Below are 54,034 nucleotides of genomic sequence, written 5' to 3'. Positions count from 1 at the left end.
AAATGACCTCCCTATTTATAGTTGTAGATTTGGGGTCATTTTGTAGTTAGCCTAAAATGTAGGGACCAAACAATAAATAGTTTTGTTCAAACTTTGTAGGTGCCTAACATTCCTAACTCCATTTAAATATTGTAGCTTGCCAAACTTTGTGTGCTACCTAATGTGGCTGCTGCCTACATTCTCTGCCGACAAAATCAATATCACAAATTAAACAATCAATATTAATTTTTGACAATTTCAACACTAATTATTTAAACAAGCAAATGTACATCTTCAAAGTGTAAATAAATAATTAAAACACACAATAAATCATTAATTAATTAATCAACATAACTAATACTCCGTAAAACTAAATCATATATCTCAAATTTGGAGATTTTTTTAAAATAAAATGGATATTTGATGCTCTCCATTATTAAAATCTTGATAAAAGAAATAAGAAAAAAAGAAAATGGGTGACTTTAATTATTGGATTTATTTCTTTCTATTTAATGAATTTAAACTTTAATATATATTTTGAGTTCACTTAATATAAACATAATAGATTATTTTTAAAAAAATTATAGGAGGGCCAAAAGTGTATTTAATATACATACATATTTATTAAAATATTTTAAGGTGGGGTACGGGGTGGGATGGGGGTTGGGGGGGGGGGGCAGGACCTCCTACCCCATGAGGTGCCTCCGCCCCCACTACAAGAAATTTCACATTTAGTGACAATAGAAATTGTCACCAAAACTACCGATTTTGGTCACTATTGAAATTAGTGACCAAATTTTGAAGTCGTCACCTGTGGTCACTATTATCCTCCGTCACTATTGTAGTAGTGACAACTTTTGAAAAGTTGTCACAATTGCTCAAGACCTTTGTGACAATTTTTACTTACAATAAAAGTAGTATTTGAGTGTTAAAAATAGTTGTCACAATAAATGTACAATTCGTGACCAAATATGTTATGACAAAAAATTGATCTAGTGACAACTAAAATCGTTGCACTTAATTATTTTATTGTGACAACACTTTAGTCACAATAATTGTACTTATTTGTGAGAGTTGTTCTTGACGCAAAAACGATTATCAGTGACCTAAAAAGTAGTAACAATAATTACTTTGTTGTGACAACAATTATGGTAACAAATGATGTATTTATTTGTGACAAAAGAAATTAACTCTAAAACAACCATTAGTGTTAACTAAAGTTGTACAACAATTCAATTTATTGTAGTCATCATCTTCATCACTGATATCTTTAAAATAGTGGCAGTGTATTTTTCACTAAAATATTGAAAATTATTTGCAAAATTTGTGTCACTAAAATAATTTGAAATAGTGTCACAATTGTCAATCTTTATGTTTTTATAAGTGACCATTACTTGGTCACAATTTTTTTCAAATAATACTAGCCAAATGCACACAATATAAAATTATTTATTTCAAAATATTGTCATTATTAAATGTTTTAATTTAAATATTATCTAGAATAAAATAACTCATTCAACAAATGTTACTCGTCAAATAATATACATATAAAGACATCATTGTCTAACAAATATAAGTTGTAAGAAATAAAACAAAATTCAAATAAAATTTTGTAACTTCTTATTCTAAATTCTTTTCACGTACGCTTCTTTGAAACTTCTATTTCTCCTTGAAGAAGAATCTTCTCTTGGGCCTTTGAAATTATTGCCATAATACCTAAACCATGTGCATAGCTTGACTTTCTTTTTAATACCAAATCAAAATGCTCAACAAGCGGTAGAGGTGCAGCTGAAATCTTTTCTTTATTCTTCTCTCCCTCTTCTTGAAGTTTATTCTGCAATTAAGATAAATATTAATAATTGATTAAATTAATTTAAGCAAGGTCACAACATTTATATGACTATAATTTTCATACCATGATTTCATCTCCATTTGGAACGGACCAATTTCCATTAGATTTTTTTTTCTTAATGCCTTCCAAACTTCAACAACATTTGGTCATTCATTAGAATCTTTATTTTTCCGTAAAATAGAAAATAAAGATAACAAAAACAAATAATTAAATGCAAATTTTGTTGATAAAAAAACATGCCATGCCTTCAATTTTTATTCAAAAAAATTTACTTTACCATCTCATATGCAATTTGTACAATAGACTTTGTACCACTAACTGATTTGATCTCTTGATTTCCTCTATTATTTTTGTTTCTTTCGCTTTTGTCTTATATATAAAAATAATGATCGTGCCAAAGATTGGTCATTCTATAAATATACATAAATTAAAATTGAGGTATTAATACATCAAGGTTAATATGTATATAGATTAATAAATCAAAATTGACCTAAAAAGCACTCTTCCATATTAAAATAAAAATATTATAATGTTAAAACCACAACTACAACAAAAAATAAATAAAAAGTAAAAATAAAGGCACACAAACCAGCCTTGGCCTTCCATTTTTTTTTTTTTTTTGGCAATTCAAGCCCAATTTATTTTACTAGAACAAGTAATATAATTAAGAATGGATTAAGATCGCCAATGGCTTCTCGATCAACTCAAAAAAGTTGAATTTTAATTTATTTGTCCCACTAAGTGGTCAAGAAAGCCAGAGAGATTAGACGTACCAAATTCGATTTTAAATTGAGAAAAAATTTGTATTATATCGACTCCAAGAACAAAAACATGTATTATATCAAGAAATCACTTAGAATCACGTAGAATATAAAATCATAAATTTAAAAAAATAAAATCTAAGAACAAAAACATGTATTGCAAACCAAGAATCATGTAGAATATATAGACAAAAACAAAATCATGTAAATAATTTTTTAAAAATACCTTGGTAGTGATGTATGTAGGAGATGAAACTCTGCTAACAAATTTTTTGTTTCTGTGAGTGGTTTGTCCTAGGTTTGTATAATTCTAAATCTTTTATATATATAAAAAAAAGTCCTTATAAAAACACACGAAAAGAGGGGCCATTCTTCTCTGAAAACAAAAACAAAAAAACAAAAAAAAAAGTGGCGCCATTGCTTCTTTAACATTTAGTTTCCTAATTTACTAAAAAATTAGTAAATAAATAATATATAATAATAAGGAATATTTCATTATAGTTAATTTTAAGTTATTAATTTTTGGTAATGAACATAAATAACAAAAGACTACACTTAATAATAATAATAATAATAATAATAATAATAATAATAATAATAGAACTTTGGAATTTGGGTTTCAATTTGTGAAATCCCTAAGCTGATGAATATATCTTAAGTTGTTCGTGGCCCCTAAACTAATTAAATTTTTATTTTCAGAAATTGTTACTTCATCAACCAAACCAAATTATACTTTAATTAATTCGATTAATTGGTCTATAACTACGTTTTTATTATATATAATTTATTTTATATTATATATTTTATACAATCATATTGTAAAAATTATAATACATTGAATGACTATTAATGTACAAATAATAGGCTATTATCGTGGGCAAATTATACTGTGCACCACGTACCTAAACGACGTCGTTTTGAGCATTGTAAACTAATCGTCTGTTTTTTTTTTGAAAATCATGTTTCCCGTTTCGGCCGGTCTCTGTATTTATGTTAATATTCTATATATTCCAGGCAATCATTCTGTGTATTCTAGGCAACCGTTCTGTGTATTATAGGCAACCGTTATGTGTATTCATGTTAGTAACACATGTTGTGATGTGTTTGTGCATTCGAATGTTTAGGAGGATGAGTTCTGNAGATTTTTTTTTCTTAATGCCTTCCAAACTTCAACAACATTTGGTCATTCATTAGAATCTTTATTTTTCCGTAAAATAGAAAATAAAGATAACAAAAACAAATAATTAAATGCAAATTTTGTTGATAAAAAAACATGCCATGCCTTCAATTTTTATTCAAAAAAATTTACTTTACCATCTCATATGCAATTTGTACAATAGACTTTGTACCACTAACTGATTTGATCTCTTGATTTCCTCTATTATTTTTGTTTCTTTCGCTTTTGTCTTATATATAAAAATAATGATCGTGCCAAAGATTGGTCATTCTATAAATATACATAAATTAAAATTGAGGTATTAATACATCAAGGTTAATATGTATATAGATTAATAAATCAAAATTGACCTAAAAAGCACTCTTCCATATTAAAATAAAAATATTATAATGTTAAAACCACAACTACAACAAAAAATAAATAAAAAGTAAAAATAAAGGCACACAAACCAGCCTTGGCCTTCCATTTTTTTTTTTTTTTTGGCAATTCAAGCCCAATTTATTTTACTAGAACAAGTAATATAATTAAGAATGGATTAAGATCGCCAATGGCTTCTCGATCAACTCAAAAAAGTTGAATTTTAATTTATTTGTCCCACTAAGTGGTCAAGAAAGCCAGAGAGATTAGACGTACCAAATTCGATTTTAAATTGAGAAAAAATTTGTATTATATCGACTCCAAGAACAAAAACATGTATTATATCAAGAAATCACTTAGAATCACGTAGAATATAAAATCATAAATTTAAAAAAATAAAATCTAAGAACAAAAACATGTATTGCAAACCAAGAATCATGTAGAATATATAGACAAAAACAAAATCATGTAAATAATTTTTTAAAAATACCTTGGTAGTGATGTATGTAGGAGATGAAACTCTGCTAACAAATTTTTTGTTTCTGTGAGTGGTTTGTCCTAGGTTTGTATAATTCTAAATCTTTTATATATATAAAAAAAAGTCCTTATAAAAACACACGAAAAGAGGGGCCATTCTTCTCTGAAAACAAAAACAAAAAAACAAAAAAAAAAGTGGCGCCATTGCTTCTTTAACATTTAGTTTCCTAATTTACTAAAAAATTAGTAAATAAATAATATATAATAATAAGGAATATTTCATTATAGTTAATTTTAAGTTATTAATTTTTGGTAATGAACATAAATAACAAAAGACTACACTTAATAATAATAATAATAATAATAATAATAATAATAATAATAATAGAACTTTGGAATTTGGGTTTCAATTTGTGAAATCCCTAAGCTGATGAATATATCTTAAGTTGTTCGTGGCCCCTAAACTAATTAAATTTTTATTTTCAGAAATTGTTACTTCATCAACCAAACCAAATTATACTTTAATTAATTCGATTAATTGGTCTATAACTACGTTTTTATTATATATAATTTATTTTATATTATATATTTTATACAATCATATTGTAAAAATTATAATACATTGAATGACTATTAATGTACAAATAATAGGCTATTATCGTGGGCAAATTATACTGTGCACCACGTACCTAAACGACGTCGTTTTGAGCATTGTAAACTAATCGTCTGTTTTTTTTTTGAAAATCATGTTTCCCGTTTCGGCCGGTCTCTGTATTTATGTTAATATTCTATATATTCCAGGCAATCATTCTGTGTATTCTAGGCAACCGTTCTGTGTATTATAGGCAACCGTTATGTGTATTCATGTTAGTAACACATGTTGTGATGTGTTTGTGCATGCGAATGTTAGGAGGATAAGTTCTGTGTATTTTGCGTCAATATTCTGTGTATTATAGGCAACCGTTATTTGTATGCATGTTAGTAACACATGTTGCGATGTGTTTGTGCATGCGAATGTTAGGAGGATAAGTTCTGTGTATTTTGCGTCAATATTCTGTGTATTATAGGCAACCGTTATTTGTATGCATGTTAGTAACACATGTTGCGATGTGTTTGTGCATGCGAATGTTAGGAGGATAAGTTCTGTGTATTTTGCGTCAATATTCTGTGTATTATAGGCAACCGTTATTTGTATGCATGTTAGTAACACATGTTGCGATGTGTTTGTGCATGCGAATGTTAGGAGGATAAGTTCTGTGTATTTTGCGTCAATATTCTGTGTATTATAGATAATGAATTCCCTGGAGGCTAATTTTGTGTAAATATTATGTGTATTCCTGTTATTAACACAAGTTGTGATGTGTTTGTGCATTCGAATGTTAGGAGGATGAGTTCTGTGTATTTTGCGTCAATATTCTGTGTATTATAGGCAAACATTCTGTGTATTCTAGGCAAACGCTCTGTGTATTCTATATAATGATTATGTGTATTATAGATAATGAATTCCCTGGAGTCAAATTTTGTGTCAATATTATGTGTATTTTGGACAAACATTTTGTGTATTCTAGGCAAACGTTCTGTGTATTATAGATAATGATTATGTGTATTATAGATAATGAATTCTCTGAGTCATTCGCGTTCGCGTCTACTAACACCGAAACGACGTCGTTTTACGTACGTGGTGCACATTGCTATGTGCACCATGGTGCAGGGTATAACGATTGATTATCGTTAAGGTAGTCATCCAATTAATTTGATTAATTTTGAATCAAATTTAGGGATGATCAAGCAATCCCTAGGAATGACATTCTTAAGTCGGGGAGGCAGCAGCTTTGGGCCCTGCCTGCATTTACTTATATAAATATAACTTATTTGCTTATTAGGCTTAAATTTAGACATTATTCACATTATCAAAATTAGAATTTCAAATATACTCCAAATTTTAGATTCTGATTGAACTTAATAGATTATTAGTTTGAATATTTTTACTTTTATTATATACTAATACACTGACTACATATGATGTATCTTTAGTTCAGGGTCTATGGACATTAAGATTTAGGTTTATAGACATATATAACAAATATTATGAACATAGTTTGTACATGATGAATGTTATTAAACATGATGCGTTTATGTACATTAAGCATTGTTTTTATGAACATATGAAACGACATTATGAACCTATTATAAATTGAATGGAAATACATATGATATACATTTAGCTTAATGGTTATGAATATTAATGTTTAAGTTTATGGACATATAAAACAAATATTATGCACATATATAGTACAAAATTTATGAACATTTAATTATTTGAGTACTACTGACTTTGTTACAGTGTAGTATCTGTTCATAACTACTTTCTCAAACTACTGAAATATAAAGAGTCAATACCGCACCGCCCCAATTGAGGCTCGAATCAATGACCTCCCATGTAGGATAACCACTAGACCACAAGGTCATTAGCACATTTAGTTTAATATATGTTTATAGACATTAATATTTATGTTTATAAACATATAAAACAAATATTATGAATATAATACATAATGATATTATTAAATAAAATGCACTAATTGACACTTAAATGAAAAGACATTGTTTTAAATCAAAAGTCCATCATACAAAATATACCCTGGCTCATAATATAATTTATTGTTTATAAGGAGTCTAGTGGCACCCGGTTGCACTCCCATATAGAAAGGAGCGAGTTCGAACTTCAGTGAAAACGATACTGATTCTTTGTGCTTCATTAGATTGAGAAAATAGTTATGAACAGATACTACATTATAACAGAGTCAGGAGTACTAAAAAAAAAAAAAAAAAAAAGTAAATCGAATCAGCCTAATAATTTCGAGCCTCATACCACATTGTAATTTCATTTAAAGTTTCTGTCTCTAACTAATTAATTCTTCTAGCCTCATACCACATTGTAATTTCATTTAAAGTTTCTGTCTCTAACTAATTAATTCTTCTAACATGACTGTTTCGTGGCTAAATCTGCCAACATTCGAAGCATCTTCCATCACAACATTTAACGGAAAGTTTCCGAAAATGTGAAACCATTTCAATAGTTTCATGGAAAAATTCGCCAAGAAAAGATTTTTTCTGCCGCTTGTCGTTTTCTTCTTCTTCTCCTTCCTAGTTTGTTTGGTTCGTAAAAAATATTTTAAGGAAAATAGAATTGAAATTCTATGGAAAAGTAATTACTAGGAAGATGAATTTCATTGTTTAGTTAGTGGAAAAAAATTAATGAAAATATCAATTCAATTGTTTAGTTAGATTTGGAATTGTAAGGAATATTGAGTATAAAGATCTATATACTCTTATAGTAAGAATATATACCCTTATAATGAGTAAGAAAATATTTTTCATGGAAAAACTTTTCCATCCAACCAAAACATCCACTAATAAGTGTTACCCTTATAGTTTTTATTTTTCTTGATTTTATACACTTTTTCTTTGCGCGTTTAACAACACAATTATACTGTAATTTCGAGTGAAATTTAAGGGAAACTTTTACTTTGATATACATATAGTTATTTGTATTATTTAATAAAATTAGTAATTCATTCCTATAATACATGAAATATATGATATAGTCCATTGCTAGTTTTATGCTTTTTGAGCGATCAACGACTGGCCAATAAAACTGTTAAATTAACAAGTATATGAGAATATTAAGAATATAGAGAAAATATGAATATTGTATTACTGAATATTGTTTGTCTCTTTTGTATATGGGGCTATTTATACATATTTTAGGCTAAAAGTCGTACAAGGAATAGAAATTCTACACTGATTCATGTTGGGAATCCAAATTACATTGAAAGTAGTGTATTGTATACAAGATAAGCTCAATCCTAAATATGTTATTAATAGTAAGTCTAATCCTATTGTAATTCCCTCACTGTTTTCAATTGTTGTACGGTGGACCCTGGTCCTATACGACGTCGTTTTGAATTTTAATTTTGACATCGACCTTTTGTTGTTTAGTTCACGTTATAGACTTCTTCTTTTTTTTAATTGTAAAACATGTGTATGTGTTTTGTATTATGCGTTTTTGTATCTCATGTTATGCAATTCTGTACCTTAAGGGGGCGTTTGGTTAAGGTAATCTAAGTCTGGTATTCTGGTAATGTTATATTACCTTGTTTGGTTCAAGTTATGAGATTACCTGTTAATAAATAGATTTTTATCAAAAGAATACTTGAAAAGTTCAAACTCCCATGTTGTTAAGTATCCATGTCAAATATAGTTATTCTTCTTCTAGTTCAAAAGATAGTTCAGTAAGTTAGGTTATTAAGTCTCATTGTACTAGTTTTAGATCGAGTCTATACTAGATGACTAGCTATATAGTTCAGATCTTAGTTCAGAAGACTCGAAGACTTGAAGACATGAACCTGAACCAGGGATGGGAGTAGTTCAAAAGGAAGTTTAGAACAGTTATTCAGTTACAACTGAATATGTTCTTATCAGATATAATTAAAAAGAGCTTATCATTCTGCAAAAGGGTTCGGTTGGATTAACAGAGAATTATCACATGGCAAGTCTGATAGCGCTAAACAGAAAACTTGACAAAGAATCTCTTTGATTCAAGTTGAAATTCTCTTAAGGCAATTCGAGCAAGTATACACTATGATGAAAGACATGGTGTGCTGCTGTTGAGGGGGAGCCTCAATACGAGAGATCGGGAGATCAAAGCTTAACAACTCTTCAAGGAAGAACTCTATGGATCGATGACTGCAGGATATCCAAGAAGTTCTCCTTTTGTATTCTACTCAATTGTTGGTACAATCTTTAGTTTGAATTCAATGAAGAGTTGGGCTAATTAGAGTGATGCCCCTTAGATGTAGGAATGTTATTCTGAACTGGGTTAAAAAAAAACTACTGAGTACTTTTATTACTTTGAAGTCTTTACGTTTCTCAATCGTTTGAGTGTTGAACTACGAACTGAACTACTATAAGCATCGTTCACAGAGTATTGTACAGTTAGATTGACTAGTCTGTTTTTGTGGAACTTAGCCATTAAGTTCATCCCACAAGAACTCGACTAGGTGTGTTAATAGGTATAATCACACGCATTTTCATTACGTGATTATGTTATATTACCTCAAAGCTTATGTGGCGGTAATGTTTCAAGATCACCCCCATTTTCTTAGGTAATCTTATATTACCTTGAAATATTTCAACTTTGCCCTTGTTAATCAATCCTTATATAATAATAATATATATATTACCTATTAACACACCTAGTATGTATGTATGTGTGTGTGTGTGTGTGTGTGTGTGTGTATAATATTTATATAATCAAATATACATGTTTATATAACCTATGGTAAAATTGGTCTATATAACCTAAAATATAACCCTTAACCAAACAAGGTAATATTTTATTCCATAATTCAAACCAAACACATAAGGTAATCTTACATTCCAAAATCTTACACTACCTTCCTAGAAGTAATCCTATTACCTGGGGAAATCCAAAATTTCGTGAACCAAATGCCTCCTAAGTATATGGATTCTGTACCTGAAATAAAGTAAATTTAACATGCGTTTTTTGTGTCATGTGTTATGCGTCTGTCAGGGCCGATTTTTAGATTTTAGTGGTCCCATTCTTGTAAATAAATGAGACCGTACCAAAAGCACAATCTTTAAAATCAATACTGTAATTTTTCTAATAATAATAATAATAATAATAATAATAATAATAATAATAATAATAATAACAATAATAATAAGCTGTTGTGCGCAAAGAGAAATACAAAATGATTTAAAAGAATTAATCAAAAAAAAAGAAAAAAAGGTGTGCACAAACTTGCAAAGGGAGGATTTGAACCCTTGATCTCTAATATAAAATATAATAAACACACATTTTTACCATTTCTATATTTAAGTCTTTTAAGATTAATTGGAAACTTTTTGTTTTTTAATTTGTTAACTAGCTATGTAAAAATTAAATATTGGGCCCTCTAAAATTTGAGGCCGTATGCTGTTGGACAGTTTGCACAGCCCAAAATCCGGCCCTGGCGTCTGTGTATCTTGTGTTATGTGTTTTTGTGTCTTATGTTATGCAATTTTGTACCTTAAGAATATTGATTATGTACATGAACTAAAGTAAATATAAAATATGTGTGTGTTTTGTGTTATGCATTCTGTGTCTCATGTTATGCAATTTTGTACTTTAAGCGTGTGAATTCTGTACATGTAATAGATTAGTAGTTGTGTAACACACAACATATTATGTGTATTATTTTACAAATTTATTCTTGTATTATGAAATTATGTGCCTATAGGACAGAAATTATCTACATAAATCAGATTTGCGAATAAATAAATATATAACATGTGTATGTGTCTTGTGTTGTGAGTTTTGTATCTCGTGTTATGAAATTCTGTACCTTAAGAGTATTGATTATGTACCTAGAATAAATTAAATGTGTTGACACATGAGAATCGGGAAACAATCGTTATATCGTGGACCATGGTGCACATTGCCACGGTGCACATAGCAATGTGCGCCCTGGTCCAAAACGACGTTTCGATGTTAGTGGACGCGGACGCGAATGACTCCAGGGAATTCATTATCTATAATACACATAATCATTATCTAGAATATACAGAATGTTTGCCGAGAATACATAGAATATTGACACAAAATACACAGAACTCATCCTCCTAACATTCGAATGCACAAACACATCACAACCTGTGTTAATAACATGAATACACAAAATATTGACACAAAATACACAGAATTCATCCTCCTAAACATTCGAATGCACAAACACATCACAACATGTGTTACTAACATGAATACACAGACGGTTGCCTAGAATGCACAGAATATTAACATAAATACAGAGACTGGCCGAAACGGGAAACGTGATTTCCAAAAAAAGGGACGGTTAGTTTACAATGCTCAAAACAATGTCGTTTACGTACGTGGTGCACGGTATAATTTGCCACCGGGAAACTACAGTATCTATTAAAGCTTAACGACGTCGTCCACAATGCTATGTGGAACTTGGTCCAAGATATAAATTGCCCACTGTCTTGTACTGTACCTTCTTCTTGGCCTATTGGGCTTTCTTGATCCAATTATTTTCTTAGACTGTTCCATTTAGTCAGTCAGGTACACCATCTATCACCCATAATATATTAAAGTTTAAAATAATTGTAAGTAAATCAAAATTTGTATTTTTTTTTTATCTACAAATTTTAAAATCCTTAAAATTTGGATCTCTTGAAACAACAATATTCTACATGTCAATGGTAAAATAGGTTTCCTAAAAAATAAACCAATATGGGATGGTAATTGACCTTAGTTTTATTTATTTGTGATACTAATATAGTTATATTGTATCTAATAAATTTAGAAAGAAAAAAATTATGCATTTAACAAAATAAAACATATAATTAGATTGTAAGGGTAATTAATATGTTCGAAATTTTAGCTAAAATGACAAATTTGAGTTATTGTTTTGTGATACCTATATATGTGGGATCCACTCTCGATTGGGTCGAGTCAAAGTAAATTTGGATTCTTTGTAGTGAGACGAAGAAATTGAATATATATATTGTACGCTCAATAACCGCAGATATTATTTTAAAGAGTTAATTACCGAAATGGTCCTTTGCCTATAGCGAAATTACAAATTTGATCCTTGACTTTTTTTTGACCAATTAAATCCCTCAAATTTAAAAATCTTAATCAATTTGGTATTCCATTTGTTTTGCCGTTAGACATCCGTTAACTTGGGTGTAAATTGGTAATTTCGCTATAATCAATTGAACACTTCAGTAATTAATTTTTCAGAGAAAATGGTGCATGTGATGACCAAAATGGTCCCATGATTATAACAAAATTACCAATTTGGTTCCGAGTTAACAGATGTCTAACTGCAAAACAAACGAAAGACCAAATTGGTTAAGACTTTTAAAGTTGAGGGATTTAATTGGTCAAAAAATTAGTCAATGACAAAATCGATAATTTCGCTATAGTCAAGGGACCGTTTTGATAATTAGCTCTATTTTAGTATTAACTATAACTGTTTCAAACGTTATAATCCAATTATTAATTTGGATTTATGAGCCACTTTAATTCTAGGATTTATACATCCCCTATATAAACCTTGTGTTTGGGAAGATAAAATCGGCTTATTCACAAACATAATATTGCATTTGGCTTACCCAAATCTTGAGGCCCACCACCATCAAGAGCAATCATTATTGCGTGGACCGTGGTCTACAAAGTTGTATGAACTACGGTCCAAAAACACATAAAGTACATTATTCTAACTTATAAAATACATTACTCTAACTGTTAGGACCCCCTCGTATTGAGATTTTGATGATACCAATAGTAATAGTTTAGACCCCTAATTTTTACATTGTCGCATCATGTCTTAGTATAGAATGAGAACATGGTCGAATTGTTGTAATACTCTAGAACTCGTGTTCTTTAGTTCGTGTATAATAGTCATAGGCAATCAAGCATTCAAGGACGAGCCATGAAACACGAATCATATGAAGACCAAAGACCTGAAGGCCGAGGACATGAGATCTTGAGAACAAGACCAAGAGGTATGAAGAGGTCGAATAATGGAAATGTCTACCTCTTGATGAATATCAAGGCCGAATGATAAAGAAAGATCATTCGAAGAAGAGACTTGAAAGTTGAAATAATGATAAAGTCAATCATTCAATATTTAGCATCAAGGCACGAATCAGTTATGACTCATGGGGATAAGCTAGAGAACATTCTCTATGCGATAGACAGTCGAAAAACCTTTAAAATGTGGGTGATTAGTCTTGGACAAATAAAAGTCCTAGGAACTAATCCCAAGGTTCATTAAAAAGTTAAGACAAAAAGACAAATTGTCTGAACACTTTAAGGTTCAAACGGCCATAAAGTACTGACACCCACATGGGCTCAATACCCAGCAGACATTACACACTGGACAAAGGAAAGGGTTTTGAATTTTTGTCTTTCCTCCAACGAGACAAAAATTATCGCCTATAAATAACTCCATCTCATTCAGTTGAGATTGTTGGTCCATCTAAGAAATTACAAGCTTCAAAATTCATAAGCTTCAAGCGATCTAGTGTGTAAAAGAGAGAAAAAGCTTCAAAGTTTTATCTAGCTTTATAAAAGAAATATTGAGTTGCTTCATTGTTCATCCAAGATCATCCAAGCCAAAAGTTCAAGTTGGAGGAAAGAAGAAACAAATTTTCACCAACCAACTCTACTTGGAAAAAGTAGAAAAAGCCGGAGTAAACTTGCAAAGTTGAAAAACCTAGAGATAGTGCATTGTCCAGTTTTGTGATCAAGGGAGTTCACTAAGAAAATATATTGTACTAACAAAGAAAACATTAGTGCAATCCTTCACGACTTGTGAAGAAGAGTGGAGTAGGCTCGTTTATAGCCGAACCACTATTTTTTTTTATAGTAAATCCATCGGGTCTTTCTCTGTCCGTTTAACAGTCCGGGTCCACCCGCGTTCTCCCTAGGAGATAGTCGAACCACTATAAAACTATCTCTCTCTCTCTCTCTGTGTATGTGTATATATATTATTTTATTTACACAATTTACATACTGCATTGCATATCATACTCGAAGCGCTAAACTTTTATCAAATCACTTAAATACGTGCAAAGTCAAAACTAAAAGTTTTACTACATTTATTTCAGCTGCAAAACGCTTTGACCAAGTGCTAGGATAATCACTTGTGAAAAAATTTTTGAAAATCCCTAGTGAGTCTATTTACCTCCTCTCTAGACTCACTTAGCTACCCGTCGGGACCAACATTAACACATAAAGTACATTTTTCTAACTCATAGAATACATTATCTTATCCTAGAAATTTCATTATTCTAACACACAAAATAGAGTTAATTCCATTTTTGGTCCTAGATTTATAGTTGACAATCCAGTTTTAGTCTTTTTTTATAGAACATCTTCATTTGGTCCTAGTATTATTGCGGCATGACCTTTTTTAGTCATTCATCAACAAAATCTTCGAAATATCGTCAAATACAAAGACATTTTAATCTTTTTTATACAAAGTATGTTGAATCGCTGTATTTTTTATGTTTATTTTTTAGAAAACATCCATAATTGAAAAGCGAAATGCCATTGTATTTAACGATATTTTAACTGTTTTGTTGATAAAGGACAAAAAATGGTCATGTCACAATAATACTAGGACCAAAAGCGGATGTTCTAATAAAAAAGGACTAGAAGTGGATTGCCACCTATAAATCTAGGACCAAAAATGGAATTAACTCCATAAAATACATTATACATTATTCTAACTCATAAAATACATTATTCTAACACATAAAGTACATTATTCTAACTCATAAAATACATTATCTTACCCTAGAATGTTCATTATTCTAACACGCATGCAGAGCAATGAAATTTTTTTAAAACATCAAAATGACGTCGTTTTGGACCGTGGTTCACACATCAATTTGCCCATCAAGAGGGCAAATTATACCATGAACTTAAGGTTTACATTGCATTGTGAACCCTGATTCAAATGACATTCAGATTATGTGTGTGTTTGCAATTAACAAATTATGTACCCATAAATAAATTGAAAGCACATAATAGGTTAACGACAGATATATAATTTATTAATTACATACACATAATATCTTAATTGCATACCCATAATATGTTCATTATAGTAGACACATAATTTATTAACTAAATATACATAATATGTTAATTACAAACACATAATTTGAATGTTGTTTTGAACAAGGATCTACAATGCAAGGTGGACGTCATGGTGATTGGTAGATACGCACTTGGACTGTCTGTAGGATCGCCCAGTAGGGTACCACTCGGTCGGATCCCTGTTGTTTATGACCAACTACGTCGCTCGTGTTGAAGATTGGAAAGCTTAGTGATGGGTAAAGACGCTCTAGGATTACCTGCGAGGTCGCCAATTACGTCTGTAGGAAGGATGGCTGACGCTGTGCGGGAATGATGGCTATGTTGCCTCGGATAGTCAACTTACGCCTAGTTGTAGAGCGATCGACTGACCGTACCAACGAGAGCGCGTCACGTCAAGCCACTTGCATCTGGACCATTTAATGCTTAGCCAACTCGCTTAGTATAAATAAGGGGGGGGGGAGGGGGGGTTCTCCCCTTACCATTGTAACACTACACCACTTGTAATCGTCTTCTACTTTGTAATACAACATAGCCTTAGTCCACTTATCCGACTGACCAATTAACTGATTAAGCGTCGTTCTACTTATTCACTACATACGTATTTGTAATGTAATCGCGACTCCCGATCTAATTTACACTATCACATAGTATAACAATGGCTAAATTGCATCAAGAGTCATAGGAAGGCTAGATCAAGCTGATTAATTTGGTCAACTACCTCCTACAACGAGACAAGCAACAAGACTTGCAAGAGATTCGACAATTAATTGAATTCTACCACTATTGTTGATGTTGATCAATTGGAAAATCTTCGGTCACATAATGAATTAATGACTAAAGATTCCTACCATCCTCATCATTTGTAGTAAAGGATGTTACTCTCTCCTTATTTACTTTACTCTCATAATTACTAGCAGTGTAACAGTGCTGGTAGATATTATATTTTTTTTTTGAGTACTACTGACTCTGTTACAATAGTAGATATTATATTTATTTTTACTAGTCTAGTAGGTTTTCATGCTCATAAACAACTCCATCGTTTTTGTGTGTGTGTGTGTGTATTATCCATCAAAGTGTGTGCGAATGGAGTGAGTGTTTCAAACAATCTAGACCATTAAAATTTTTTAGATTGATGTACAAGATTTGATCTCAAAATTTTTTAATGGTCTAGATTAATTAAGATTCCAAGTTGAAGTGTGTGCGAACGGTGATTAAATGTGTGCGAATGGAGTGTGTGCGTCAATCAATCTCTACCATTAAAAAATATTACATGGATGCACAAGATCTAATCTCACGATCTTACCTAAAGAAATGGTCTCACTGGAACCCTACCCTATATATATATATATATATATATATAGACGAACTACTCAAAGTTGACAACTTTGAACTTGGACCCTGGTCCTAAACGACATTAAATTATGTAGTTTTAGTATTGGAATTGTGAAGTTTCAGGATGTAAATTGTACGTGTTTCTAAGTCAAAACACATAATTACAATTGCATTAAATTTTAAAAAGATTAAATTGTGCATTTTTAGTATTAAAATTGACGGCAATATTTGAAAGGAACTTGTGAATACAAAACAATATAATCAATTACATATATGCTAACATTGTGTGTTTGTAGTATACAAATTGTGAATTTTTAAAAGGTAAATTCTAAACATTTAGTATGTAAATTGTGTATGGATTATCCACCTTGTAAGGTGGACTCGGATCCATAAAATAATTTGCTCCTTTGAACTCAACCTAGTGGCAAATTATACCATGGATCAGGATCTATCTTATATTGTGGACCTTGGTCAATTAGTGCATCATATTTAATGGCGTTATTTTAATTAAGTATCAATTAGTGCATCATATTTAATCACATCATCTTGTATTATGTTCCTAATATTTATTTTATATGTCCATAAACATAAACCTTAATATTCATAAACACTAAACTAACTGGGTGTATTCAATAATGATTTTTGTAGATTTTTAAGAACTTTTAAAATGATAAATTTTAATAATTTTTTAGTGACTTTTATAAAATTGTTATAAACTTTGTAATAGTCTATCAAACTCTATATAAAAACATCTCGTAAACTTTTATTAACTTTTACGAACTTTTTTTTTTTAGAAAGTCAATAAAAGTCATTACAATTCTAAATCCAATCCATTTTTACTAACTTTCTATGACTTTGATTATTATTATTTTTATAATTTTCTTATAAAAAATATAATAACAATAATAAAAATTATAAATGATATACTACTATGGGATCAAGCAAAAGAGCACTTCTGATTTTGATCGGGTCAAAGTATACTCGGGTTCTTCATATTGAAACACAAAAATTGATATATTTTATGCTCAAAACGGATAATGAATGAATGATAAATTGATTCTCAAAATAGACACATTTAAGTTGAAAAATAAATGTGGAAAGACTTTGAAGAAGCATTTGTCCATATTGGAAAAAGAGCTAGGTTTGCACCACTATATATATATAAAATATTCGTACTATTTTAGGGTGAGTTTGAATTTATAGCTTAAAGGTTCTCTTTATTTACCCATTTAAAATTCAAGGTGTTGTTCTCTTCCTTTCGATTCTTGTGCTTGTTTTTTCCCCCCGATACCGGTTTCGAACTCTTGACCTGAGACTTGGAGTTATCTGCCTCCAACCACCAGTGTCAAGAGGAACTGGTATGCTTGTTTTTTCATTCACTGCCACACAACAACATCTAATTGTTTTTTACAACCCCAAATTACTACTGCTAACAATTGTCCGTTTAAAAAAAAAGTTTATTACAAATATAAACATAAAAAAATTGAAATATACAAGTATTTATGTGAATATTATTAAAAATATAATATATTTTGAAGGTGACAATTCAATTCAAACGAAAAGTTTGCTTTGATAAGGTATTTACGTAAAACAAAGTTTGTTATCAAGTTTAGAAGTTAGGATAAAAAGTTTGTAGAAATAATAAAAATAAAAATATACAAATATTTATATAAATGTTATGAAATATATAGTAAAAATTTGACGGTAACAGATTGAAAGTTTATTTTGTTTTAAGTATTTAATTAAGGAGAAAAAGTTTCGTAAAGTTCATATATTTTTAATAAATTTTAATTAATTATATGTGTAATTCTTAACTAATATATTGATTAGTTTAATTATGTCATCTGCCTTTGCAAGCATGGATTCGTCAACATATTTATACGATTCGACTCATTCGAGTGTATAAATCAGTCAAATTATACAATGAAAAAAAATGGTGTACACTACTATAGATAGAGAGAGGTAATATTTTGTACGGATTAAATAACTTTTATTATGTTTAAAGAGTGTTATTGTCCCTTTTATTTATGTAGTAAGTGTTTTTTATAACATTGTTTTTTTTGGGTTTTGCCAAAGGTATGCCTCCCGCCGACAGTCTAAGCCTTCGTCCCAACGATCAGCACACTAAGTGGTAAGGGACTTACCAAATGGTTTGCTCCATTCGACCATTCACATGGGTGGGAGTTCGAAGGGACGAGGTGCTGAATCACCATGCCAACCATGTTAGTTTATAACATTGTTAAATATTATGTTGGTATGGTCAAAATTTTGCACAAGTGTCAAGAATATACTATTGAACTTATTAGAATACCTCATGCGGATAAAATGAAAATGGTGGTGGGACTCTAAGATGCAAAACTTTAAACACTCTTGATTTTATTGAAGAAAGAAATAAAATCTACAACCAACTTTTTTTAAAAGGATGAATAAAAATGTATTATATCAACACAAGTGAAAAGCGTGAGTACTTGCAGTATAACTTTTGACAGATGTCTTGGTTTTATTTACGCTTTGTTTGAAAATTTGAAATGGAAATAATTTTTCGCATTTTTAGTGTTTCGATGCAATTGAAAAATCTCGTCAACAGAAAATATTTTTTGGGTTTCCAGTGTTTGGATACAATTGAAAAATATCGTCAACGGAAAACATTTTTCGTTGATTGGGAAAAATCTAGTCATTTTGGCGAAAAATGACTTCAGTCACACTCAGAACATGGTTTTCGCCGAAAATCATTTTTAAAAAAAAATTATAAATAATATTATTTTTTATATTATTATAAATATTTGTATATTATAAATAAAATATTTAAAATATTTAATTATACAATTCTACTCATTTTCCAGAAAATAAACCAAACACACCAAGACAGTTTTATGTTGTGCAGCCAAATATATGGAATAAAAATGTTTTCTGAAAAAATAACTCATTTTTCAGAAGTCATTAAAATAAAATAAAATCGCCTTCTGACCAGACTAAATTAGAGATAGCTGAGTGGCTCAAATTAAAAGTGCTAGAGTCAAACTCGTGACCTTGTAGTTATAAGTGTTGATTTTTTATTATGATTACCCCTGTGACTTCTTTTTTAGATGAATTAAAATATGACATTAGTAGGGAGTAAAAAGAATTGATAGTTTGTGGCTAATATAAGTCCTGTTAAAATACCTCAAAGGTTAATTATCCACGCGCGGTGTGGCCGTGTGGGCATCTTCTAATAAACTTCCGGGCAAAATACCATGCTCAGTTCGGCCGCCACGTACGCGTTACATTCATCCACGTCACCTTTCAACTTCTACTATACAATTTTTTTTTTTTTTTATTGAAGCACTGGAGTCAGTATTGACTCTACTGAGACTCGAATCCACCACCTCCTATATAAAGGAAAGAGTTTGATGCCACCCGACCACAAGTTCCTTGGCCTACTATGCAATCTTTAGCTTCATTGAAAAACCTTTAATTTTTTACTCAAGTTGTTTGAGGGTGTATTCCCCGATAAGGAATGTGGGGCACATGCTTATCTAAATAGAGACTTTCATGGTTGGTTAACAAAAATAAAAAAGAGCCTAAGGATTAGGCTCATTCATTTTTAGAATGAGCCTTAGAATTAGGCCCAATCCATTTTAGAATTATTTTTAATAAAGAGTAGTAAACACGGTAGGTGTATTTACCTACCGTATTTACTGCTCTACCTATTTATTGTACAAAAATAAAAACCTAAAAACCTAATCCACTTTATATATTTACCTTATTATAATTCAATTTTTACTTTTTAGCCATTAACAAATCATAAATATATTTAGAACAAATACCAATTTTGGTTTCACGACTATTGCTTTAGTACCAACTTTCATCCACGACTATTATTTTAGTGTCAAAATTCATCACGCCGGTCACCTATTCGTTTAATACGTTCAAAAATCTAAAATTGTTAAGGGTATTTTTGTCATTTTCAACTTAATATTCCAATTTGAGTATGAATAAATGGATTTTAAGTCCTAAGATTGATCAAAATTTACAGTTTTCCTCCTCATTTTACCTTAATTGGAGAAGAAAACTGTGAATTGTGATGAACCTTAGAACTTAAATCTCTTTATTTATGCTCATGAGTGAAAAGTCAATCGAGCCTAACCCTTAAGGTCTTTTCCCTGATTGGATAACAAACCCATTCCTTGGGAAACCATGTTTTTTACCCTCCACGACGAGGAAATGATTCGTTGTTTGATTAGTACACTACACTCCGGCCTTGTACCTTAGTTTCCACTTTTACGCGCTTATCATCACTACTACTCCGTATTATTTAATGCTTGAAATCCCCTGTTGGCCTTTCTCATCGTAGAGAAATTAAAATGTTCAAAAGGATGTAGTTAACCACACACGCTGTTTCTCAATTTGACTAAAAATGTTGGTAATTATGTGGAGCTCCGTGCGTACTTTCCAGGCAACACCCAAATAAGCCATTAATTGTGTGCATATAAATAATGGGGGTTGGGTAGTTACCCGTTAAGATCTTACAAACTAGCTAGCTCTTAGATTTGGCTACAAATTTTTATTTGATTGAATATAATGAAGCGAAGCTTAGCTGAGGGAGATGATGATGAGGGGTGTGAAAGTTCAGCCCCCGCCGCATCTAAACGTCGGAATCACTTTGCAACGTGAGGAGATCGATGACCACATGTTAATTGCTGTCTTGGACGGTTATTCGATGAATTTAATGTTGTTTCCTGTTGTATGTGCAGGTTGATCAATAATGAACTTGCTCTCAAGTTGGAACCAAACCTTCGAGCCTGGGTATATCTTTGCTTATCTTTTCAAAAATATAATGTTATCTCTGCAATTCCTAATTTACCATACTATGTTTACTGCTAGGTGCGGGAAGCGGTAGAGAAGGCGTTCCACTCATCCTTCAGGTTAGTTAAGTTGCAGTAAATATTTTTAGTATTTGGCACACTTAGCTAAAAAATTAGCTGAAAGCTTAAAAGTTATAAGGTAGTAAGTTAACTAATTGAAATTAAAATGTTTAATAAAATTAATTGTTAATTAATGGAAAGTGTAAAAAGACAAAAAAAATAATAATAAAGGGTAGATGATGTCATTTTTGTAAATAAAGATGAAAAAAAAAATAGAAAGGCACTATCAAAATAAGTTATTATTTTAAGATTTTCATGTTTTACTGAACAAGTTTATATCTTATTTGCAGTTTAAATTAACTATAAGCTCTAAAATAAGTTTTTCCAATCAAGGCCTTATAGTGTTTTATAACTGCTGTGTCTTAGAAGTTTTCTATGTTTGACATAGATGTCCTGTTAATCAAATTGGGGCGCCATCTCAGTCAAGGGCTTACCAGCTACACTTTGATGGTGAATTGGGGTCCACCATTTTCACAGCCAGTAAGGTGGAGCCTGTGAGGATTTTCTTGTATGATGTTTATTCCAAAACTAGAATAACATCTGGACCCCTGGCTTCTATTAAACTCTGTGTTGTTGTGGTTGATGGTGAATTTACCCGCGATGGTCGAGAAGATTGGACCGAGGTTGAGTTCAGTAATAACATTGTGAATGCAAGAGAAGGAAGAAGGCCATTACTGGCTGGGGATTTGGTGATTCAGCTAAGGAATGGAGTGGGGTACCTTGGAGACATAAATTTCACTGATAATTCTAGCTGGATCAGGAGTAGGAAGTTCCGGTTAGGAGTGAGAGTGGTTAGTAATTCCGGTTCTGTTGTCAGAGAAGGCTTAAGCAAAGCCTTCGCTGTGAAAGATCATCGCGGGGAGTGTAAGTTCTGCACAACCCCGCTTCCCTCGAATATTTAGCCTGTATCATTGATATACACTAATATTTATGTTTTTTTGGATATATATATATAGTGTACAAGAAGCATTACCCGCCATTCTTGAATGATGAAGTATGGCGGCTGGAGAAGATAGCGAAAGACGGTGCATATCATACGAGCCTTGCTGAGATTGGAATATCTTCAGTGAAAGGCTTTCTAAGGATGTATGCTACCAGTCCTTCCAAATTGCGCGAGGTTATTGTCTGAACACGTTTTATGATTTGCTCCTCTGTCGCATTTAAAACCATCTAACCCGCCCTTTCTGTGATAATTGCAGATACTTGGTTGTGGATCATCGAACAAGAGCTGGGACAAAATCATACAGCATGCCACCACTTGTGTAGTGAACGATAACGAGTGGTACATGTACCGGGTTTCAGAAAGTGTTGCTCTTGTGTTCAATTCCATCTGGAGTGTTGTGGGAGCAATCCTCGATGGCCAAAATTGCCTGCCTGTCGACAAACTTGACAGATCTCAGATGGTTGGTATTCTTATCCTTGGAGCATAAATGTGAGGGCTTTTAGCCCTTTGGGTGTTTGTAAATTGCAATAGTTTCTGCTGAATATAACTAAATGGAACTGGTTTTTTTATCTGATGCTAAGACATTTCTGCAGTTATTTAACTGTGCTGACAGAATTTTGTTATTCCTATGATAGCAAATGGTGGAACGGTTTAAGCAGCAGGCTTATAGAAACCAGGACAATATCGTCCCACTCGAGGACCACTCCATCATTGACAACCAGTCTATGGTGTTCTTCAATCATCATCAAATTGGCCTTTCTAACAGCCTTTCTTTAAGCCAAGAGGCTTTCGTTTTCCCAGCTGAGCAAGGTACTGGTTAGTATATATACTCTCTCAAGCTTCGTATGTCACTTTTGGCTAGAATTCTAATTCGACGCACTAAAAAACAAGAGATCGATGTTAATCTAGTGATGGGTTTTTGACAAATAGCATGATCATAGTCTCCTTATATATTTTCTGCAGATCAGCTAGAGATGCAAATGAACTCAATTCCCGGTAGTGAACTGCAACATCTCGACCAATACGGAGATCCCATGCCCGAGAGTTCTCATAGAATGCAAGTGTTCAACCCTAACCTTGGAAACAGTCTTGCACTTCATAATTTTACTTGTTTAGAAGATGATTTGGCTTCTGGGGGTTCACTGGACCCTCTAGATAATCTAAATGCAGGTAATAATAGTGACCATTATCAGTTTGGTCCATCATCTTGGGCAGCAAATGGTCTGCATTTCAATTCAAACCTCGAACCAGTTTATCCCGACTTCTTCTTCCACATGCCAAGTAGTACTGGAAATCCAAAAGCGCGGTGGTGCAAGATCCGCGCTGTGATTAAGTGGAAGATGGTGGCTGCTAAAAAGTGGGCTGCATTGTTTGTGTAGATTGTAAACTAGTCAGTGTAAGCAAAGCACCTAGCTAGCTTGTTCATTACTTTCTGTAACTTAGTGCCACTAAAGAGTGTCTGTACCTCAGTGTTTTTAGTATGTTTTGCCCTGACATAGTTGTGCATTTTGGGCACAAGTCCTTGCAAAAAAAATGCTGGCTTTGTCTAGTGGCTAGGTACTAACAGTACATTTGATTTGCGGAATATGTCTAGAATTCAATGACATTATCAGGAATAGGCCTATTCCGTTGTTTGTTAATGCATTTTGTTCTCGGGAATTAGCTATTCCCCTTGCAAGTGGAATAACTTATTCACAAGAACTAAAAGCATTACCAAACAACGAAATAGGCATGTTCCTAGGAATGTCATTCCATTCTAGGCTTATTCTGTAAATTAAACATGTTGTAATATTGTCTGTACTTTAGTGTTTTTAGTATGTTTTGCCCTGACATAGTTGTGCATTTTGGGCACAAGTCCTTGCAAAAAGATGCTGGCTTTGTCTAGTGGCTAGGTACTTGATCTTCTAAGCAGTCTTCATGTTTCCTAGAGTACTATGTAAACTTCCATTATTTGTGACTTGTTGATTCTCTTATTGATTTTCATATACACAACTTGCAATGTGCAGTCCGGATCCAATTAACTTAAATAACTACTGACTAGTTATTTAAGTTTAGTTTTTAAAATATTAAAATCCGATTTAATTATTTTTCTTTAAAATATCCTGAATTCAAGTTATAGGTTTATTAGATTGCATCATTTAATTGATTTAAACACCTATAAAGTTTAATTGATTTTTGTATTAAAACCCACCATTATAACTCCTAATTGTTGTTTTAAATATAATATAAATATAAAATCATAAATTTATCATATTATTTATATAATTACAAAAATATTATTTTAAGTAGTTTACACCTGTTTTGGCAAATTATATTGTGGACCATGGTCCACATTGCAATGTAGACCATAAATAAATGTACATTATTTGTGTACATTAATATACTTTCAGTATTCAAATAGTGTGCCTTTAAAAAATAAATCTTTAGTGTATTAAAAATGTAGCTTTAATAAAACTATAAAAGTGGGTTATTATTATTATTATTATTTTTATGAGAAAAGAGGGGAAAACCCGAAAAATCAATAGAAACTAGGAGCTAGTTCCCTTGTACACCCTGGTACTAATCCGCCGATGAAAATGAGCTCCCATCTGGTCTTCCCGGACCATATCCAACAGCTCCTGAGGGGCTTCATCAAGTACAATAATACCCAATGGCTAGGAAATCGCATGTTTAGCCAGCATGTCAGCGACCCGGTTTTGTTCTCTAAACACATGACGAACTTCAAGTTGAATGAAACTCTTTATCAACTCAAGGCACCTAGACATGATATTATTAAGGTGGCCTTGAACGCTGCTAGCACCCCGAAGGAGCTTAATCATGTACTTGGAGTCGCTTTCAACAATGAGGTTCTAGACTTTAAAACGAATAGCCATATGCAAACCTTGCAGCAGTCCCCATGCTTCCGCCTCATCGGCGGTGCAGCTCCGCGGAAGAGATAAAAAGTGGACCGGAATCTACCCAAGTCACACTTGTACAATGAGAAAAAACATAGCTAGCTAGCAGGTGAGCAACAACATTTGCATCTCTGCGAACATGACAAAACTTAACATCTTGAAAAGGCGAAAGTAAAACAGTAATATCATCAATAAGCAAATCAAAAGGTGATATGCTTGGTTTATGCAGACTGCGAACAAAAATTTCAATATCCGTTTCCACAATAATATTGTCCCTGTGTCCTATTGATTATTCTTTAGCCAACTTAAAGCCTCACGGACCGTAAGAGATAACTTGATGATCTCTCATGAATGTTTACCCGGCCACCTCTTGTAGCTTTTCTATACTTTCTATTGCTAGTGTATAGAGATGGTTTTTTAATAACTATTATGGTTCTTTCTTGGGGTCTATTCTGACCTCTAATGAACGTGGATTTTAAACCTCCATTGGTTTTTGAAGGATCCGTGTTCTTGGTCACCTTTTCTTGAGAGAGATTATTATGACCAAACCCTAGACTGATTTTATCATTTGTAAATATTTGACTATTTACCATTTTCTCCATTATTTTGGAGGAATTAGTAAATGATGCAATGACCTTACGTAGATTGTATTCCCTAGTCTCTCTGTCTTTACACTCTTCCTTAAGTAGGATTAACTCAGCTTCTAACTTGCTTACTTTGAGAGTTTTTAACTTCATTCTCTTGCGAGACATTCTTAAGTGTATCTCTTTCAGCAATTAGTTTGTTGTGTTTCTCCTTTAGTTTGGATTGAGTGTGATAAACTATCTTGAGGTTCCTTGCAAGATTTTCCATTGTCTCAAAGGGATCCTCATCCCTATTAAATGAAGAGCAGCGAGGGGTAGATGTAGATGTTACCTCATCCTCAATGGCCATGAGGCAATAATCTTCTTCCTCTTCTTGTGTGTAGTGGCAAATCAGACCTCTAGCAATCCGCTCATAACTTGTACTCTACATTTGCAACCTACTCATAAATTTCAACCTGCAATTGCAACTTGCTTGTAATCACTTACTACTTTGAATACCACTCAGCCTCGGACTGCCCGGTCGCCCTACGGTAGACCGACCGGCTGACCTACGAGCGCCCTCCGACTTATTCACAAAAATACGTATTTGTAACCCCCAGTTCCATTTACGCTATCACTTGAATTGCAATTAACAAGACCCAAATAATCACATGACCAAAATTAAAATTTACTCTTTATTTTATTTATAGCACAGATTTCATGAGCATTCCATGTTAATGAAAATGCAAGAAATAAAATATCCCCACGGTCAAGGGAGAGTGTGGGCTGTCATTATATTGTGGACCATGGAAAAAAACGACATCGTTTCTTTAAGTAAAGAAACGGCTACCGTCACATCTTAACGGAGCTCCATAAATGAAACTACAATTTATCTCAAATGATACTGCCTCACATTTGTTTTTATATTATCAAATGAAACTGTAGTTATATCGAAATGAAACTATAGTTGTGTTCATAGGAAGCTGTAGTGTATATATAATGAATAATAATAATTTCACATGTTTGAGTGTATATTGTCCAATGAAACTGTAGTTATATGGAAATGATATTGTAGTTGTGTTGTAATGAAACTATAGTGTATATAAAATGAATCTGAATAACAATTTGAATAACAATTTAACATATTTGAGTATATAATGTTGAATGAAACTGTATTCATATCGAAATGAAACTGTAGTGTGTTGAAAGGAAACTATAGTGTGTATAAAATGAAATTGAATAACAGTTTCACATATTTGAGTGTATATTGTCCCATGAAACTGTAGTTATATCAAAATAATACTGTAGTTGTGTTATAATGAAACTATAGTGTATATAAAATGAAATTGAATAACAATTTCACATATTTGGGTGTATAATATTGAATGGAACTGTAGTTATATCGAAATGAAACTGTAGTTGTGCTGAAAAGGAACTACAATATATATAAAATGAAAGTGAATATATTATACACACAGAGTTACTTTTCATTAAAAGAAACGACATCATTTTGATACTTAAACTATCATGTTTTATGAACTGCGGTTTACAGTAAAATTTGCGGAGTGCGAGAGCCTCCACATAGACATAGTGGAGTGGCAAATTATACTGTGCACCACGGTGCGCATAGCAATGTGCACCACGTGCGTAAACGACGTCGTTTTGAGCATTGTAAACTAATCGTCTGTTTTTTTGGAAATCACATTTCCCATTTCAGCCGATCTCTGTATTTATGTTAATATTCTGTGTATTCTAGCCAATCATTCTGTGTATTCTAGGCAACTGTTCTGTGTATTCTAGGCAACCGTTCTTTGTATTCATGTTAGTAACACATGTCGTGATGTGTTTGTGCATTCGAATGTTTAGGAGGATGAGTTCTGTGTATTTTGTGTCAATATTCTGTGTATTCATGTTATTAACACAGGTTGTGATGTGTTTGTGCATTCGAATGTTAAGAGGATGAGTTCTGTGTATTTTGTGTCAATATTCTGTGTATTCTAGGCAAACATTCTGTGTATTATAGGCAAACATTCTGTGTATTCTAGATAATGATTATGTGTATTATAGATAATGAATTCACTGGAGTCATTCGCGTCCGCGTCCACTAACATCTATGTATTTTGTGTCAATATTTTGTGTATTCTCGGCAAACATTCTGTGTATTATAGGCAAACGTTCTGTGTATTATAGATAATAATTATGTGTATTATAGATAATGAATTCCCTGGAGTCATTCGAGTCTGCGTCCACTAACATCGAAACGACGTCGTTTACGTACGTGATGCACATGTGCATCGTGGTGCAGGGTATAACGATTGCAACGTAGATAGACATAGTGGAGTCCAACCCTGTATTGGGCCCCATTGAACCCACTGGGCTCTCGCTGGTAAAATTATCCAACGGTTTAATGCCAACTAGGAGTCGGAATCTGACGGCGCCTGATTGGCTTGGCTTTCCCTCATCTACAATTTCAAAAATTAGTCCCTTTTCCGTAAATATTTCCTGATCCATGCCCATTTTCCTAAAAACCCTGCCCCGCTATCTACCTATATAAACCCCTCTTGTCCCTTGTATTGTATCCTCTCCAATTCAATTCAAAACCTAAACGGCTAAACCATCCGCCTTCTCTCTGTTCTCTTCCTCAATATTAGGTTTCTGCAGATACAACGTCTCCTGTATCTGCTCTCTATTTTAGCGCATCTACATACACCAATAGTGTGTATATTGCCAGTTGAAGATGTCGCTGAGGCCCAACGCCAGAGTCGAGGTCCGCCGGAACCGTTACAAGGTGGCCGTGGACGCGGATGAGGGCCGCCGCAGGAGAGAGGACAACATGGTGGAGATTCGTAAGAACCGGAGGGAGGAGAGCTTGCAGAAGAAGCGCCGCGAAGGACTTCAAGCCAATCAACAATTTCCTGTTCCAGTCCAGTCCGAAAAGAAGGTATACATAAAATACAAATGAATGTTCATGGCACTACTATTTTGATCTAGATCCTAATATGGTTGTTCAAGTATACGAGTTGGAATCTGTTATACAGCTAAATTCTATTCCCCTCCTATTTTATTTGTCTAATAACCCTTGATTGAAGTTATTTTTAATTCAATTTTTTCATAATATCATGTTTAGTATTAGTATATAAAATTTATTATATATTTAAAAACTATATTAAAAACTATAAGCAATGGAGAAATATTTGTTTTGATTATGAATAGTAAATATTACGTGCAACATGGGATAGAGGGAGTACTATTTTGCAGTTGTTATGGAGTATCTCAATTTGTCTGTGTTTTCTCCAGTTTTTGGAAGTAAAATATTTTCATATTTTCTCGATCTGTCAATGTCCTTATTTCTTAATTTTGCAGTATTGTTTTATTAGAGTGTATGACAGAATACACTTCCTTTTTATTTTGTTCTGCTGAATATTTGAATTACAATGCCAGACATACCTTATAAACATTTTTGAAGGTTGTAAAATTCCAAAAATACCTTGATTTTGCAGCTGGATGCTCTGCCAGCAATGGTAGCTGGTGTTTGGAGTGATGATGGCAATTTGCAGCTTGACGCAACTACTCAGTTTAGAAAATTGCTTTCAATAGGTGATCAATGTTAATGTTTTTGGTAGTTTTTTTTTTTTTGTTTTTTTTTTTCTTCTTTTTTCTTTCTTTCTTTCTTGCTCCCCAATTTGTTACTGAGATTATGGACATTCGTATCTGTCGTTTTCTTGAATTTGGAATGAAAAGAGGCATGTTTTCATGATTCATCAGAAAGGAGTCCTCCAATTGACGAAGTAATTCAAGCAGGGGTTGTTCCTAGGTTTGTCCAATTTCTTGCAAGGGATGACTTTCCACAACTTCAGGTATGCCTATTTTTATTTTGTTTCACTTTTTAGGTGGAGCATTTAACTTTTAATGGCTTTGTTCCTTATTGTTTGATTTGATCTTGTAAAACCACTCCAGTTTGAGGCAGCATGGGCTCTCACTAATATTGCCTCTGGGACATCTGAGCACACTAGGGTGGTAATTGATTCTGGAGCAGTCCCAATCTTTGTGAAGCTTCTTAGTTCTCCTAGTGATGATGTCCGGGAACAGGTGCGGTGGAAGAAACTATAGTTTTTCCTCTTTTAATCTTTTGTTCACTGTTTGCCTTGCTTCATTTGTGTGCTTATGGTTTGTTACTTGTACATCATTAAATATAGTCACTGTTTGCTGGTATGTAGGCTGTATGGGCTTTGGGCAATGTAGCTGGTGATTCTCCCAAATGTCGGGATCTTGTCCTAAGCTCGGGAGCTTTATCTCCCTTGCTGGCTCAGTTGAATGCGAATGCCAAGCTGTCAATGCTGAGAAATGCCACATGGACACTCTCAAATTTCTGCAGAGGCAAGCCACAACCTCCTTTTGACCAGGTTAATTCCTTTTCCTAGCTCTTTCTATGTACTCTTTGACAAGTAAAAGTGTGTTCAGATGTGCACTGCATAGAATTACTTTGTATACTGATTATATTCTGTTTTTATGGTTTGTTTCTGTCTTGAACCAATGCCACCTTATTTCCTTTTATATAAGGTCAGAAGGCCTTTTGATGGCTAGATACATATCACATGTTTCTTCTGGTACAGCAATAGCCTGTGATTTTCACATACAGAACTTACAAGTGTTAAGATTTCATAATAATGTTGAGACTGATATGATAATTCAATAATATCTTATAGGCTTGGGTTGTTTTCAAATATGCTTTGTTGTTTTCAAATATGGTGTTTGGGTTATAGGCTTTGTTGTTTTCAAATATCGTATTTGGAAATATCTTTTCTTCCCTTGTGAAAACAAAAAACAATCTTAAGATTGATGATAGTTTCTCATGTTTTATTATTTTATATACTGGGATTTCTGGAACATTGTTCAATTTCAAATGATGCTTTACAACTTCTGAAATCTTATGCGTTTTATATCTTGTGTTTCTGTACAGACTAGGCCAGCACTTCCAGCACTTCAGCAACTTATACATTCAACCGACGAAGAAGTTGTTACAGATGCATGTTGGGCTCTCTCATATCTATCTGATGGTACAAATGATAAAATTCAAGCTGTTATTGACTCTGGAGTGTGTTCACGATTGGTGGAGTTGTTACAGTGAGTATCTTGATTCAAGTCCTCTATATTGGTGAAACTGTCTTTGCCAAGGTGCAATTTCCATGCATTCACATTGTCATATGACATACTTCTGATGATTTGTGTTTTATTTTCAGGCATCCTTCCTCAACAGTTATAGTTCCTGCTTTACGTGCAGTTGGTAATATTGTCACTGGAGATGACATGCAAACTCAGGTATGAGTAATAGGTTTGCACACACAATGGAAATTCTATTTACTTCTGAACAATGTAGCTATCTACATGGTTTGGTTTATAATTTGGGTTAGAGGTCTCAAATTTGTTGCTGGTTAGAGGCTAAGAGCCATTGGTTGTTTGGAGTCTCTGTTCCTTAAAGATATTACTGATACATATGCCATTTTTAGGGAATAGGTAGTTAGCAATCATTCCTACACTTTTCATGTCACCTAAATGTATTTGGCATTTAGAGCAATTGTGCTTCTATACTTACTGTCTTACTTAAGTGTAGATAGCTACACTTGTCTGGTATTTGCTATTTTAGAATAATACTTCTTTGAATATAATCTGCTTTGTTATGTGTTGTGAACATATTTGAAAGGTATTGTTTAAGCTGACAAATTGTGATATGGATTTTTTTTTAATAGCATATCATTGATAATCAAGGGCTGTACCGACTTTCTACTTTATTAACTGGCAATTACAAGAAAAGTATTAAGAAGGAAGCTTGCTGGACTATTTCAAACATCACTGCTGGCAACACTCAGCAAATCCAGGCAAGCAACTGAACCTTTTAGTCCTAGTCTTTCAATGCAACTCTACTTCCCCTGCAATGATAAATCAAATGAAGGGGGGGGGGGGGAAAGAATAATTTGTGCTTGAAATATAATTATTCTAACATTTTTATTATGCAGGCTGTGATTGAAGCCAATATATTTGGACCTCTTGTTAATTTGCTTCAAAATGGCGAGTTTGATATCAAAAAAGAAGCTGCTTGGGCAATCTCAAATGCCACATCTGGTGGCAGTCATGATCAGATCAAGTAGGCCGATATGTGCTAAATTTATGCTGAAATTTGTCACACTCCAATTTGTTTGTTTATTTATATATGAATACTTATTTTTTTTTTCCCCCACATGAATAGGTACCTTGTATCTCAAGGATGTATCAAGCCATTGTGTGATCTCCTTGCTTGTCCTGATCCAAGAATTGTGACAGTCTGTCTAGAAGGACTTGAAAATATTTTAAAGGTTGGTGAAGCGGAGAAGAATATGGGGCGGACTGGTGATGTAAATTTGTATGCTCAGGTGGTTGAAGATGTGGAAGGTTTGGAAAAAATTGAGAACCTTCAAAGTCATGACAATCATGAGATTTATGAGAAGGTTGTAAAGATATTAGAGGTATACTGGTTAGAGGAAGAGGAGGATGAGACAATGCCGCCAGGTAACAATGCATCCGAACCGGGATTCCAGTTTGCAAATGGAGACGTACATTTACCGAATGGTGGATTCAACTTTAACTAGGTGAGTTGAAGTGTTTTTTTTTTCTTTTTGAGTTACAAAGTTTATAGGGTGGTAGGGGAAATCCACAACCACTACCTGACAGGGTGTGCATTGGGTAAACCCTGACCCGGTGAATCAGCAGTCTAGGTTATCTATAATTGGTTGCCTCAAACCAAAAAGATTTTGAGATTCAAACTTGTTTTCGTGTGATTACAAGTTTGTATCTTTAGCTATCTTGATTGGGTTTCATTATGCCATGAGGAGCTTATGTGAATTCATATTTTGTGTAGGTTGCAACTGTTCATCTATTGTGTAGTGTTCGAAAAGAGATCAGACCACAGCGAGAGAACAAACCAGAGGAGGCTGCCACATCAATGAAATAACAAAATCAATTCTCATTGTTCCTTTTTCAGTATTAGAATTCTGTTTTGTTTTCATTTTCAGTATTGCTGGGAATTTTGGCATTCTCAACTCTTGATTTCCCCCCTAGCTTGTACTAAACTTATGGTGGAAAGGGATTCACCTATTTTTATCTATTAATTTCTATATAATTATGTGCACCGTGACTTTTAATACCGCAACTCATATGCTAATTCCTCAATCTTGCAAACAATGTTAGTATGAAATTCGGAGTTCTAGTAACACAGTTATATTTTCCAATGTGAGTTTACCTCCCAAATTTTATACTATTATTAGATTTTTACTTCAACGTGGCCGGGGTTGTTTGGTTTGATTGAAATAATTTTTCAAGGAACTAGAGTTTTCAAAATTCGAGGAAAAGTAAAGTATATTTTGTTTGGTTAATGAAACTTTTTTAAAATGAATTTAAATTTCTGATTATAATATGAAGGAATATTTTCTTTGGCAATTTTAAAGAATCTTTTTTTTTTTTTTTTTTTCATGGCACTGGTACAAAGTTTAAGACGACTTGTATTGAGCATAGTTTAGAAATGAATTAGGTAATGATTATTTAAATATTGTTATAGTATTATTATATTATGTTATTATTAGTATGTTACCCGACGGATTTATTACTCCTTCTGTCTCATTTTACTTGTCTTATTTATTATTTATTGATCAAACCAATTCTTTCTTTATGCTTATTTTCTTTAGTAATTTTTTATTATTTTTAAATTTAATTTTTTGTGTTTAATAGTACTTTTAATATAGTTTCTAAATATATAAATTTTATATATTAATAATAAACTTAATATTATGGAAAATTGGATTAAAAATAATTTCAGTCAAGCATGTTAAACGAATCAGACAACCAAAATAGGATGGAGGTAGTATATTTTTAAATAATAAAATTAAAGATGAAACTATAAACAATTTTAATAATTAGATATGTACATTTATTTGATTATAAGATTAGTGCAAAAATATCACTTAATTAATTGAATAATATATAACTCATTTGTAATGTGATTTACGTAATTATATTATTAGTAAAATAAATATGAGAAAAGTTAGAAATAATTTAATTCTTATAAAAATAATATTTTCTGTATACACTATTGTGAAGTCTGGATCATTATTTGATTAATTAGTAATATATGTATAGTAATTTGTCTAATTATTGACTTAGGCCCTGTTTGGTAAATAATCAGCCTATCAGCCAATTTTGGCTTATTTGATTACTATTAGTTGGTAAATAATAAGCTTTTTGTAACTCCAAAATGCTAAAATTCAAAAGGCTACTCAAAGCAGCATTTTCAATTAGCTTTTTGAGAAAAGAAATTATACCAAATAGCTATCAGCTAACAGCTAATTTATCAAACAACTTTTTACAATCAGCCAATGTTATCAACAAATCATACATTCTAACCCAAACAGCCAACCCAATCAGCTAACAGTCATTTATCAAACAGGGCCTTAATTACCATATATAAAAATAACCTATTAAAAGGTGAATAAAAAGTCTGGATCATTATTTGATTAATTAAAATTAATTCTTTAATGCCTTATTTCTTAATATTATTATAGTAAAATCATTCCGAATATTAAAAGGTGAGAAAATGACTTAATTAGTAATATATGTATAGCAATTTGTCTAATTATTAACTTAATTACCATATATAGAAACAACCTATTAATTACCATACAACATATTAATTACCATATGAATAGTAATAATTGTATAGTAATATGAATAATTATTAGCGTAATTAGAATAATAATTATTAGTATAGTAATTTGACCATTATTAGCTTTACTACAATTAATTTCTTAATTTTAGAGCCAAAGATCTTGTGGTCTAATGACACTTGGTGTCCCAGAAAACACTTCCACATGGATGATGGGAGTGAGTTCGAGCCTTAGTGGAGGCAACTATTGATTCTTTGTGCTTTAAGTATGTTTCGAAAGTAGCTATGGACATCTACTACATTGTAATAGAGTCGAGTAGTACTCAAAAAAAAATCTTAATTTTAGCAAAGTAATAATCCTTAATTTTACTAAAATTTATTCAACCAATTCTTTAATTTCATAAAATAGTAATAATTGTATAGTATTATGAATAATTATTAGCTTAGTTTAAAAAATAATTATTAGTGTGCTAATTTGACAACTATTAGCTTTACTGCAATTAATTCCTTAATTTTAGCAAAATAATAATTGCTTAATTATACTAAAATATATTTAATTAATTACTTAATTTTGAAATAGGGTAATATGTATAATTATTTGATTAATTAGAATAATAATTATTAGTGTATTAATATGAAGTCTAGACCATTATTACAATTAATTTCTTAATTCTTTAATTTTTTTAGAATAATCATAATCATAATTGTAATTAAAATTAATTAATTAATTGTATGGATCTTTTTTATTTTTATAAATTTATTAATTAATTGTATGAATTTTTTAAATTTATTTTATTTTAAATTTATTTGCCATGCATGATTGTCGCAGAAGAAGTCCATCTGGTGCTCACGGTTCATTAAGTCCTTAATTCTAAGCTTTCTCTATATTCAAAGTTGTACATTTTTTATTTTTATTTTATCCTAAATTCACAAAGGCCAGGCCACACAGTTGAGCTACAAAAATTATTATGGAATGTACACAATTACCTAGGGTTCTGGCGACCCTTCCAGCACTTCACAGTCACAATCACCAGTGACTGGCAATATGACAGTTGTTGGTCGCGTTTGGAAGAGGGGACCAAATTGGTCGCTTTCTCCGACAATTGGAGAATGCGACCAATTGGTCGCCTTTCCAGCAAAGGAGAAGGAAACTAATTGGTATATCTTCTCCATCACCAGAGAATGTGACCAAGTTGGTCGCCTCCTCTAAACGCAACTGGCGGCAGAACGATCACCAGTGATTGTTGCTGGAAATGGTGGAAAGGTCACTGGAACTCTAGGTAACTTGTAATTACAGGTTATCAATCAGTTTTTGCGCTTCAATGCTTCAAAATAACATGTTTATGAGTTTAATTGTAACTTTTGAAAGTTTAAAGGTCTAATTGACTTTCTGATTAAAGTTCAAGAGCCTATTTGACTTATTTAGCCAAAGTCCAACTCGAGTCGACTTATTTCCACCCATATTAATTACTTCGTACCTAATTGACCATCTCACTAATAGTACACTTTATTATTACATATACATTTGGTGAGTTGCGAATGAAAACTACCCGCATGTCCAAAATTGTTGATGTATTTTGTCAATTTTTGTAATTGTCAACGTGAATTTTTAACAATTTATTTTCTTCATGCTATAAGCCATGAATTCTTTTTCCAATGGTAACTAATCAAACTATTTTATTGAATTGGGTAGTTATGTAAATAGTAAACATGTATTTTTATGTGAGAAATGACATGATATCGATGCAATGTTGATGAAATGTTAGATCTACCGTCTTTAAAAATTCATGAATTGTTGATTTTATTAACTACTCATGCTAATAAATAAATTATTTTTTTTGAATACTAATAACTCTATTACAATGCAGTATTTGTTCATAACTACTTTCTCAACCTATTAAAGCACAAGAGTCGTGTTGACTCAGGGTTTGATGCCACTAGACCCCAAAGTCCTCTTTTAATCTAACTTTATTAGTATATGATGATCATATATATATATATATATATATATATATATATATATATATATATATGGAATAGTTTTGAAATAGAGTTAATTCCAGAAATGGTCCTTCAACTATTAACTTTTACCAATTTTCGTCCTCGACTTTTAATTTGACCAAAGTTGGTCCCTTAACTATTGATTTTGTACCAATTTTGGTCATTCTGTTAAGTCTATGTTAAATAGGTGTTAAAATTGAGGGCAAAAATGTAAATCAAATATTTTAACCTTTCTTCTTCACTTTGTTTCCCCTCCTCCATTACAAGATTATATAAGGAACAATGTGAGTCAATATATTTACTTTTTACATTTTATGTTAAATTGTTTCAAGTAATCAAAAAAATTTCTTGTCCATGACAAATTTTACTCATCAAATATGTCCATGGCAATTGTTATACCATGGACCAAAGTCCATATTGCATTATAAACCCTAGTCTAAAAATTATGTGTTTGTAATTAACATATTCTGTACTTGCAGTTAACAATTTTTATACCTGTAAATAAATTGAAGGTAAATCACATGGCAATTACAGACACATAACATGATAACTATAAACACATAAAATGTTAACTACAAGTACAAGTACAAAATATGTTAACTTCATACACATAACATGATACCAATATATTGTGTCTACAGTTTACATATTTTGTGTCTGAAGTTATCATGTTATGTGTTTGTAATTACTATGTGATGTACCTTCAATTTGTTTACAGCAAAATATGTCAACTGCAAGTACATAATTTGAAGGTTATTTTTGGACAATAGTCCACAATGCAAGGTAGACCATGATCCATGATATAATCATCTAATCATTAGCCAAATATATGGCATTTTCAAATTCCTGTCCCTTTAGATAATAGCCCTATTAAAGTGCAAGATAATCTACCTTTTTATTCATCATCAGATATGGCACTCTCTATCCAATTTTTGTTTAATAAAGGACTTCCTATTATGCAGCCTTACCATTTACCAAGCATCAAACATCAAGCATGCTATATAAACTGCCCATCCCCCTCAATGGCATACAAATGTGTACACAACTATAAAAAGCATCAAGCATATGCTATATAAACTGTTCATCCCCCTCAATCGCATACAAATGTGTACACAACTACAAAGTGTAAATATAACAGTAGCCCTAATACCCTCTTAGCTTTTTTGTGGCCACAAATCACAAGGCAATACATGTTTGTTACCACATCAAACATTAAGCAACTACAACACTCTCTCTGCATATCAATCAACGTTGGTCAGAATGCAATATACATTGAATAAAGCACAAATTAACATTTCATTCTCTGCATCTCAATAATCTGTTAGCATGGACTTCATATGTACGCAAATCTAACACCATTTATGCCATTCCGACAAGTCATACTCTACAATCTATATATTCCAATGATTCTGCAGATTATAAAATATTCATCTATCCAATATACGCTGAATAAAGCACAAATGTTTATACCACCATCTTCATGACTTTTGGAACTTTAGTTGGATATAGATTTTATCAATTTCAAGACTCGAGTACAATCAAATTGATGTAGAGAGACTAAGTTAGAATGAATTCACACTTTGACAACTATAAGTTCATTAACTCAGCAGATATCAGAAAACAAATTACAATTCGCAGAACAATATATCAATCAGAATCAGAGGATATGTCAGAATAAGGTTTCAGTGTATTAACCAGTTTTGACAGTGTCTCTCCCAAGTCTTCTACCTCATCTCTGCCAAAACCCCAACTTTCAAGAACCTGTGCCCCAATTGCTCCTCGCTGGATAGCCAACTTCCGAAGGTTTTCCAGTCTGCTCTCCAAAAATGGTAAAATGGCAGTGCTAGAGCGTAATCTTGATGCCATGGGTATGGAATGGACATCAAGGGACCCCCTTGAAGGGGTTTCAGTAATAGGTGTCTCTAATAGCTCACCATGTTGGCCAACGGAATTCCCAAAAATAGCAGGAAAAGGCAATGGTATGGGAAGAGGACAGCAAGCTACTGATAGGTGTGAGAATTTGGGCCTTGAAATTGCTTTCTCATAAGCATCCTGAACTGCGCGCTTCACTTCATAAACAGGTGCCCTCCGGCTTCCTGAAAATCAAAGTAGAAGGTTGCTGAAATATGATTTGGTTTTTTTCAGTAACCTAAATAAATCTAAGGCCAATTCTAGTGCAATGAATGCTGTATTGCTATTACATTAAGATAAGGCTAGGAAGAATCAAACAAAACAAATGGCACTACGTTGATAAAAATACACACACACATATATATAAAAAAAAATAAAATAAAAAAAGGAGCACTAGTAATATATGAACCTCCAAAGATGGTACAAAACTAAAGGTCACTTGAGATTTCAAATTGGAAAATGGCATTAGAAGCATAAGATCTTATAAATACCAGATCCTAGGACTCCATGAATTGTCATACATTCCATGGCATGCATGTCTTCATTGTCTTGTTCTACCTCTAGGGTCAAGGACACAAAATTGTCAAGCAAAGACCACTGAACCTGGTTCCCTATCAAAAGAATTTCAAATTGAGAGTCAGTCAGGAATTGCATAATTGAATGCTTATATAAGTTCAGAAAATTAACAGTGGGAGAACAATACCAGTTAATGAAGGAGCTGGCATAGAAACATCCAATGTAGAAACTATATTCTGTCTAGCTTGATCTGCTAAGACGTGTATGACTTCATACATATTTAATGCACCAGAAGCATAAATTGATTCTGCTGTGGGACCCGGCTGTTCCATTCGAAATGGAAGACTCAAAGAATGTAGTGCAGAGGCATAAACTGCACTGGTGTAGTAGGGCTGCTCATCTTTAATGCAGAGACGCCTGGATGCTTTACCTAGATTTATTAGCGAAAAACTATTGTAAAGAGAAGCATCTTTCACTGTCAAAGATAAAATGAGAATTTAAAGCATACCCACAAAGGCTAGATAAAGAGAATTATGAATTATGAACAGTGAGAAAAATTAGTACACTTTACTAGTATAGAAGAAATCAAGGTGAGAAAAATAAAGGAACTATTCTTTTGTGATTGACATTCTGCAATTCTTACTTGTGCTCAAAGAAGACAAACCAATGGGGACAATCAGTTTAGAAAAGGATGCTAGCCTTGAAAATGAAACTGCATTATGAAGACTTTGTGATATATTTCGCTTCTGGCTTTTAGTATTAATGAATGATCCAGGGCTCCGTACAGTATACAGTAACACAGGTACATTACTATAGTCATCTGCAATATTCTGCAAGAACTCTGCAGCCAATCCAGAAAAGCCTCCAGAGTCATCAACTATGAATTGTATCCCCTAGTAAAAGACACATGTCCAAAAGCAGAATGAAAACATGCATCAGTGGAGCAGTAGTGTACATACAAGTTGTTCTGTAATTTGTCCTATTATTGATGAATCGTGATTGAAAAGGGAAGGCAATACTACAAAGGTTCTAGCAACTCTCATTTTTACCACAATAAAGAATCAACCAAGTTGTTTTGAAGTTTGAAATTGTTATTTTAATTGATGAAACTCCATACAATGCTTGTTGATTTGGTTTCATGTAAAAATATGTGCACCCTGTATTACAGATTGTAGAATGACTGAATGATCCCAACAAACACTTCTCTGGCAATTTGGTGGGACCCCAAATCCTAGCAGAGTTTAGATCATTGGTCCAATTAAACATTCACTAGTTTTACAACAAAGACTGTACTGTTAAACATGAAAGAAAGATGCTTAAATACCAGTTTAATTGACATTCAGAATTCATGTCATCGACCTTTCAAGACATGAAATAAGGAGACTGGAAGATAAGATGCAGGATAATAGATGAATATCTATCAATAATCAAGGTATAGGTGACTGCGGTTTAAGAGTAGTTCTGCTTCTATAAAGAATAAATAGATTCAAATATTTGACTAGCAAAGCATATGACACCTACAAAAGTTAGACATTTATAGTAAAGAGTCTATGAGACAACAAAGAAAATGCAAGATGCATCACCTGTTGGAACTAGGAAATACCTGAATATGATCACACTCTTCAATGAAGAAACGAAGCCTTTCATTTATTTCTTCTCCCCGTTGATGGTTGTGGAATGTATCCCTCCCAATGCCATAATTGTCAAATTCTTGAGCATCCATCCATAACCCGCTTAATTGATACAAACTTTGGGGATGAAATTGAACTTTTGAGAAGTCAGTCCAGTACTGAACACCATTTTCTAAACATTCAACAATGTCCTTGTCCTGAATTTCATTGTGGGAGTCACTCTCCCTGCCATCAGGACCATCAACCTTATTTTCTTCCACGTATAAACTTTGCAAGAAGAGATTCCTTTTTAAAGGCTCAGAGGCCTGAGTTGTAACTTTACCAGCCCTGCACATTGGTATGCAGATGCTCAATTTGACTAAAGAGGCAAACAGGTGTTACGGCAAATTTAAACTATGAATTACAAACTACATGTCCAAGCATATATCATACTCCCTCCATCCCACTTTATGTTTCTGGTTTGGTTAACGAGACTTGACTAAAGTTATTTAAATTCAATTTTTCATTTTAGTATTAATATAAATAAAATTTATATATTTAGAAACTACATTGAAAGTACTATATAACACACAAAATCAAAATTTTAAAAAATAATACTACGTAAAATAGTAAAGAAAATAAACAAAGAAGAATGAGTTGATTTGACCAATGAATAGTAAACATATAAGGTAAAATGGGACAAAGTGAGTAATATCCTTTTTATGATCCCACTCTCAAAACATACACTAATTTCAAATCCATTTAGACTTTCAGAGAATCATTAAATCCTATAGATAAGTGCACGAGTAATTAGTATCCAAGCAAGAATAACAAACATCTAAATAATAATTTTAAAAAACAGAAGAGTGCAAAGGTCAAGACTTTTAAGAACTCATAGTACCCATGGACACCTTGTTCCACTTATGTTGAATGATTGACTAAGTAGAAGCTTTTATAAGCAATGAAGCCAAGGAATTAAACTATAAAGAAAGGCTAAAGATCTCACCATGTTAGAACATCCGAACTTTGGGATGGCTTTTCACTGTACATATTTCCACATGAACTCATAGATCCAAGAGACCCTGACATGTCACAAATTCATACAGGCAGCTTCGTTAGATCTAAATGTCAAAATGTGATTTCAGCAGCAAAATGTAAAAGTCAATAACATATATCATGCCTTTAAACTACATAAAATGTAGCCATAGTATTAGCAGCAACCAAAGGAAAAATATAAAGATAAAAATCACTTATAAATTCATGGATTGAGAACTGAGAAGATTCACAAAAAAATTCAAAGCGAAGCAATCCATAAATTAGGTTCACCGTTGCAAAAATCAGCCGCCTAGCGCCTAACTCGGCCGACTGGGCCAAGTTGCCGGCCGAGTTAACTCGGCAGAGTTAGCCGAGTTAACTCGGGCGAGTCGGCCTTATTAATTTTTTTACTATATTTATATATATTTAAATTTATTTATTTATATAAATAAGAGAAGTAAGAGATATATCTATAATATATATAATATAATATGTGATATACACGCACACACATGCACTATTTTTTTTGTTTTTATAGGTCGCCGCCTAGACCACCTAGGCGCTAGGCGCTAGTCTACCGCCCGATTAGCGCCTAGCGCCTACTGCAACCATGATTAGGTTATAACTCTGAATGTAGAGATTTCAAGTTAAAGCACAATAAATGTCAAGGAATTTAGCTATTGAAAAGTATGGATAACAATCTTTTAGTGAATCAAAATTTTTCTTTGTACAAGTTCATTAACTTAAAAGTTGAGTATATAGATCTCCAAGTAAAATCAATAATGAGAGAAATAAATATTTTGTTGTATGAGTAATCATCTAACTGCATTTCATCATTTCACAGATGATGAAACGTCCAGAATGTTCACCTTGAAAATCAACTGAAACCAATCGAGGGGTATAGGTAAGGAGTCCCTGCAACAGAATTTTCAAGAAAAATGACTCTGAAATTAAACACATAAAGTCATAACAGCTAAACTTGGGATCATATTATAACGCATCATAGAGTTAGACATGATATGGTCACCTGTTGTGTTTCACCACTCCTATAGAGCACATCAGTATTAAGAGAATGATTCTTGAACACTTCATCACTCTCGAAGCTATCAGCCAGTCCATGCAACTCATCCTTCATGATTATGCAAAAAGTTATCAATCCACAATATGCACACCAGAAATTGCTCTAACGACTAGCAAATGGCACAAACTCAAAATAAGATAGATCTCACAATTTCAATAAAACCCACAGCCAGAAAGAATGAGAATATCTCCATCACGAAAAAATAAAACCAATACCAACAACAAAGGTGGCTAAAAATTCTCAAGATTCAGACTTTTGTTATCTATAAAGTGAAAGTTTCTTTTACTAAGAAATATGATAACAAAAATATGTTTTGAAGGAAATGGATGCAAAAAATTGCGTTCAATTAGCATATGGAACAAATTAAGCTAAAAATGGAAGAAATATTGAAAGGAAAAAAAAAAAAAAAAAAGAACCTGGAAATTCCAGAAGTGAGAACCAATGAAGTTTGCATAGCTTCCAAATTGGATTGTCACAATTTCTTTCATGTCCTTCAAAGGGTAAGAAAAGCAAAGATTCAAAGACAGCTCAAAAGCTAAAACCCGATAAGCAAGAGGTCTGAATTTAAGAAGAGAAGAAACTACAGGCGAGAAAAAGATTTTGCCTAGCCAGAAGTAACTTTGAGTCTCTCATGCAATAAAACTGCATGGGTGAGAAAACAATTTTTGAAAGATCTGCTACATTACAGATAATAACATAATTTGAACAAGTGACAGTCATTAGAACATTTAATAAACTCACTGCCACAGGCCCACTCCCAACAAGAATTTTCTTATACACAGTGCAGCTGAAATACTTATTTCTAGGCTGCAGTGATTATTACATCAATAAACATTAGTTATTTTCCTTATCAAAAAAAAAAAAAAAAAACATTAGTTACGGAGTATTTTCCAACTCTCTAAACACTACCACTTCAACATACATACAGAGATACATTGCCTGTCAGCACTCTCTGAATATAACACAAGGAAAAATCAAATTAAAGCACAAGCTTCAGTAGTATTGTTATCCAAAATCAGTAAACATATCAATGAGCATTGGCTAAGCGATGGCCGCGACTGAGAGGAGAGTAAGGGGCTGGCACTGGACTGTTGGGTGCTGAGAGGTGTAGGCCAACAGTCACAACTGCTGCAGCGCTGGCTGCCTGATGGCATTGAGTGGATTGGCTGTGGTAGTGAGGCAGTGTGAGGATAGAAACTGAGGAGCAGCACTTGGGTTCCACTTACAGAATACAAGCTTACAAAAATTATATATATATAATTTCAAGTACAAACTGCAGACTTATCTCAGTTACCCCATCATGAATGATGCAATGGATGTAGTTTAGATGGAGTAATTTGCTGCAAAATGTAAATGTTCATATAATTTAGACTGTTTAGTGTTCTAAATTCTCTTGTTCAATTTATGATTTTATCACTAAAACTCTTTCGATTTCGAGTTTCAACTGTCATCAGGCACATATCAGTCTAACAATAAACAACTTCATTCAATCATTCAACAAAAATGAAATACACAAAACTCACAAGTACTGGAGTACACAGCACACTGTCACGGAACATCACAATCAGAATTCAGAATGCTTTGTTTAATGTAGGCTTCCAAAATGTCAAACTAAACTATTCATTAATCAACTCCAAATTAGGAAAAGAATATATACAAAGCAAGTTAAGCAACATCGGATTACCGTATTGGAGAGTGTTGCCTGAAAGGTTTTGTCTAATAAGGAGATGAAAGGTTTTGTCCAATAAAAGTCCAAACCTGTCATTTTCATTTGGGAGACATTTTCATTTGGGAGACAAACCATTTGTGGTACAAACAACTGTAGGAAGACATTTGGGATTTCTGCTGCATTGATGGTCTGCAGCTATTTAAGGACCTCAACCTCTCACTGCTCAAACATTCAGTCTCATACACCATCCAGAGAGTATAGAGTAGAAGTGAGAGAAAAATCAGTTCATTCAAGCAAGCAGTCCAGATAGTTCAGAATGATTCAAACTACAACATCAACTATGGCTGGAGGTTAGATCCTATATGTTTCAGTTTTATTCTTACAGTTGGTATCAGAGCAAAATATAATCTCTGCCTAGTTATTAGTTTGAATGTGTATGCAATATGAATATATTTATTATATTAAAAGCATACATATATATTTGTGCTTTGCTTTTACAGTACATATATATTTGGATTTAATATATGTATACATATAGAAGCAAATTTCTGCTCAATATTTGCATATTAAGTAGTAATATTATGAAAACTTCTTAGTTGTTCTTCAGCAAGTTCATCAGAGGAGGAAGATCAAATTATACTGAAGAACCTCGAGGGGTTTACCATTGATTGTATGATGAAAACGGAGCTTAAAAAATTGGTAAAGTTCAAGACATACCTAATTTTGTTTCTTTAATTCTACTAATACCTTATACTTACCACAATAATGGTAACCACATATTATTGAAATCTTTTTAACCTTTGTATTATGAAAACTTCGTTGTTCTTCAGCAAGTTCAACACAGGAGGAAGATCACATTATAGTGAAGAACCTCAAGGGGCTTACAATTGACTATATGATGAAAACAGAGCTACAAATAGAGGTAAAGTTCACGACATACCTAATTTCGTTTCTTTAATTCTACTAATACCTTATACTTACAACAATAATGGTAACCGCATCTTATTGAAATCTTTTTATCCTTTTTATTATGAAAACCTCTTCGGTATACAAAAACTTAAGCTGGCTACTTAATAAACTAACAGTGAATCAACAAAAAACTTAAAACTTAAAACATAGTATAACACAGTTTAGGAGCTTGGAGAGAAATAGAACTGAAAACTTAATACTGAATATAACACAGTAACTCACTAATACACTAATACACTTAAAACTTAATTGAACTTAAAACAAAGTGAAGTCACTAACAGACTTAAAATCCAAATCAAATAATCAAATACTAACATACTCTTACAAATCACTAATTGAATGGGGGCAAGAAAATTCACAAAACTACATAAAATAAACAAAGTACCATATGACAGTAAACTGCCAAAATCTCTTAATAAAGCTCTGTTAGCGAGATGATTGCAATTCTGAATTAAATAATCCACTTTCAACATGTTGGCAAAGATTATGGATTATAATCGTAAAACACTTTGTAGCTTATAAGCCAAACCATAAGTAACTTAGGAATTAGTTTATTGATTATTAACAATCCACACACGAAACCATAACTATAAATTATGTATGTGCTTTAAGAGCTACATAGATATGTTACAGCTCTATTCCAAAAAAAAAAAAAAAAATGTTACAACACTAAAAACTAAAGATCTCTCACTCATACTAATTACTAATTAAAGGTAAACAAACAAGCATACAACTTCATTCCATTAGAAAGCTATTTCTTAAAACAAAATCATAGCCAAGAGATAGATGTTTGCCTTAAATTACATAAATAAAAAATGCAAGATCTAATATGATCAATTATGCAGGAACTGGCTAATTATCATAGTAATTTCCAGAACCTAAATATTCCCTTTCAAGAAATCATAATAACAATACATAATTTATGTTACAAAGAAGAAAACACAGATCAAAATCATGAGCAAAAACATCACCATCTAGCCGATAATCTAACATTTCTCATCAAGTTTCATGTTTTGTAATATAATTTTGTAATAGAAGTATGGTAAACAAACAAAAACTATCAAAACAAGCACCAGTCAACAGAAAGACGATCGATAATCACATAAGAAGCTCACCGGAAAGTTAGATCTTGAAACGGAAACTCAACCACCTCCACCTCGAACCAGACGGCGGGCGGCTGGAGTCCTCGGGACAACCGTCGATGGCGCCGGCGTCAATCGGCTGTCTGGTTTTGCATAAACGCCACTGCTGTTGTCAACGGCGTGACGGAGTGGGCACCGGTGGTGGGAGATCTCCGGCTTGGTTATGCGTGATGGCTGGTGTTAGTTGGCCAGGTAGGAGCTACCGGCTTCATCAATCCAGATCTACGAATCTGTTGTCTGGTTTGAGTCAAAGCCACTGCTACTGCCGAGGGCATGACGCGGTGAGCAGCGGTGGTGGGAGACCTCCGGCTTGGCTGGGCGTGGTGGCTGATGTTGGTGAGTGACGGAGAGAGGCCGCAACCGGCGACGAGCTAGCAAGAGCAGGAGTCACTGATGTAGGCGGAGCGCTGCGGGAGGGGAAAAATAGCAGCTGGAGTGGCGGCCTCCGGCTTGGTTGACGGCGGAGATTGGACAGCTGCAGCTGCGGGTAGGGACTTCACGGGAGTGGCGGCCGGTGGAGAGCTCACCGGCATAGAAGCGGACGGTGCAGATTCCGGCGTATTAGCTCGGGACTGCGGCTGTAGGTGGAGTAGAGGCTGGAGCCTAGGCCGGAGTAGTCGAAGCAGGAGCGGGAGTTTTAGGCTTTGAAGGAGCGGCGGTTGTGGAAGGCGAAGCAGCCGAAGTGGCGGCGGCCTTTCGATGAAGAGGGGGGCAAAGGTCTGTGCGGCTGCGATTTAGGATTTAGGGTTATCGACTGGCTACTTCACGAGATTGACAGAGAGGTTAGGCTCCGTAAGAGGTAATAATAATAATAATAATTCTTTCAAAAATAATAATAATACTACCTTCATAATATTAAGTTTTGCATTGTTTTATGATTTTCTTTAAAATAAAAGCTGATGGCAATTGATAATAAAAATAAATCTAAATGTTTGATAAAAAAATCTAAGCCATAGGATGTTAAATAAACGGTCAGCATTGGTGTCATTTTTGAGGGGCATTTGGCAAACTCCCAAATATAAGTATAGGGAGATATATATAATTATATATATATATATATATATATATATATTAATTCGGATATTCGAACGGATCAAGATTGAAAATCTATGCCCCAAACCGATTAAATAACCCCAAAATTAAAAGGCGGGTTGGGTCGGTTTTTTCTCTTCGGTTTACGATCAGGTTGGGAACACCTAAATCAAATTTGGGTCGGGTGTGTACATTCGGGTGCATCTGTTATGCTCAGTCCTAACTTCAGAGATATCATTTTCGCAATACAAGGTCGCCTACTTTACCCAGTCACACCGGCGGACTGGTCTGCTTCGTTTGGTAGCCGACAACAAATATGAAGATAGTTGATCACGTGAGAATTATGGGGTAAAAACTATTGGGTAAATACTACTGGTATTTGATTTGTTGGAATATAATTTACATTTACTCCAAAACCAATTATAGTGGAAATACTATTTTGAAAGTTGTTTTATTTAATTTGCAAGCTGCTATTAAGAGTTTACTAGAACTTTGATTTCATGAGTAAGTTTAATGCGTTATTTTGACTGTTAATTTCATTAATGGTCCAATTGGTCTTCCTTGTTAATTTTGCTTCAGCCATGTGTTGTTAATGCTTTAGAATTTGGGCTTCTTATTTGAGGTGTATTGCAATTTAATTCTTGTCATTTTTGGGTATACTCGGTGACTGGTGAGTTTGTATATATTTTGTTTGATTCTAATTTATTTACATTTACAAGAAATAAAAAAACAAAATTGATAGTTGATGCAGTGTAAAAGATTAACATATGTAATTATGTACCTGATTTTTAGTTATGGGGTTAACATAATATTATCGTTGGGCATTCGCGCAAAGCGCGTGCCCATGACTAGTATATATATATATATATATATATATATATATAGATATATATATATATATAATTGGTCCCATTTGGTTTTGTTTATATCTTGGGCTCATTATAATTATAAAAGGGCCTATATTTGTTGTTTGGCTAAATTAAGTGAACAAGATTGTTGGATTATTTTTCTTGGACCAAATCAGGCCTATTTCGGCCAGGCCAGTTAACAATTAAGATGAGCTTATTTAGTTTATTTAGAGCATTAAGTCTTGCTTTAAATTAGGCTCATTTTTATTGTTGGGCTTGCTTAAATATTTTTCCTACATCATCTTCTTCTATCTTTAATTGTTCAATTTAATTTCTCGTTAAATTATTATTCAATTTTGAGCAAATATTGAGTTCTACATTTGCTATATGAATTTTTAATTTAATATTTAGGATTATATTAAATTGCCTTAAGTATTGCAATTTAATTATAAAGTATAAATTAATAATATGCATAATCTGAGCATGCTATTTATATTTGTTGCAATAATTATTTGACTGTTATAATTATGCCTTTAGAAAAGCATGTTCTTTAAGGATGAATTCAGAGCCTTCTAGGTCTGAATTAAATGTTTATTATGCATGATATAGTGCCTTTTAGGTGAATTTAGTGCCTTTAAGGATATATTAAGCATATTATTACTCTTCAGTTGTGTCTATTTAAGGGCACATTAAAGAACCAAAGATAGTTCACCCTTTTAAAAACCTTATCCATAGGTGAACTCACAATCTTATAGATCTTTCAAACGATTTTACTTCAAATATGAAAACATATGAATTAGGGAAGTTTCTTGGGGAGGAATACTAGTTATATGGCCCTGGCTTAAAACGCCTTGCTGGTTGAAACTGCCATAGTGCCTTCAGCCATATTGCTACTAGTCCTCTTGCGACGCTACTCTGTCTAAGGAGTTGGTTTTTAAAGGAGCCTTAGCACCTACCAACTTTCCTGGGAGTATACCTAATGATTGTCTATCATAATTTGGTTTAATTGGTTTGTTAGGCTTTAAAATCTCTTTTGCCAAGTGATTACAATTTTGATTAATTAAAGAGTAGCCACAACATCTTTAATTGACTAAAAATTATTAAGTTTAATCACATAAAGATCGGCAATAATATGTCTAGTGATCTTATAATTTTAATTAATTGAGGAGTAGCCACAGCATCCTTGATCAATTGAATTTATATATTAAGTTGTTAGATCACATAAAGTTTTAGGCATACCAATTGTGATTAATTATATGTAATATAATGAAATTTAGCCCACATGCAATTTTGTTATATTTATATGATTAATCAGGATAAAATATCAAGTTATGATCATAATTTCGCCCACAGGCAATTATGTATCGGCATATAGTTTGATAGTTTTGTTATTAAGGGTGGAAAAATCAAATCAAAACCGTACCCATTCTGTTTCCACCATTCAGCTTGATGGATTCATTGTGCGTAAAAATTTCGCCCACAGGCAATTTTTATGGCATACGAATCTATCTTTTGCATAACTTACATTGGTAACAATATGCACTTCAGTCTCTCTCTCTCTATATTTTGCCTCAAAAATTTTAACCAAGCATTTATTTCCTTACAACATCTCAATCTCTTAATCATACAAACCTGAACATTGAAGTTTCAAAAACTTAGGGGTTACAATTATAAAATATGGAGAGAAAGAATTCTCCTTAATTTAGGGTGGAATGACTTAGACTATGCTATACATAATGAGAAACCACCGGTCCCCACTAAAGACAGTACCCAAGATGACATTGCGTTATATGAGCGATGTGATAGGTCCAATTCGCTCAATACAATGTATATCAAGGCGAAAATATATTATGAGATTCGGGGTTTTATTAATGAAAAGCATAAATATGTCCGAGCATTACTTAAAACTATTGACGACCAGTTCGTCACTTTAGAAAAGTTTTTAGCTAGCACCCTTATTATGAGATTTTATTCTCTCCGCCTCACTTCCGTTAAAGGTGTGCGTGAACACATCATAGAGTTACAGGACATCGTGGCTCAACTAAAAACTCTTGGGATAGACATATCAGATGATTTCGTGGTGTACTATGCTTTGAATACCCTACCATCACCATATCGACCCTTTAAAATTTCTTATCACACACATAAGGAAAAATGGTCTATTTCTGATTTAATGATCATGTGTGCTCAAGAAGAAATAAGATTGATGAATGAAATGGGTGATAGTACCATGCTGGCTACAGCACACAAGAAATCTAAATCTGGCAAATCTCGGGGTTCCACTTCAAAAGCTAAGAGGAAAAACAAAATTCCTTCTCAAGATAGCTGATGCAGTACGAGCGGGGTGTGAAAATGGGTGTAAAGTCGAACCACGAGGATTGGATTTTATGGCACGTAAGGATTAATCACCTAGACTCTAGTCACCAAGGTCTTGAAACCCATAAGGATCCAAGCAACCATTTTAAGGATTAAAGTATAACAACAAAGAAGTAATTTTGGAATTATGGATATAAGGGAAAACAAGCCTAAACTAGGATTAAAATCTATTGGGAAGAATGGGTTAGATTAGGTGTATTACTCTATTGATGCATTAACACTTGAGTTGGGGGATGAACAATAACCCTAGGTTCTTGATGCTAGCACAAAAGAATCCAAGTTTCCACAAGGATTAGAACAAAGGTTGCCCCATTCCCATGGTGTCTCAACCTAAGTTCTTGAAGAACAAAAGCTATTTAAGCCCCAAATCTACCCCTATTTCCATAGAAGAGAAAATGGGTTGAGATTGGGTTGGCTCAAGTCTCCCATCCAATTCCCATTGTGATGGAAGACATTCCAAAGACAAACAACAATCATTGCGCAACTAATCATTGAAAGATAAGATCAAAATCCAACTCAAACTCAAGAACCCTAAATGGGTGTTCATCCCCTTTATGCAATAATCATCTAACTAGCATCAATAAGAGCAATAAANTTTTTTTTTTTTTTCATTTCTTTCCAAGACATGCCTTTCAAACATAAACAATGTCTTCAAAATATTCACAAGATACCCCCACACTAAAACAAAACTATCTAGAGTGATGCTAATGGCAATGAGCTCCACAAGAGTAATCTCTCCTAGACTAAGGAATAAGTGTTATACTCTCTCAAAGGGTGGAAGGGAAATATTATTATTTATTTATTTTTATTTTGGCTAAGGGCTAAAAGGGTGAATTAACAAGGGTGAACAAAGAAAAACAAATGCAGTAGTGGAACAAGTGCTAAGCACTTTATTAAATGAACAAAAGGCTCAAAAGGGGACAACTAGGGATAAAGACATATTCACAGGGTAGGTTTTAAGGCTAAGGGTTAAACAAAAATGGCCTATATCATTTCAAATCATGCAATTTCCTGAGATTTCACATTGGGGAGTAATAGGGCAAGTTCTAGCAAAGCAACCGTTACCGGAATCTCACATAAGCCTTCACTAGCTAAGCACAACACACAGGATCAAAATTATTCATTTATTTACAAGCAAACAAAGATATTGGCAAGGGATTGAATCAATCATAAGTTTAGCTTCAAATCATCCATCAAAAGTAAGATTGCACAAGTACCACCATACAACCACCAACCAACAATAAGGAAGTGTTCATAAGTTCATGCAAGGAAAGCGATTACCCAAGAAATATGCACAAAGAATCATTCAAGCAAAATTAAGCAAAAATTTATATATACAGCAGCCAACCATCGTCCTCGATGGACCAAAAATAAACACATTGGGGGAACCAACAAAGCAGCTAGAACACCAAAAGAAAAGATAACTGGAATTGAAAAAGTTCAAGTGCGAGTAAACTAAAGAAACTGAAAGTGCAAAGATTTAAGCAAAAGAAATAAAAATGCAGAAATTGAAAGGTAGAGTTTAGAAATCTTGTCTCTAGGATGAGCAAAACACCCTCAGGAGTATCAATGACTGGGTCCAGCAGAGGGGTCATAGGGGCAGTAGGGAGGTCTTGATGGTGGAAACTGGCTGCGGTGCCATGCTTGATAATCCTCAATGCGGGTCACTGCTCCCTCCAGATAATCGACCCTAGTGTTCAGGGTTTGCACCCCGGTATTTATGAGGTGCTGCTCAGTTTGTACTAGCCCCACCTGCTGGGAAATCTGCCCCATTTGGAGCTGCATAGCGCCCAGTTGGGCCAACACTTGTTGCTCAAAGTTTAACCTCATTGGCGCATCAGCAGGGGAGTCTGCAACTGGCTCATCTTCATTCTCTCCTTCCGCTGGTGCAGCTTGGCCACGATGCCCTTTCTCAACCCGAGCTCTCTTTGCTTGTTGCATTTGTTGATACATTGAAGCCATGAGTTCCACTGTAATCTTTTGCACCCCGTCACGACTTGGCTGAGTGAGTCGCACCCGTTGTGTGTTGCGCACAATTCTGGTAAGGTAAGGACCCAAGAATAGGCCCTTCACCTTTGGTTTTTCTTGGTTTTGGAACAGATGCGCAATAATCATTCCCATGTGTACGCGGCGCTGCCTGACCATTCCATAGAGGCACAACATGTCAGGAGGGTAAAATTGAAGCATATGTACAAGAATAGAGAAACTAACATCTACTAACATGCTAAGGAAACTACAATCTAACAATTAATATCATAAATTAAAGCTATATGTTCATGAAAGCAAAAATTTCAGAAATTTTAGAGAGAAATTGAATTCAAACCTTGAAGCCATGAGTATGAAAGAGAGAAATTGAAAAAAAAGAAGCTCGAGCCTTGAAGCTTTAATGGAGTATTTGCGCAGGGAATGGGAGTGGGTTTGGGTTGGGAGAGTGGTAGAGAGAGATTTGGGAAAGGAGAGGGCTAGGGTTTGGCTGAATTAGGGGAAAAATTTCTTTTATACTGTGGTCAAACGGCCTGGTATACGGCCGTATGAGAGGCCGTATACCAGGCCCCTCTTTCGCGCCCAGTGCACTGGAACGGGGGCAGATTGATACGGCCAGGCATACGGCCGTGTGAGAGGCCGTATGCCAGGCCCTTGGATTTTCGAAACCCCACTGGAATCATCGTTAAACCATACGGCCTAGTATACGGCCGTGTGAGAGGCCGTATACCAGGGCTCTAGAACTCGAAAAACTCACTGGAATGCACCATTTTGCATACGGCCGTGCACACAGCCGTATAGGGGGCCGTTTGGGGCCTCCTTCAAACTCCAAAAATGTGATTTTTTGCATCAAAAGCCATGTTTTCAACACCAATGTATCCCCAAACAACTTATAAACATTTTAGCTCATCAACCAAACAATTTCATGCAATTTCCCAACATCCCCAACACTCTTCAATGCATTTAAGATCAAACCTCACTCAAAATTTGCAATTTAAACCACCCAAAAGCAATCAACTTGCAACCCCAATGCAATGCAACACCTTAGATCTTATGAAATGCAAGAGATATGTGCCAAAACACTTAGGGACAAGTTCTAACTCTTTAAAACAAAATGAAAGCAAGTAAAGGCATGGAATGAAAATGCAAGAGAATTAAAGTGCAAGAAGGTAAAATAACATGGGGTGCCTCCCATAAAGCGCTAAGTTTAATGTCGCTAGCTCGACTCAACCTT

General features: G+C 33.3%; 3 protein-coding genes across 10 annotated transcripts; 2 read left to right on the top strand and 1 right to left on the bottom strand.

Annotated features, from left to right (window-relative positions):
- Positions 1-21,126: 21,126 nt before the first annotated feature.
- LOC116006275 (calmodulin-binding protein 60 D-like) lies at positions 21,127-24,468 on the top strand. Of its 6 annotated transcripts, none has more exons than XM_031246584.1 (9): positions 21,127-21,283; positions 21,368-21,419; positions 21,498-21,538; positions 21,927-22,402; positions 22,495-22,655; positions 22,738-22,941; positions 23,117-23,291; positions 23,445-23,538; positions 23,637-23,769. In XM_031246584.1, the coding sequence occupies exons 1-9, from the start codon at positions 21,195-21,197 to the stop codon at positions 23,638-23,640; spliced, it is 1,296 nt and encodes a 431-aa protein (XP_031102444.1). In that variant the 5' UTR covers positions 21,127-21,194; the 3' UTR covers positions 23,641-23,769. The 6 variants fall into 6 exon arrangements, with proteins under 6 accessions (XP_031102444.1, XP_031102442.1, XP_031102445.1 ...); XM_031246582.1 differs by having other exon boundaries at positions 23,117-23,297; XM_031246585.1 differs by having other exon boundaries at positions 23,652-23,754.
- Positions 24,469-28,523: 4,055 nt separating this feature from the next.
- On the top strand, positions 28,524-33,113 carry LOC116007042 (importin subunit alpha-2-like). 2 transcript variants are annotated; one of them, XM_031247614.1, is made up of 11 exons: positions 28,524-28,879; positions 29,439-29,535; positions 29,704-29,795; positions 29,896-30,027; positions 30,156-30,341; positions 30,899-31,062; positions 31,179-31,257; positions 31,686-31,814; positions 31,953-32,080; positions 32,183-32,561; positions 32,831-33,113. In XM_031247614.1, exons 1-10 carry the CDS (start codon positions 28,676-28,678, stop codon positions 32,559-32,561), a joined length of 1,590 nt encoding a protein of 529 aa, XP_031103474.1. In that variant the 5' UTR covers positions 28,524-28,675; the 3' UTR covers positions 32,831-33,113. The 2 variants fall into 2 exon arrangements, with proteins under 2 accessions (XP_031103474.1, XP_031103473.1); XM_031247613.1 differs by having other exon boundaries at positions 29,680-29,795.
- Positions 33,114-38,069: 4,956 nt separating this feature from the next.
- LOC116006521 (protein misato homolog 1) lies at positions 38,070-47,367 on the bottom strand. Of its 2 annotated transcripts, none has more exons than XM_031246932.1 (10): positions 46,535-47,367; positions 43,198-43,272; positions 42,728-42,829; positions 42,570-42,615; positions 41,672-41,747; positions 40,659-41,013; positions 39,699-39,948; positions 39,243-39,485; positions 39,031-39,150; positions 38,070-38,724 (listed from the first exon to the last, which is right to left on the bottom strand). In XM_031246932.1, the coding sequence occupies exons 2-10, from the start codon at positions 43,267-43,269 to the stop codon at positions 38,276-38,278; spliced, it is 1,713 nt and encodes a 570-aa protein (XP_031102792.1). In that variant the 5' UTR covers positions 43,270-43,272; positions 46,535-47,367; the 3' UTR covers positions 38,070-38,275. The 2 variants fall into 2 exon arrangements, with proteins under 2 accessions (XP_031102792.1, XP_031102793.1); XM_031246933.1 differs by lacking the exon at positions 46,535-47,367 and adding an exon at positions 44,466-44,488.
- Positions 47,368-54,034: the final 6,667 nt, after the last annotated feature.

This window comes from Ipomoea triloba, chromosome 15 (genome assembly GCF_003576645.1).
Source record: "Ipomoea triloba cultivar NCNSP0323 chromosome 15, ASM357664v1".
NCBI classification, from domain to species: domain Eukaryota; kingdom Viridiplantae; phylum Streptophyta; class Magnoliopsida; order Solanales; family Convolvulaceae; genus Ipomoea; species Ipomoea triloba.
Note: the sequence above shows the minus strand (reverse complement) of the source record. Positions and strands in the feature narration are given on the sequence as shown.

Excerpts from the sequence above, each read along its gene's own strand:
- LOC116006275 (XM_031246579.1), top strand. The coding sequence starts at position 21,195 with ATGAAGCGAAGCTTAGCTGAGGGAGATGATGATGAGGGGTGTGAAAGT. Across the intron at positions 21,284-21,367 it reads CGTCGGAATCACTTTGCAAC|GTTGATCAATAATGAACTTG; the intron begins GTGAGGAGATCG and ends TTGTATGTGCAG. Across the intron at positions 22,942-23,116 it reads AACTTGACAGATCTCAGATG|CAAATGGTGGAACGGTTTAA; the intron begins GTTGGTATTCTT and ends TTCCTATGATAG.
- LOC116007042 (XM_031247613.1), top strand. The coding sequence starts at position 28,676 with ATGTCGCTGAGGCCCAACGCCAGAGTCGAGGTCCGCCGGAACCGTTAC. Across the intron at positions 28,880-29,438 it reads CAGTCCAGTCCGAAAAGAAG|CTGGATGCTCTGCCAGCAAT; the intron begins GTATACATAAAA and ends TTGATTTTGCAG. Across the intron at positions 31,815-31,952 it reads GCAACACTCAGCAAATCCAG|GCTGTGATTGAAGCCAATAT; the intron begins GCAAGCAACTGA and ends TTTATTATGCAG.
- LOC116006521 (XM_031246932.1), bottom strand. The coding sequence starts at position 43,269 with ATGAAAGAAATTGTGACAATCCAATTTGGAAGCTATGCAAACTTCATT. Across the intron at positions 41,014-41,671 it reads AGTTCGGATGTTCTAACATG|GGCTGGTAAAGTTACAACTC; the intron begins GTGAGATCTTTA and ends ACCAATGTGCAG. Across the intron at positions 39,486-39,698 it reads TTTGTCTTCTTTGAGCACAA|GTAAAGCATCCAGGCGTCTC; the intron begins GTAAGAATTGCA and ends TAATAAATCTAG.